At 34.8% G+C, this 72,089-nt stretch overlaps 1 protein-coding gene across 1 annotated transcript; it reads right to left on the reverse strand.

The window, feature by feature from the left end:
• Positions 1-7,450: 7,450 nt before the first annotated feature.
• LOC108766787 (pair-rule protein odd-paired) lies at positions 7,451-44,812 on the reverse strand. Its single transcript, XM_018516291.1, has 3 exons — positions 43,695-44,812; positions 10,854-11,023; positions 7,451-7,972 (listed from the first exon to the last, which is right to left on the reverse strand). The coding sequence occupies exons 1-3, from the start codon at positions 44,656-44,658 to the stop codon at positions 7,640-7,642; spliced, it is 1,467 nt and encodes a 488-aa protein (XP_018371793.1). The 5' UTR covers positions 44,659-44,812; the 3' UTR covers positions 7,451-7,639.
• Between the last annotated feature and the right edge of the window lie 27,277 nt (positions 44,813-72,089).

A 72,089-nucleotide genomic window follows, 5' to 3' on the forward strand; every position in this document is an offset into this window, starting at 1 on the left:
TGACTGTATTATTGATAATATTATGTCATTTTAAATGGTTATAGTTTCATAAATTAGTTTTTTTTACAGAATAGGACATATCTTTATTTATAGAATAGGAATGTTCACATTATATATTGCCTACTATATCAGTTTTGGAGTCCATTTTGTCAGACGCTTATTTTTGCATAACTTACGAAAAACTTAATTATTGCAAAATTGCAAACAATATTATAAAAATTGCTTATACTATCTGATAGAAGACACTTTTTATATTGTAATTATGTTTTTGAAGTTGTTGAATTTTTACCTTTTGTTTAAGAAATATTGTCTAAAAACAAAGTGGTATGTCGGTATCGGTGAACTTCCTCTAACATTATTACAAATGTTTTTTAAAACAAAATTAAAAAAAAACTAGTTTTACATTTTGATATAAAAACATCATTCCAAAAACAAACATTTCATTCCTCTATTAATGCTATCTAATTAATTAATAGAAGTTATGTACCTATACGCGTATATTACAAATGTTTTTTAAAACAAAATTTAAAAAAAACCAGTTTTACATTTTGATATAAAAACATTTCATTCCTCTATTAATGCTATCTAATTAATTAATAGAAGTTATGTACCTATACGCGTATATATATATATGATGTTAGAAGGCTTTTATTAATACATAGGATGTATTAATAAATTATTATGCATAGGATAAACGAATGATGCGACAAAAATTAAAAGTAATAAAATGGTGCTAATTAATATCCATTAGGTAACGGTACATAATCTTGGTACTTGGTGTAAAATTTATTAAAGTTTGTGTACAACATAGACAAATTGTTATGTTTTATGTTTTAAATATTATAAAATTCGGTAAAAGCTCTAATTTGTTAAATAATTTATATCTTTTATTTAGCTTCTTTTGAGTATATAATTAATACACAGAAATATGCAATCGATAGACAGAAAAATGCAATTTTTTTTATTGATCCATGAGTAAGAATTCAACTTAAACGATTAATCACTTTTTAAAATAAAGCGGCACTGTAGTAGAAATAAATCTGTTTTTATAACTGTCTCTAATGCTGTACGCTACTGATAAATTACGCGCACGCATAATTTATCAGTAACGCTATACAGAATTTGTATTCTGTGATGCCATCGGAACCGGTAATTTTCCGACAAACGTTTGAATACTACAGAAATTCTTTTTTAACAAATAATATTATCTAGAATTTATAATATATTTCACTGAAATTGTCATCGGAATTTTTGATTAATCACTCGACCATTGACATGAGACTTTGATTGCGCGACTCGATTACACTATCGTGGTTCGGATTTAAAATTCAACTCGTTGCTAAAGTTTCCGCAAGCACGCAGACTCGCGAAACGATCGTTAAGGCGAGTCGCGCGCCAGTACGAAGTTGCGCGTGATTTATCAATGGCTTTATGGAGGATTTACAACCCGGACAGGACCGGTAATGGGAGCCAATCGGTTGAGCCTTTTAATCCTCTTACATCGTTTTACACCGCTTCTGCGGAAGTGCGTCAACGATAGTATTCACAAGCTGCGACTCGATGGATTCTTTCTAATCTAACTGATTTTCACGCTTTCGACTGCGAGAGCGTAAATGATGAAGTCATTGTATACCGTTATATTTTCGAGAATCTGGAATCATTACACGCTGTACTCATTATGTAATTACTCAGAAACAGTTTAGATAGTTGCAATACAGAATCATTTTATGATCAAATCTGAAAGTCATAAAATCTCATAAAATCATTAGATACCATGTACTACAAGAACTTGCGTGGATTAACAGGTCATATAATTCAGGCCTTTCTTGTCTTTTGCGCTCACGAGATTCGTAGACCATTATAGCTGGAAGATACATAAAGGACATGAAAGAAGAGTTATCTAACAGCTCCTATAGTGAGAGGGAAGGGACTGTAATACCGACAGAAAGACGTCACGCATTTCGTGCGTTTAATTATTCAGCTATTAATTTAAAGAATTTAATGTAAGCGCGCTTTTTAGCGGCCGCGTACTTTAGCACGCACGTGCGCAAGTCGCGCGGTTCGTCGCGGCACGCGACGCGCATACATGCCTATAATACGTGAACACGCGTATGCGAGCAGAGGAATGCATGTTCTTTATAAATTGGCACGTGTATATGAGAGAAGATATAGGATGCCGGCGTCGCTCCGCATCTTCCGTGACTGTCAGACATTAATTATATGTCGTGCCTTTTTAATACGAATCTCGCTTTTATGAGGGTAGGCAGAAAAAAAGACAGACGGGGGCAGCCAGACAAAAGCACCTACCGAGAACAGAGGAATTATATTTTTCGTTATTATATCTACCTTTCTGCTTCATCGCTTTCGTTTCCAGTATCTCGGCGTCGCGCATCTACGACGCGTATCCGTTTATCATATAAATTCGCTTGTCGCTCGGTGTACATCACAAATTGGGATAAGAAAACGAACGTATAATGCGCAAAGATTAGCATATCCGAAAATCATCGATCATATGAATTCACGCGAGGACACCTGGTCGGACCTCCCTCAGTATCTCGTCTTATCTCTGGTGATCTTCCCAGAGTCCTGTGTCATCTCAATCCTCGACCTGAAGAATTCCGGGGTCTCGTATGGGTTTAGCTAATAAAATCATCTGCATCGGGCCTGGAAATTATCTGACGAATTCATCTGCTTATCGAGCAATAAAACGCCACGGTCGTCCCGATGCCGATGCTATCTCCTCCACTTTTTCTCTTCTCTTTCTTTCTTGCGTAGGTGCCTAGACACGTCGTGGCGCCAACTGAACCCTTCCTGTATATATGTCCCCTTTCTTGTCCACTTTTTTTATCCGTTCAATACGCCTCACGAGAAGCTCCTTAAATTCGGGGCCAGTTTAATAAGAATCTTATATCCACTATACAATATCTATAATTCACTGAAGAAACGATTTTTATAATCTTGCCTAGGAATCTTGGAAGACCCGACGCATACGCGATTCGTATTTTCTGTCTGCCATCATTCGTATTGTATGAAAGGACGTAGAGAAGAGAGAGAGAGAGAGAGAGAGAATGTATCAAATTAAAAGTAAGAACTTCATTTATTTATTAAAGAAATTGATTATTTATGTTATAGATTCTGTGTACATAATTATTTTATATTTTTAATGAAATCATTTTTACTGGGTGTAATGAAATTGATTTGTCGAATATTGTTATCAATATCATATATTGATAATAATTCCATGATATCTCGTGTATAAATCAATATAATGTAAAAATAATTTTATTTATTTATAAATTATTATAAAAAGAGAGATACCAATTATGTACAAAGCTTTTAAAAAGATGTACGCATGTAGGATTACTCAATATGAAATAAGTAAGATTGCATGTCAATATACTGTCTTGTCAATATATTTCAGATTTGCAAAACAAATATAATATGATACAATTATGTTCGACAAATGTTGATATTCTTTTCTCCGCCGATATAATAAGCATTTACATAACGAAAATAATTATTACAATAATGTTACACTCGCTTACCTACGCTTCGAAATTTACAGGATATCACACATAATAAAAATCGTAAATATTTTACATTGAACATCTATGCCGTCGAGGTTCGATCGTCACATTTGACTTTATGTACAAGGTTTCGCCAAGTCTTGCAAAATATTTATATCTCGCACTTGCCAAAATAAAGCGCGAATAATCAATTTCCTTTTCTCTTTCCTCGCTAATGCAACGATGTAAGAATACCAGGTGTAACATTGCTCATAATGGCTGCTGAATATAATTTGAGACTAATTTCTCTGGTATTTGATTGGTAGTAGATTTCTATTGTAGCGACTTTATATTGCCTCATAAAATTTGGAACAAATTTCTGATTAATCATCCGACTATCCACGGGAATGTTACACCTGGTATTCTTACATCATAACTAATACTATAAATATGTTTTGTCATTAGATTCGAGTATACGAGAAGCCTATGTGAGAAATTTTTTGTGAACAAACAAAAGACTTGCATTAATTACTTGGCGATTAATAAATTGAGGCACGAGCGTGGCTTGTATATTCTTGTATATCTGTTTGATCTGTTATTCCGTCTAGCACATTCCAACGATTATACTTATCCGAAAATTAAATTTATATTGAAAACAACAAAAAAGATCTTGCATTTTCATATATTCGAATGCATAAAATGGTATCTACATTTGTGAAGACTGGTGGGGCCGCAAATATATCACAAATAATATTTTGCTATATTAAAGAAATTTACTTATAAATTTCTTCAGGAATTTTATGTGTGATTCAGGATATAAAACATAAGTAATTTAGTTATAAAAATAAAATAAAATAATCGAATATTTACAATGCAAAAAAGTAAAAAATAAAAAGACTCTAATTACGAACAAAGTTTTTTATTTTTTATTTTTTTAAATTTACTTATATTTTCCGTAATTAAAAAAATTATAAAATTGTTTTATAATATTTAAAAGGTAAAATCGATTAAGTAAATACAAAATAAATTTCGATAGTTTAAAATATAATATAGTATATACGAAGAATTTGTAATAATAATCGCAATTGTCCATAAAATTTACAAAGAGATAATGAACAATTGGTATAAATAATACATACATCAGATATAATATAAAAAATAATCACAGCAAATAAATTGAAAAGAGGTACAATAATGCAAAATTTTTTTTGTACATGACGTGCAGGAAAATTTTTTTGAAGCGTTCTTTATCCAAGTATAGCAATCTTAAAAGTAATTTATGATTAGATGACCAGAATTCAGCGACAAAACATATTTTAATCTTCAGTCTTTCGTGTTTCGAAATAGCAGCTTTCAAAATAGCAGCTCTGCTCATAATGATTTCCTATCAATGAAAAAACTAATTGTCTTATTCACAAAGAAAATATATCGCGATAAATCAATCGTAAAATGAACACGAAAACGATTTAGAGTTGCTGTACTTAATTATTTAATTATTGGATATTTGTGCAAATGAAATTATTCCTGCCGTTTTCCATTTATCTAATTTTGCTCATTCATATTCTTGTCTCCAAAAATCTCCGAAAATCATCACCAAACTGAGTATTCTCTGCAGAATCGACAGAGAGTAGGCGACTTCATATTATTATTAACAAAACGAACAAGAAAAATAAATGACACAAATAAGCAAAAAGAGTCTTATTTGGTCAAAATGAATATTGGTGCCTAATAATATTTTTGCGTAAGTTTATATACAATGAAATAAAAAGAATAAAGATAATTTATTAGCATTATAGATCTCAGATCTGTTTCTCATTCATTTTGATCGATTTTATATAGCAATTCAAAGTAATATCTGTGTTTGGAGATGCTATATAAAATTATTATCGCAGGTATTGCATTCTCCAATGTCTAATGACTTTTTGAATGTGGAGATCGATCCAGTGCGGATCGTTGGTAACCTATTCCGTGTAATTATTTTTCTCTCTCGCTTGGCACAAGCAGTGCATAGCAAACAAAATTCTGGTTTATATCCGAACAATTCTTGTACAAGCAAATATCACGAGTTTTGTTAATATCAAGAAACACGGTCGTGTCTCGTATTGATATCTCGTGAATCAGAATGACGAGACAGATCGTGCATCTTTACGCAACTCGTTTAGAGTTGAATATAAATTAACTTAAAATTATTACGTTGCAAGAATTCTATATTATTTTATTAAATCAATCGTGTTTTTAATGGATTCAAGTGATAGCTTGGGTTTCTATTATATCACGCAGATACCTTCATTTTTACTCTATATGTACCTATGAACAGTGATATTACAGTATAAAGTCTGAATCAGCAAATTTATATTTTTCATTATGCAATATGAACTATATAATTTTGTATGAAATATTTTTGAAAACAATCACTATCAAAAAGCATCGTAGAGACTACAGGTATTCTGTTTCAAAGAACATTTTACGATCAGCATAATTTTTTTAATTCAAATTTTTTAAATCCAAAAATTTGAAAATTACTGTCATTTCATCATAAATAAAATCCTCTTGATATTCTGCGTATAAAATAACTGTATTACGATAAAATAATGTTAAGAAAATATTTTATAATATCTTGCAATAATTTTTTATTATACTTTCTGGTAATTCTTAATATTTCTTAATATTGTTATATTTTCTAAATTTTTAAATATCTTTCTAAAAATTAAGCAACATACATGATTTTATTAACTGCATACTTATAATATTATTTTTATAATGCAATATTTTTTATTATATAGTATTGTTATAATAATGTATGTTTTATATACTTAATATTTTAAAAAGAGTATCTCATTTTTTAAGTAATTTATATTAATAGTTATACGCAGAATATTAGGAAGAAGTGATTAATATAAAAAGATTATATAAATTTATTAAACATAATGAAATTATTTTATTTAATACTATCTAGAACAGAAATATACTGATCATAAGATGTCTTCTCGCAAAAATAGCTACATTGTGTAAAACGTTTTTTTTTTTGTTTAATTATCACTAATTCATAAATATTTCGATTGATCAATCGAACAAATCATATATAATTTGGCTTATATCACTCAAAAAATTTTTCATTCAAACTTTTTTCAAATTCATATGAAATTTACCTCGATAATGCCAATGCATACACTCTAAAAAATATGGGTGTGGATTTGACACCACACTGAGAGAAAAATGTTTGGTATTTGTAACTATTACTATAATTACTATAATTATGATTATTACTGCTACAATAATAATAACAGTAACTACGTATATAGTTCTAGCAACAAATGTATATAGTTGGCAACCTAAAGTGACTATATAATTATAGTTATTGTAACTATAAAACAGAGAGAGAGAGTTGAAATTACCATAAAAATGATTCAAGTGACTATAATTTTATAGTTATATTTTGGGATAACCATAAAAAATATGGTTATCCCAAAATATAACTATAAAATTATAGTCATTTGAATAATTTTTATGGTAATTTCAACTATTTTAGGGTTATTAAATAACTATAATAACTATAATTATAGTCATTTTAGGTTGCCAATTATATACATTTGTTGTTAGAACTATATACATAGTTACTGTTATTATTATTATAGCAGTAATAATCATAATTATAGTAATATATAATGATAGTTACAAATACATTTTACAAGACATTTTTCTCTCAGTGCATGTTAAATCATTTAAATTATGGTGTTAAATCCACATCATATTGGTGTTTATCAACATGATGAGAATTATTATAAATACTATATGGTGTTAAATCCACACCTACATTTTTAGAGCGAATTATTTTTATTATCCAACTCTAAATGTCCATGAACTTTTTTATACATATGTATAATATGCCAATGAAGCCCGATCAGTACATCATTTATATGGTGAGTACAGAATTTCGTCGTAGGCATATTCTCGATTATTTCCTCAAAGGATTTATCTTCGATAAATCAACAGATGATTGTCATTTGTATTCTCTTTGACGAAACTTGCCCTCAGCAAGGAATCTTATTTCACATCATTGGATTGAGGTGAACGGATAGGAACGGAGATTTTAGAAAGACTCTCTTGGTCACACTTCGACCTTTCGATATTTCCTAATAAGCGGCTGCTTGATGGTGTATCAACGGATTGAAATGATGACCAAGATGATGCGGCGGCGGCCCAGGTAGGGGCCCTGGTTGAGGCCCAACTGTCGGTGGCTGACAAACGTACCACTCCGCCACCTCCGTCGCTCCGCGGGTCGACGGATCGTGGGTTCGATTCGTAGGAGGAAGATTGGTTGTTGTTCTTGTTGGAACAATCGGAGGTGGTTGGGGCGATTCCGTGTTACCAGTCACCGACAGGCTACCCCCGCTGCTGCTGCTCTCTTCTCCCTCGCTCTCGTATCCTCCTCCTACTTTACCCTCCGGTAATGACATTCCATGTACCTGAAAAGAGAATGTCGAAAAGGATATCGCATTAGACAACGACTGTAATGACGAGTTTTGTCATTACCATTGTAAAAAAGATGTTTATATATTTTAAGTATTATATGATTTATTATGATTTGTATGAAGTTGCTTTGAGGTATAATTAGTGTATTGTGGGATTTATACACACTGAAAAAAGAGTGGTAATAATTACCAAATGTAGTGAAATAATTCCAATCAAATATTTTATATTTAATATAATTAAAAATTTTTAATATAACTAATATAACTAAAAATAATTTTACTTTTCTAAATATTTAGGAAGTATTGTCAGATAATAATATAACCAACTATTTAGTAATAATACGAAATATTTAGAAGAGAGAGAGAGAGAGAGAGAGAGAGAGAGAGAGAATAAAATTATTTTTGATTATATTATATTATCAAATATTTGATTGAAATTCAATATTTGATATCTATTACCAAACTCTTTTTTTCGATGTATATCTGAATTCGGATCAATCGATAGGTTTTTCTCCGGTATTGTGAATAATAACATATATATCAAATCTTTCAATTTTAAGTGCTACTATACGATCGTTAAAATTTAGTTATTATAATTTTCTCAGAAGATAACTTTTGTGTGTTTCGTATAATATACAGAACATATTTTTGATTTATATGGTACGTTTTGGAGATTTATAACATTGAAGAATTCGAAGTCGATCGTTGGGATCGAGACGGAGATCACAAGGATCAGTGGAGATAGTAGCACAAGAAGAGTCCAGAACGAAAGCAACGGGGATCAAAGATCCGTTTCCATCTCTCTGGTCCTTCTTTCATAATTCAGTGAGCAAATCTCTACGACTGCCTTCTGCGAATCACGTCTGCGAAAACCGTAGAGTAACAAAAACATTCCCGGTGAAGCTGACCTATCACGCGTGTATCTCGGAAGTTGGGTTTTGCACGGTATTCTACCTCCTTCTGTCTTTCCGTATCTCAGCTGAGTGCTGAGATAATTTCTTATTAAGATTCCGCGATCGTTCGTGCGAAAAAAATCACTGTAGTCTTAGGAACGGCACATACTTTTGTTTCATTATTTATGCAGTCAACATCCAAACAAATATACACAAGACACAGAAATCTAAGCTTTGATATACATATAATATAATTGAAATTGATCGCGATTATCGACCGAAAAAACACATATTTTCGATATTGTCTTTTCATTATTTAATTTAGCATTAATTCATTAAAAAAATTTTCTGATATAAAAGATGTTCTATATTAATTATAATATTAATTTATCTACCTTCAAGGTTCGAAGGATCAACGATGCGTATCGGAAATATAATATATATATATATATAAAATATATGTGTATATATCATTTGTGTATTGATATATATACATCCAGTTACGATATTAATTTCATAAAATTAACGATTTAAACTGAATAATTACAATACTCCATATTGTTGATTTCATGATTTTTTCAACTGAGTTTAGAGGATTCTTGTGTTTCATATATTATTATTTATAGATTTCCGTAATTTTATCGGATTTACATTATCGTTCATAAGGGAACACTTGTGATTTTTCCGCATCTCACGAAAACTTAACAAAAAAAAGTTTTTTTTTTTTTACATTTTTCATTTCAAAGTTAAAAAATATTTTGTTATGTTAAAAGTGAATTTTAACATAATAAATATTCGATATTATTGTGAAATATCGTTATATCAATTAAAAAAAATCATTTTAAAGCTTTAAAAGACTAAACGCCACATCAAAAGACGTTAAACGCCACGCCGGCGCCGGTCTCTATGGACCTTCACCGGACTTTCTATTTACGCCACGCTAGTTCCAAAAACTTTTTAAAATATTTGATACATCTGCTTTAGAAAACAAAATTGTATTTCTGTGTCCTTTGCGTGACTGATAATCGTCCCAGCACCACTTTGCTTCTCTTTTGTTTACTTTAGTTGCGTGGCGTGATGTTTAACGTGTTAAAGTATTTCTTCTGTAATTTTTGCCTGATAATGTTTGTAAACCACGATGTGGCAAAGTAAAAATTTTTTTTTAATATTAATTTTCAATTTTAAATGTTATTTTAAATATAATTTAGAAACAAAATATTGTACAAATAAAACTAAAAAAAGAAATCAAATTTACAACTTCATTTCTGCTCTTTAAAATATATTTTTGAAAACTTCTCTGTAATTTGTTTTCATTAAAATATTTAACTTTTCGTGCGATTTTTTTTTCTCAAGCGTTTTCGAATTTAGGAACAGTAGTGTATATTGCATATATAAAATGAAATTATATTATATTATATTTTTCCAAACTGAAACAATTGCTACAGAAAAAAATGTCAAAAGCTATCTTCTTATCCATGTTAATAATTGGATGATTATTTAATTTTTTTATCTTCTTATAGCAAGTATTATCTTATCGGTTTGTTCTTTATTCTTGTACAATATTTATTTTTCTATAATATATTATTTATAAAAAATTTTAATAGTTTTTCAAAAAACTTCGACATATAATACTAAGTTTATTTTGTAAGATAGAAAAATGTTATAAATATTCATTTGAATATATATCGAATATTTTGATATTTATATAAATATCATGATATTTTCGAACCTTGCTATCTATCAAAATAATTGAATATAGTTGTAAACTCTCATTAGCAACGTTAACTTTTATTATACATATTTTTGTGTTAACATTTTTCGTCTTAACGTTATTTCGTAATATGTGTCCAAAGTCGAAATATTGAATGTGCGACTTACGAAACGTAAGCAACCCGAATGTGTAAACGGTAGGATTGAATTCCTAGTAGTGCATTCTCATCTGTTTGCCACGCTAGTTTCATTAACTCGACCAGAAGACGTACCTTCATGTGTTTGCGTAGCGAACTAGGATGGGTATAGGACTTGTCACATCCCGCCATTCGACAATTGTAAGGCTTGTCCGAAGTATGAACATGGCTGTGCTTCTTTCGATCGCTACTATTCGCGAACCTCCTCTCACAGCCATTGAACTCACATCTAAAAGGTTTCTCGCCTGAAAAAAGAAATTGTAACAACATAGAATCAATAATATTCCAATTAAACATGTAATACTTCGCAAAAGGATTATTGCGTAACATAAAACGCAGAAAAAGGAAGAACGAAACAATTGGCTTAAAATTTCCAAGATTTCTCGCAAATGGCACAGAAATAATATCAAGAATAATTGAAGTTAATCACGAATAATCATCGTGTTACGAACGCATTAGGAAGACGGAATTCACAATTACGTAGGTGTTAGTAATTAAAGAGCGATTACGCAAACGCGTTACAGAGAGTCTCATCTTGATCCCTGTATATCTTGATGAGTGGCGGCGGAACTCCTCTCGATGGCTTCTCTTAGCTTAGGGGGATAGTGAGAGGGGAAGAGAGAGATATCGAAAGATAAGGTCCCCTGCACACGAATGGCCGCCGTTGTCGGGGCGCAGCGAGATCGCGTGGCGTGACTCTTATTTATTTCCAACGGAAGTTGACTGGAATATATTTTACCGTGTCGGTCCACACCCCCGTATTCTACTCCCTTTTCCGGAGCTTCCTCCTGGCGCTGCGCTCTCGAGGAGAGAGCGGAGACGCGCGAACAGGAAGCGCGAACTTGGCGGATTTTTTATGGGAAAAATGGCGGCTCTCACCCGCGTTCTCACCCTTGGACGAGTTGCGGGGACGAATCGCGGCTAAAATCGGGAATATGTGTTACCGAAACGCATAAAAAACCGAAATGAACGCTGAGGGGAACGATTTCGCGAACGGGGTCGAGTTCGCGTATTTCTCTTCTCCTTTTTTTACAAAATTCTAATGTAAAAAATCAAATAAAAAATGCTCAAAATATTTGAGAAATGTTAAAATAATAATATAAAATAATATTAAAATTTGAATGATTGGATGACCAGATACATAGTTGAAACGTTTATCGTTATATATGTAAAGTAAAGTAATATATTATTGCATTATCACCCTGCGTTGGCTTTTATACTCCTTCATCGTTCAAATATGATTTGTTCGGAGAAGCCGTTTTTTAAAGAGTTATTTAATATTAAAATATTTTGTTACTTTTATTTCATTTCATCCAATGACGAATTCAACAAAATGAATAGGACAAACGATTTACTTAATGAATAGACTCTCCTTTTCAAAGCGACGGTACAAACCTCGCTTACTTTACTTTGAAGACGATTTGTTTACGAAGCGTGAAACTGCAACTGATCGTTGGGTAAACGGTCTTTTGTTTTTAGAAGCTCATTAAATTTTCGGAAGATATCGTTATCCATCTTACGTGTGAATCATATGATAAGACTTATTATCGTTGAAGGGACACATCACCACGATACTACAGATTATATTTAACTTGTTTAGGCCCAGGCATCTGTGGCATCATACGCAAGCAGGCGTTTTAAATATTTATGAAGTTGTGGAGATAACGGTCCCACGTACCCCGCGTCATCTCTTATCTCGCGACGCTGCAACTTTGTTTCTTTATTCGCCACCGGAAAGATTTCAATTGTCGGATTTTACGACATTTTCGTTATCTCGATCGCAAAGGTGTATTCACCATTTGAATATTACATTTTACGGTATACAAGATATTTCGTTTTTTTCGCAACAATGTGAATATTTATGAATCGACTTATTCGGGAAGATAGGTTCACATGAACTAATTGTAAGATTCGCAATATTTTGTCAAACAATTTGAACTTTGTTCGACTCCTTTATGATTTGCGCGAGCAAACGCATTGAGAGAAATGATTTCGTTAATTTAACAAGCCATCAGTACCTTTAGCAAGTGACCGGTAAATATGTGGCAACAAATTTGATTTGTTGTAATTGCTGGTAATCTGCTATACCAACCAATTACTAATAACAGAGAAAGAGAAACAAATTATATAGAATCTAACCTATCTTTTGAATAAATTTTAGGCTCGTTTACATAGAAATCGTAGGATGATCGCGAAGTCTTAAATCGTAGGAAACTGATCAATTACAGTCAAATATAGGGAGAACACTTGATTAGAATCGGTCAATTTCTTACGATTTGAGACCCTGCGACCGTCTACGACTTCAATATATGTATATGAGCCTCTTATTTGCAAGCAATACTATTGATTATTTGTTACATTGACGAATGAGAAATAATTAATTTGCAATAGTAACTAATCGATCGTTTTTTAAACAAATATCACATTTGTTTTCCCTTGATTTGTTCTATAACAAAATCATTTCTCTCAGTGGCGACACTATGTGTGCAAACGTATTCACGTCTCAATCTGTCTCCCTCCGTTCTGCGAACGAGTTGACTTGATTTCAACTTTTTGTGGCTTGTCTCCATCTATCGATTCACACCTTCTCGAGGCACCCTCTCGAGCCGATCGAAAGGGGCACGTTCGCTCGCACGGCCACTATGCGCCATCGTCGTCTGGTTAGCAGCTCGCATAAAAGGAGCTCGTTTGGCGACGGGGAGGGGGCCAGAGTGTCGTGGCACTCCTATCCAAAACAGAACGATTAATAACTTTTCAAATCTGTCCCCGGCAGGGTCGTGAGTCGGGGTACCGCGCTTCGGTAGCGCGCGCGTTGGCAAATAAATAGCAGATAAATAAAAGCGCGCGTCTCTCCTACGTCGTGCATTCTGTCGTGCGCGCAGGGTTGCGTGTGCAGATGGCAACAATATGCCGTGAAATATTGCCAGTGGTCGATGTGTGCCACCGCCGCGATACGCACACAAACGCGCGAATTCATACGTGTATATGCGTGCGCCGGTGTCAGCGCGAGACCATGATCGCTAGTGGTTCAATATAGGGTGTCTCAAAAATGCAATCTTTAGCGTCAATAACAGATCCTTACATTATCTTAGCGTTGCCACTTTTTTTTTGCTAAAATATCCAGAAATCGATATAATTTCCGTATTATAATTAAGATTGAAGGACTTTTTGTGTATGTGTGTGTATGAAATATATATTCTCTTTTCAATGTGCGATTAGATGGATGAAAATCTGACGATGAATATCTTATTTAAATTTAATAAGTTTTGCTTATGATTTAAATTGGATATTTAAATAATTTTTATCAAAGTGCTCAATTCAATTTCTTGACACTCTACATAGAAACTAGCAACAGATTTATAAAGAATTTATCATTAAGATTATACGAAGGTTTCACTAAAGTATATCTAAAAATTTAACTAGATACAGATCTGAAAATCTTGTTGAATAAATTCAAGACAGTCTATATATATATATACGATAATGCAAGTTCTGTGCATATATTTCGTTCACTGTACTTATGTACGTACATTTAGAAGATAATCGTCTGCGTGTGCGTGTCATGTGTCGTCACGCACACGCATGTAGTACTCGCATCCGCATATACAATCACAATACATTCGCGTGTTTGAGGTATGCATACATATGCACGACACGTGTTGTTACAGAAGGATCTGACTGTGTCGGTCGTCGTGTTCGCATCCTTGGGCACATACCTCTCTATATATGTGTATGTATGTGTGTTTGAAATTCATGGTGCACCAGGTTACACCGTAGTATAGCACAGCCAAAAGGGGAACACAGTCGAGGCAGTTCCTGAAGGGCAGTACAGGCATCGTGTTATGACTTTCAGAATGGAGAGGCACAATGGCCCAGATCCGCGCCGGATAAAATAGTTATTATAATCGTTTTGGTTATGGCTGAAATCGAAGAACGATACACGCGCGAGCTTGTACGTGTATGTGTAATACACCGGCGTCATGGAGGAATGTGCGGGTTCGATGGCTAGATTTAGATCGTGAGTCCGTACTTTATCTATTGGGGGACAGAGCATCTAAACAGAAGATGCACTTATTTCTTATTTACTGAATCATAAAAATATTGATTTTAATAGATAAATTTTAAGAGTAAAATAAATTCACGTATACGTCATGTATAATTTTAAGCGACTATGCAAAATAAGTCTTATAGGGACTGCGCAAATTTTAATTTTGTATAATTAAAGATGCTATTTTATTATACTATATTATTATTTTTTAATTAATTATTCTTTTTAATGGTTTTTTACCCGTCTCCTTCTCTATGTTTTTATGGAAAATATTAAATAGAAAATAATATAATATTATTTATATTTTTAATAATGAAATTATTATTCTTAAAATATTACTGGTTTCTAAATGATACTTTTAAGTTTCTAAACATCTTAAATCTCATAAAGTTTTGTAAAGTATCCAATTGGTCGAACTTCCGCTAAGAATTAAAAGCGAGAATAAGAAATTTTCGCCTTCCAAAATGGTCGAAATTGCGATCGGAAGTGTTCCATCAGTTCGAAAAGGTGACTGGAATCCCACCTTTTCTTCGTTGCACCTTCGAGAAAAACTCATTGATTTCATTTTTCGGAAAAATCAGTCGAGTGATATATGGGCGTACGCCATTGTCCATGGACCCAAACTTGCAACCTCACCATCTTCTTTCCATCTTTCTCTCGTCATCTCCCTTCTATATGTGGATCTCGCACGGATAATGGATGATTTTTCGCGGCCATTGTATTCGTGGAGGACACCAGTCTTGGGACCATCGGACATTGTTGCGAACCTTACCGGATCGAGAAAACTACCCTCTCCACCTTTGCAGCAACCTTTCAACCTCCCTCCTCTTCTACGCATTCCCGTTTCCATTTTTAGAGGCCCCTCAAGTGGATAATTTTCTTGTTATACGTTCGGCATTAGGAAATCCTGGAGGGATCTTCTGTTAAATGTATATCGATTTCAGTCATCGCGATCGACTAAGGAGATACAAAAGTCACGGTGGAATCGCTGTGACTTGATCTTACCGCGGTTTAGGATCTCTAGATATTCGATCTACACGTGAACTTAAGGCACTTCATGTTGCACAAATAATCTGCAACGGGTAGAATCGGCTTTTTTTGCGGCACGCAATTTACTGTTCATTCTTCGTCGAGCAATTCGGGAGAGAGGGACTCGGAGATTGGTGATTTTTTCCACGTTAGGAAGGAATTGAAAACGAGAAAACGAATTGAAGTGCGAGTGATTTAATGAGCGATGGACGGATATACATTCAAGAGAAATTAAAATCTCGAAATACACCACGGGAGGGTGATTTCATCGGTGGCTTTTCGGAAAATGAAATCAGTCGTTGTGCACGTTAATCATCGTCCGATGCTACGTTTATTCAGATTGGAAGAGGTTCAAAAATATTGTTCCATTTGCACTTCCGAGATTGCAGAACTAAACATCGATTCAATCTCTGATCGCTTCTGCCGTTTTGTGTCACTCAAGAAGACTAGAACCAAGGAGGGTGCCAATAGCATTAGAGCGGATGAGGCAAAAAATGGCGGCGGATAACTTCCCCCACTCTTGCGCTTCATTAGACCTTTCTGTCGCTCTATATGATCGTTTTCAATTCGTGACTGCGCATGTCAACGTACCTTAACCAAATTTTCTTTTCAAAACAAACCTTGTTTCTGTTTGATTGAATTTTGGACTAAAGATAAAACGTGTAAAAATTTAATCCGATGTGACTTACGATGACCGAGCGAGTGTTCTGTGTTCGAAATTGTGACTTCAATCCTGGAAATAAAGAAAATCGAAGAACAGTATTCAAATTTTGTGAGGTACGTATTGATGAAATGTAACCTGGAGAAATGTACAAAAATGTGATTTAATAATGTTGTCTGACATTTGTATGTATACATAACAGTTATGTTAAATCTCAATTATTATATTGCAGAAATTGATGCGCGCATGCGCAAACTTTCACACAATGTGCAATGCCACTGCACATCGTGTGAATAGCCGCGGACGTTTTTTGACTCACCCCCACCACACCAGTTAAACCTCCTTAGTTCTAGTCTTCTTGGTGTCACTCCTGGAAGTCCGGGAGTTTCGATGGCGGCACGTTTGCGTAGCACCTGCTATGTTTGGTATCCACAGATTTGTTTGCGATACTATGATCACAACGGGACAAGAGCCCGAATCTGTATTAGCGAGGAAAAAGCGTTTCCTCTTTCCGCACGAGCGGCCCGGCTGCGAATGCAAGAAGGGCGGAACAGGGAGCAAAATAGACAGACAGACGTTTGGGGTTTTCCTGCGAAAACGCAACTGGACTTTTTGCCAAAGATGGTCGCGCGCGCGAGGAAGAGCAAAGAACGAGGGGAGGGAATCAGCCTAAGGGAGAAGAGTATAAGGAAAAAAAGAACCGCAGATCCGTGGGTAAACGTAACTACCGGTTGATGCGCCGATCATTCCGCCATGTTGGCTTTGAAAGGGAGAGCGCCATCGGCAGATGTTTCTTTGCTGAAGTAATTCGAGTGTCTGCTCATTCCCTCTCTTCTCTGTCGTCTCTCTTTTTCTCTCGTTCGCGCGCTTGCTCCAATGCTATCTTTTTCACTCGTGCCCCACGAGGGCTTCCATGATATATCCACCTTCCGACGTCTATTGGAAAGCATGTTAGGCTCACTACCTCCAGATCGCGTTAGGATAAGATAATAGTTGACCCAAATAACATTCTGACGATGCTAAGCAGAATCTCGTTCTCATCTAAGCTGCCTCCGAATTTATCACACCGTTCCACATTTGTTTACGTATTAGATTCTTGCGAGTATAATGTTAGAAATTTGCATTTTCCACTTTCTGTCCGTATAATGTATTTGTATAGTTGCTACACTAAGAAAAATTTCCAGACTTTATCCGTTCAAAATGTAACAAACGGATATTTCCGATAGATTTTGATCGTATCTAAGACTATCCGATAAAATATTAAGAAAATTTTATCGAATAGTCCTATAAATACGATCAAAATCTATCGGAAAATATCCGCTTGTTACATTTTAAACGGATAAAGTCTGGACATTTTTCTCAGTGTAATAAAAACATTTATCTCTTAGTTAGTGGCAGGAAAGATATTTAGTGACTAAACGTCCAACAACCAGAAGCTGTCCGGTTCCTCCAGCATGACATTTGTCGGTTCTTCCCGAGAATCGCCAGTCAACCGGACACTTCTCATCCTTGATCCGGTTCCTCGTGCATCCTTGCCGTCGCTATCTTGACATTCTGTCGCGACTCCTTGAAAATTCGGTAGCCCAAGAACGTCCCCGCACGTAGGTGCAGTTTAGAGTCGTATATATCCTCGCCGGTTATCTGAGCCCGGGGATGCTACCGTCGCTGGACCCTCTCACGGACGCGCGTTGAACCGTCCGCACACGCACAACCTCTAGAATGCGGGGGACTAGTGTCGCGCCGAGGTTTACACGACGTTTATACGTGTTTATGTAAACGCCGCCAGGTCCAGCGCGCGCACACGTGTTGCTGCTGCTGCGGTTGCTGCTGTCGCTGACAACCAATCTCTCTCCCAGCTTCCCTCACCGTCTCGCTCGTCGTGCGACCTCCACGATCTGACCACTTCTCTCCTTCTCTCCTTCTTTCTGCCTTTCTGTCTTTTTCACTCTCATCTGTTGTAATCCGGGGTAGAGAGATCAAGCTCAGAGATTTTCAGAAACTGCCGGCATAAAAGATAGGGGCGCCACGGACTCGGCATGCCCGGTTGTCCGTCTAGAGTTACCAGGGTCGGTATCCGGCCGACCTATCATTTCCAAGGAAACCGGTACGAGGACAATCGGTACAGTTCTCACAGAATTCTTTGCGGTATTTTTGTGAGCTGAGCTTCGGGGCGACGCGACCGGTGGGTGATTGCCAGATTATATCGGATAATCCGATGACCGTTTCATGCAGCTAATTATCCTGCCATTTATATCAGAAATTTCTTCCTTTTCAAATAATTTTTAAAAATTATAATGTGACTATTTGTGGCACTATTCGTTAAATCGACGAATTATAATTGGCATTTTATCGTGCACCTATTTGAAAATGAGAAAAGGGAATCGTGAGATATTTTTGGGACAATCCGACCCTGGATATGTGAAGAGATTTTTCGCATGCAAAGTACATCGCGTTTATTCGCAGAAAGTGGCGTTTTTCAAGTTAATTTGTGTACATATATAGTTATTACAGTATGGAGTATCTTTTGCACCTATCTAACTCGTAATTGTATGTCTTCGTTATGTAATAACAATGTCTCTGCGTTTTACGCGTGTCCTGAAAATCATTTGACCGCGCATAAAACTTTTGCTTGTGTTTCGGTTTAGATTATGAAATTAAGATTGCAGTATGCATATATTTCCTCGACGAGGCAATGGAACAGAAACTTAGTTTATGTTGATCCAATACAAAATATGAGATATATTCAAAGCTCTGCTTGATTTCATTACGAAGTGTTTAATTCTTCCAAGATATCTTTTCGAAAAGTTGATATTGCAAAAAATTAGAATTTTTACGTTTATAACTGACCCACTTTAATTATCACATAATAACTGTACGTTACATAATTTTCTGTGCTTTACTTTCACTTAACTGAAAGTAGCATATCGACAAGATTCTGACTTGCGTGTTTCTCTAAACGCAAGTTACAAACGCCATCATTCGAGGACCCTTAAGAGGGATCAAAGATCCTCATTGAGGCGAAAAGTACACGCGCGCCCTTATCCCTTACTTCGAGGGCTACTGAAAGTCTCGTCAACTTTTGCGCAGTGGCACTCTTCGGAGAAACGTGCAAACAGACGCCGGCCCCGCCGCGTGCTTCAACACGGTTCGAGATTTTTAAAGGAAAACCAAAATAGGCCCCGGTGGGCTTACGCATGGGACAGAACTCAGCGGCGCATTGTTGTAGCTTTGTGCACCGGTGCTAAACGGCACCGCAAAAGGCAGGAAGGAAAAGGAAGGAATGTACGTATGGATGCACGTAGAAGGAAAAGGAAGGAATGTACGTATGGATGCGTGACAGAGGGCTTGTTAGAGATCCATTGTCGATCTGGGAGCTTTTCCACGTCGAATCCGTCGATGAACCCTAAAGGCGCTTTCCGCGGCAGTCTCGAATCGCTGAGAGATCGTCTACGTTTGTAATATTTTCACGACAGCCGACGAAACAGGAAAGCGAGGGAGTCTCGAGGGAAAGGTAAAAGATGGAAAGAGAAAAAGGATGTTTGGTCAAAAGAAAACGTTGGGATTAGCATTTTTGGGTTTCGAGAATCGGCACGAATTGTGTTTCGAGTAGCACTATATATATATATACTGCTATTTTTAGGTACCGCCCCTTCTATCTTCACCTTCTCTTTTTCTTCCGATAGTATTTCAGGCTATTCGTGCCTTTGGACCATTCTTTCCCATATCCCTTTGTATCGCGTATTTAATATACCGCTTTTTCCTCTTTCGAGCACACCTCGCTCTTTAAGGATCGATTTTTGCGGGTGTAAATCGATGAAGTGTTTCGGTTACATCGTTTTGTGTAACTTTCACCTATTCATTCATAGAAGGAAAAACCATGGACCAGCTTCAGTTTCATACGAGGAAAGCAGCTTTCTAGAAAAGTTTCGATTTGCTCTCGTCCGCATTCTCATGTCTCACCCCTTCTCCCTTTTTTTCGTGGGTAGTCCTGCCAAGTACCCTCGCAGGCGTCGAGAAGGAAGTTCATGATTTACGTACGGACAGGATTAAGTGGGGAAACCTCGCGCGACGGATACTTGAGAGAATATAAGGACAAGGGGATAGCAGAGAAAAGGGAGAATACTGGAGAAAGAGCAAGTAAGAAGATACATTAACCTTACTGCAATAACGGTAAGTAATCTTGGAGGAATTTCATTAAACATCATGCAGAAAAAAAGAACTTCCTTCGATCACGTGAAAAATTCTTTCTCGTTTAGAGTTATTAAACGAATGCGTACTAATAATATTGATGAGACTAAGATCAGTATTCTTAGTCGATCATGATTTGACGAATAAACAGAGTTTCATAGATCTCTGATCATTCGTTAATCTATATTTAATTTTTACAAGGATTAGATTCTCCTAATGTTCTTTAATTCATAAGACATTGATTCATGAATTATTTGTTATTTCGACAATCTTAGATTAATAAATGGTAGATTTTAATTATTATTCAAATAAACTCTTATGTTCTTGGAGCATTTTTTATGAGCATTTACAATTGTCATCATTTCTTCTAACTATCTGCAATCATATAATGGTTATAGTCTATAAAAATTGTTAAATAATTATATTTTGGTAGATATTTTTTAAATAGTTACTACATCGCTCTCTCTTTCTCTTTGAGATTATATATATATAAATCATAAATAATAATATATTGTTCAAATACATAGATTCGTAAAATAGAGATCTGTAAAATATTAATCTAATATATGAATCTATAATTAACCATGCTCTTAAATAACTAAAGATTGAAAATTAGTTACAACTATGAATTTCGATCCAAATGAAGATTCAACACAAAAATAAAAGAAAACAGAAGTTCCCATACTTTTAGAATATTATATTTCTATTAAGGGATAATGATTTTCTTTCTTTTCTGTTGTTGTGTGTAATGTCGTATATTTAGTTTCGACATGAAGTTACGTTGCAAATTGAATAAATCGTTGTATCAGCCAATGTATCAAAGATTAACGTAGCACTAATCTTTTTATCAACACAATAAGTTTGTGTTGAAGAATACCATTATAAGGTTGCAAAATCATTGAGGAAATCACGCGTACACGATCATGATTTATCGTATGGTAACCGGGGCGGTTTAAACAATGTTACGCGAGTACGAGGAATGCCGAGTTAAACGCACTTTAGTCACGGTTAATTTGGTTAGCCGACGTTTAGTCATTAATAGACGCTGGCGCGGGATCGATCGGTATTTATTGACGGCCGATGATTCGACGGTTTCTCGCGTCGATACACTATGTATCATCGATGGATCTTTCATCTTCAGCTCTCCTCTCGCGAGATGGAACGTTCTGCGAGAGAGAGAGAGAGAGAGAGAGAGATCTTGGGCACGACGGAGCATTCTCTTCAAGACTTGCTCTCGTGTGTGGGCCAGTTTTAGGCTTATTAATGAACCGAAATATCTCTCTCTTTCTCTCTCTCTCTCATCTAGCGATTAGACGTGAGGCGTGGCGGAAAGATCGCTAAATCAGATCAGGTCAAAGTGAGTCGCAGGTATATTACGCTCTAGCTATTGGACGGATACATGACGACGTTGCAGCTCTTCTTAAAATATAATTTTTAAGGTTGAAGTGTCATACGCATTCGTAAAAAGCATACGATAATTGAATAAACGTACGATTTGTATACATTTCTCGAAACAATTAAGAAAAACAGAATTAAAATTATCAAATATTCCTGATGTAATTGCAGTCATTTATTATGAAACAATAAAATCTTCACAAAAATCTGAAGATTATCGTATCTGATTGTTCGCAAGTTGCTCTTTTTTTATTTAAATTGTTATATCTTACGATATGTACAAAGAATAATTTTATTGAAATATCTAAAAATTTAGCTAGATACAGATCTGAAAATAATTATGCTGAACCATTATAGTTCAGTTTTTAGATATTTCAGAAAAATAGTTCTTTCTGCGTATTCGATATTACAATATTGTTCAATTTGGTATCAATCATCGCACGTCACAATAATTTTACGTGTCTTCCATTCCACAATCAGCTTGAGCGTCCAAGATAATTATTCTGATTGTTCAACAAAATTATTTTCAGATCTGTATGTACCTGAATATATGTTTAGATACTTAAATAAAATCATTCTTTCTCTCCATATACGTATATGCAACGGTTTCACCATTACATCGAGGTGACATTATGTCGCCGACGGAAAAATGAATTTCCGGAAGCGAGCGCCGAAACCGTCTCGACGTTAATACGACTGCGGTGCGCCGCGCGAATTTATTTGCGAATCATGACGGCCGCGCGGGGGTGAGAAACGAGGACGAGGACGAGAACGGGAAGAGGGAGAAGGAGGACTCGTGGGAGGGTGGACGGTGGGGACAACCGGGTGGCTGAAAGTGGAATGGCCAGGGGGGAGCGAAGAGGACCGGGAGAGAACATAATGTTTCCCACAGCGCGCGGAGTTGTATATTTTATGATATGGCGAGCAATTTGACATCTCGCGCGAGGCATAATTCACGCCCGTGCGGCCCGTGCGTGTGCGTATGTGTGAATCCTCCCTCGTCTTCCCTATGCGCTGTATCACGCATCGCGGGATCGGGACGTGCACGCGTGTGTACACCGAACACGCACGCGCGCATGAGGAATCGCTCCACACACGCGTGCGTGCACACGCACTCCGCGCGGGACAGGTACGCGTTGCGTCCGAGCGCATCGAAACCATTAGAGGTAGAGGCTCTTCGTAAATATAACGCGGCTGGCGAAACTTACCTCTCTCCTGTATACACGTACGGACGGGACGTATACACGTGCACCAAGAGCGAGAGGAGAGAGACGCGAAAGAAATGAAAAGTAGAGAATGCAGAAAAAAAAAAGAGATAAGATGAAACAACGCGAGCGAGAAAGAGAGAAGAATGGGCAAAGGATGAGACGAGAGAACAACTTTTACGGCGTCCCATCTAATATACACAACACATACTTGACCCTTCCTCTTTTATTTTATTTTTTATTTTCGTTATTGCATTATCAACGCAAAACCAAGTTCATGGTTTTCCAGCTGCAACTTTATGCATTCGTTTTAAGGACGAAGTTAGATCTTTATGCGCTCACGTTTAATACTTCGCAGCTTTAGTATCTCTTTTTGCATCTATGTTTCGAACGCTTTTCGTTTCACGTACTTATTTCTCTGCAACGCGTCCCCCTCGTGCGAAATTTCATATTTTATACATATAATTCTTATTTATACAATCGTCCACGCGACGCTGACGCAGGCCTCTTTTTTTATCGCTGATACGCCGTTAGCGTGCATACACGACGTTTCACGGTGCGATTTTATTTATTACGACTTTTCACACTCGCATCTCGCAAAGATAATTTTGCTAGATTTGCGTAAAAACTTTGGTAACACCTTTTTGCGATAGCGATGATCGATAGGTTGTGTTAAATCTTCATGCGAATACACATGGAATAATACAGAATGTTTTTCCACATGCAACGTTCGTACATTCTATTGTTGGCTGTTATATATATATATAAAAGTCATAATATATACAAATTCCAAATATAATATACACTGTATATTATTGACATTCATTCATTCTTTTAATATTGGAATGCGTAGCCACGATTTTTTTCCTTTTCTTAGTTAGAGGATTACTATTTAAAGAAATTTTTGATCACAAATGATCTTTTATCTATGTTCAGTTATAATTAACATTATATAATTAACATTTTAATTGTTTGTTCGTATTTGAAAATTAAAGCTTAATTCTATAGAGTATTGTGACATACATGCGTTAGAATCAGTTATTGCTATTTGAGTGCAATAATCATAACATTCTTATAAGCACGAAACATCTATTAAGTGGTAATTAAATACTCTGTAGAAAATAATTCTGGAGTGTGCGATGCGTACATTGTCATGATTTTTGAAGAAAATATTGTCTATTATCTGTTATTTATTAGTCATCGAATTTATTCTTACTAAAAATTATTCTTACAGCAGGTTGTATATTATACTCTGTTTAATTGCTGAGCAACTTGCAGTGATAAAGCAATTACGCGTTTAATCAAAATGCGATATATAGCGATAGTATTTCTATAAATTGTGGGATGTAAATTTATATTATTACACCACGCTTAATACTTGACGTTTATCATCGTTGCAATTTACCCAGCTATTACTTGTGTAATGTTGCTGCAAACTTTCGCGCAATATTAATTTGATCTTTTTTCATCAAAAAGAGAAACTTGTATCCCCATAGGCAAGAAAGCTTTTGACGAATAATTTTATTCGCGTGAATTTGGTGTGAAAAGGTCTTGACTCTTAGCTCTTCTTCAAGAGAAACGTTCGCTTATGACATTCTTGGACGTTCGAAACTCAATTCGTCAGAGCTTCTTATGAGAAAATTATAACGTGCCACACACGGACCCCCGATAATTTCCCTGGCCGAAGGTACACGGCGTCGGGTTACGAAATTAAATTACAATAAAGAAATGGGGCTGGTGTGCCCCGACGTCAAAACGACCTGAGACATGTATCCGTATGATTTTTGACGTGGCCCTTTAGGTCAATCCGACATGAGTCCGTGGGACAGGAGGTTTGCCCGATCTTGCCGGTAGATTAGAATAGAAATTCGAAGTGTTTATATACCCATCGGCCGTATAAAAAATAATTCACACCTATTTATAACAGTAATCGAAATGCTGAGGTTTATCTATTTAATATTAAGACAAATTTTTATAAGCATTATCTATTAAAGCAAAACTTTTAAGCATTGCGCAACCACCCAGAGAAAGGTTTCTTTGATTCAAAGAAACATTTCTTTGCTGTACGATTAAAGAAAAAATTTCTTTGATTTTAACATCATTTCTTTGACTTCTAACATCACCTTTTGAAAAATTAAATAAATTTTTTTAATTGATTCCAAAAAATTATATTCAAATCAAAGAAATTTTTTCTTTGACCATACCACAAAGAAACATTTCTTTGAATCGAAGAAACCTTTCTCTGGGATGGATGATTGAATAAAATTTATATTGTATATAAATATTGTGTCATATTATGCAGTAATACGTCTTTCAATATACTACGAATATAACAAAAGTGAGGTTCGGTAAAAATTTTAGAGCGAACGACAAACGTGAAAGAGACAGGATATCCGCCGATAAATCTTGCACACACGTATTGCCAGCATTAGCAGATATGTGTTGGCTGAATCTTGGCTTCCATCCATTTCTTGAAAAGAGAAAAATTGCCCGTGAATCAAGTCCGATGTTGATTACATATACAATCAACGTGAAATTAATATGAGCACGAATAACAATATAGGATATAGTAATGCTCTAATCTGGAATTAAATACCGTAAAAATTTCGTCTTTCTTTATATAAAGCTAGCGAGGCGAAAACTCGGATGATTCTCTATTACGTGCGTGAGTTACAAGCTCGTTTATTCGCGACGGCCGTTAACGAAACGAAACGGTGACAAATTCGAGCAACAATAGGAAGTCGATCTCGCCATACGAAGTTGGAGTCTCACGGTCAGGAACCGGAGGCACAAGGTGGGCACGCGGTCACTGTTAGGTATACGCGAACGCGTCCCTACATCTGCCCGCACTAACGACCTATGTAAATGTTCTATCTGTTATCCTTGTCTCTTATCATCTTTTCCTCCTCCTCCTCCCCCTACTCCTCCCGCATCTTCTCGACGACGACGATTTCACCGTGGACGAAATGGCAGAGAGATACAAAGTGGGAGTGAATGCGAGAGAGGGAGAGAACGTTGCGAGGAAGACCGCGAGAGAAAAGAGGATCGAAGAGGAGAAGAAGAAGAAGGTCCAGCATTCCAGAGCCCGGTCTCGACCCGCGACCCTCGCCCCCTAAATCATCCACCGCAGCTAGGCCGCAATTCCGTTTTGTTTTCTCCGCTCCTCTGCTCGTTCCTCCTTTTTTCCTCCCTCCGCGGTTCTCTCTCTCTTTTTTTTTTTTTTATTTATCTCCCCTCCCTTTTTCGACCTTTTCTACCGGACCACGGAGACAACCGACCGACCCTCTGCCTTCTCCTCCTTCTTCGTCTTCTTCTCCTACGTCCGCCAATGTTCCTCCGGCGCGTTTTGACGGGAGAGAACTGTGGGAAAAACGTCGTAGACCTGCGCGACCCGTTACGAGGGTGACGGGCCATGATAATGAGCTCTTCGTGAAGATTCGACTTGATCTCTGACTCGGTCGACGTATCATTCGTAGAAAAATTTTGTCACGTGCTCATCAGTTTTTGCGAAATTTTGACGTTCGGTAGCATTTAGATATGGTAGATTGCAGTAACTCGATACAGAGTTACAAAAAGAGTTAGTGATGAAAATTGGCAATGATGACAATAATGATCTTCCAAATCTTATTTTATCCAATTTTAATTACAATATATGTATATATATTTGTTTTAAATATACATTATTCAACATTAAAAAAGACATGCTCATTTAAGGGATGAAATAATCCTTCAAAGTTTTGCAGTTAAATTTTTTTGGTAGATAATATCAAATTGAAATTTATTATTGTATTATTTTTGTATTGTATTTTACTGCCTTATAACATTTTTTCTAGAGAAAAAAATTGGCCAGGTTACTTAAATAATTTTATTAGATTTTTTTTAACGTTGCAACACTTATCTGTATCTTTAACTATACTTACTCTCTCTCTAAATCTGAATCAGTGGATAATCACTGATATTAGTGCCAAGTATGCCACTGGATAATCAGTGACTATCCGCTGATTCAGATTTAGAGAGTATATTATGAAGGCATATATATATATATATATATAAATTACGTATTTATTTATATATTATCAATTAGCGAAATAAAATCTTAAAACGGACAAAATGGAAGAAGATTATCATTACAATTAGAAAGCGAGAAAGCAACGATACAGACAAGATTGTAGAATAAGAAAGACAGAGTTGCAGAAAATGGAGAAAGCGTGAGTAGCCAATTAGTTAACGTGGACCGGCTAATTAGTGTGAATCGAGTGAATATATGCTTATTCGCATATGCGCATATGCATTATAAAACCCATTTCGTGGATGCGCGAAGATAAACTATGTGTACACAACTACAACCACAGGATTGAAACCACCAATATATTCAGCTATTTGAAATTACTATAATATTCGGCATATTCGGTGATTTTGAGATCAATCCAGATTACTAATAATGTTCTAAAACAGTCTCGTTTCTTCGCAAAAGTGTAGATAACAAATTGGCAAGTTTTATCTTCGCTATGTATGTCATGCACAATACCGATTATATTAGAATTTATCATAGTCGAAATGACTTTAAATCTTCAATAGTAACGCAGATTCACGTCGTATCGAACGTTATCAGTAATAATGTGCATTCGGTAAACTTCTGATGAACTTGGGATCATATGGCGAATAAGGAGCATTCACGATCACACGAGATATCGCCGGTTTTATACGCTCGCCACTCGTTGACACGCAACAAGCTGAGTGTACGCGCGCGCACGCTCCGACACCGACGCCAACATTTAAACGCACGAAAGTATAATGTTACGGACACTCGATATTTTCTCGATGATCGTCATTGTACGACGGCATCTTTAACGTACACGGCGCAGGGGAGGAGCGCCCAGTATTATTTCGACGGGGGCTACCGTACCAATGACGGCAGCCAGCGGCAAAACTCGGAGTGATTTACCCCGTCTTCGGTTACCCGCTTGCATTGATGCGCAACAAGAAGCGCATCGTGAGATGCCAGCTCCCGTATAAAGAGCTTTCTACTGGTGCTCTCTACCGTTGAGGATATCGTAGAGCCGCGAGCAGACTTTAATGACCGCTCCATGCGGTTTGACCCTCCGGCACTTATTGCGACATAAAGTCGAGATTTGAATCCAGGAGATTCCTAAGATAATTAAATATGCGGGGTATCTCAGATACATATACCTCTCACTTCCTTCCCACGCTACGATTTCTTTAACCAACGTGAAGCTAATTTGTTTACAACTTAAATTTAAATATATGTCATCTGTCTACAAATAAATTGCAAATATTTCCAATAACAAATTTTTTAATCAAATTCTGCTAACATGAAAATTCATTTGAGAATAAGCAAAATTCATCTTTGCGTTTTGAAAAAATTTGTAAGTTATGTAATAATCTCTCTCTTCTAAAGCTATAAATTAAAGAAAACCTGACTATGTGTTTACTAAAAACATTTTTTTTAATTTTATGTATCAATTATAGAAGCGAAAAAGAATTTATAAAGTTTTGATTAATTAAAATGTTTCTAGTACGAAAATATGAAGATTATGTCTTAATAAAATAGACTTTTTGTCTTGGTAAGATTCTACCTCGACATTAGGGGGTTGATGAAATAAACTACAAAATGCAAGCTAAAGTTAAACGCAATTTGCTAAAAAAAACATCTTCGTCCAATCAAGTTCAGTTTGTTGAGATTGATCCGAGTACTGGATGTCTCAATCTTCCGAAAGCTTGATAAATCAGCAAAACCACGACTGTGTAATCGCTCAGAGAATACCACGTGCGCACGAAAGAGCGAAGTATTTAAATCATTCGGCAAATATATACACGCATTCTGCAGCATTCAGCGCTTCGCGTTAAACGATAAATTCGATTCCGATTAGACGGCCCCGCGGCCGAAAAAATATCACGTGCGAGCGGAGGCGCCAATAAACGCCGGGGCGCAGCGGACTTTTTCAAGAATGGCAACATTAGCCCGCGAACGTCTGGCTACAAACAGAATAATATACAGTCGCTTAGCGGTGCGCTTAATGCCCCCGTACTATTTTATAACAGCGCCGGTTTGCCCGGTCCGCGAGCCATATCTTCCAATCTATATCCAGTCGAAGAACGGAAAGGGGGGACGAGGTGAGCCGGGGGGGTGGCAGTAAGAACAGAACGAAAAGGAGCGTTTATTCCGAATAGAAGAGCGAAGCGGAGTTATTTTCTTGTCGAACAGCTCATCCCCCGGTGGAAGATAACCAGAAATGTTTGATTTCTTTTAGCGTCCCGTGCACGCGGGATATCTCATCTCGCTTTTGCACCTACGCATTTACGTCAACCGGCGCGAAACTGAACGTTCCTGGTGAGGAAACACCTCAAAGGATTTCAGAATGCATGACCGTAATTTATCCGGAAAGACAGGTACATACGCTACGTTCGCGCCGATCGAATTCATCGAAGGCAGTGCGAGGATAATTTCTATAATTATTCGTAATATACAATCGTTCGATTGCATTTGTATAAACGAACGTATACACTGGAATTCGAGTAAACTCTTCAAATGTCTTTCTCGCGACATTCCATGCAGCGTCGCTTCTGCACTGTTATAAAAAACCAATTCAATCTTTTGAGTTAAATAAATTTTTTTATTTTTAACTTTGTGTGTCAAAATATATAAATCCATTTCTTTTTTTTGGTTAGTTTTAACGTGATATATTTATTAATAATTTATTAATAAACGTATGCATTTAGTAAATAATAAACTAAATTCGAGTCAAATTTAATACATTTTTTAAATCTTTTTTTTAGTTAAATTTGTAACTCCAGTGTTTAATCAAATTAACGACATATTGAGTAAGACCTGCAGAAATAATTAAAAGTAGCTCAAAATTAGTATAATTGGACATTATGAATTTAAAAGTGTATATTAATTAACTTATATATAATATGTAGATGTAATGAAATTTTTACGTTTCTCTTTAGAACGAAAGTTCTAATCGGAAACACAAGAAGTTTGTCGCTGATCAATCATTTTCTGTCGCAAAATGTGCAGTATTATATGTTGTTTAATTATAAAGAAGTTACTTGACTATCTATTATTTGCATCGTGTGTTGCATGATTGATTTACAACGATTCCTGAGGGACGTGACTCATCGCGAGAAAATAATAAGTACGTTAATGAGCGTTAATATTGCCGGGAGGTGTCTGCGATGAAGGCAGACGCTTTTAATTGCTGCGAATGTGTGTCGCGAATATTTCATCGCGAACGAGGTACTGCGACATTCTAGGCCTGTTAGCCGCGACATTAATGTTAGTTGGCAATTACGTTTCCAAAAGGGTTTCCATCAAACTACAACGTTAACGAGAAACCTGTTTATCACGTTATGAATTCTTCAGAGAAACATATTGTACACAAACATATAATATATACTAATTGCCAGTACAAATATAAATAAATTAGTATTAATCAGTTAATCGAAAATATCTATTCAACAATGACCAATTTAATAAATTCACAAGAATTTTTTTGTTCATGAAAATTACAAAAATTAAGAATCAAATATCAGAACAACATAAACTTTTAAGTATTTCGGGTGGAAAGCGAGTACAAAAAAAAAATTAATTTATAAATTTTCTTATTGTGTGTTACAAAATAAGCGATGTTGAATTATTGAATTTAGATACACACGAGACATTAATGATGCGAGCTGTTTTGTCCATGCATCAATAACGGTACATGGTTGAGGGAAAGGATAGGAAGCGCGGCGCCTCGTTATTTTTTCAGCTGAATGATCAAGAGACCAGCCATTACCAGTGTCTATCGCCAAAGAGTAGGCACGCGTGCGTTTAGGAGAGGTAATTAACCGATCGTGTTTTTGGGGAAGCCACTCGCGTGCCGTTCGATTTTTACTAGTGTTATATCTACACTACACTAAGAAAAATGTCTAATTAAAAATAGAAAAACTAGATAATTCTGATTATAATCAGAATTCCTGTTATTTCAATCGCTACGCTTGACTTAGCGCCGAGACATTACTGTGTCTCTCGATTAGAGTTCTTGTAGATTTAACCAAAAAATTATGTATAATTCATCGACCATTTTCAACCAAAATTCTAATTGATCCAACCAGAGATTTTTCTCAGTTTTAGATATTAAAAAAGTGGTGGTAACCCGATCCTTTGAGTTAAATAACATTTTGTTATTTTTAATTTTTGTGTGCATTAAAATGTAAATTAATCCATTTTTGTGATTATTTTTAAAGTAAATAACTCTCTATATAAATAACGTCTATTAACGTGCACATAGTAAATAGTAAGCTAAATTTGAGTCTAATTTATATTTTCTTGAATTAAATTATTTAACTGTATTATTTTAGTTAAATTAACGATATATAGAGTGCAAGCAGCAGCGACTTATAATAAATGATTTAAATAACTCAAATTGGATATAAATTGACGTTATGAATTTAATAATGTATTAGCTACATGTATCTATATCTCGATACTTGGATACCCGCATTGACAATATCAATTTCCATTAACCAACAGGTTTGCGTTTCATGTTTAATAGTGGTGTTCGGTTTTCATTCTTCAAGCTGATTCTGTTGTTCCGATCTTTATTGACTATCTGTCAAAGTCGAGGTGCACTATTAATCGTATCAACACTCGTTTCCGACAAACTAGAGACAGACTTTGTCTGCGTAAACACGTCGCCTCTCAACTCTCAATGTTTAATACTCTGTTAGAATCCATAAACCCATGTTTATTTTAAATAATTGATATGTCTATACGCACTTAAAAAGATAGAAGTTATTTAACAGATAAATAAATTGAAGAAACTGATATTTTAAATAATTGTTTTAATATATCTCAAATATTAATATAATATATAAAATTAATTTATGAAAAATTGTTTAATAAATTATGGGAGCTTTAAAACAAGACAATTTAATGCACGTTATTTTACTTTAGAAACATTTCGCATAATTATTCGTTCTTAGTAATAATAATAACAAATAAATAGATAAAGATTATTGTATTAATTACAATTATTTTAAGAATCTCTATATACAAAATTCTTAAGAGAATCTTCATTACTTTGAAAGCAGTTCGAATTTTATCAGCAATATATGCAAATCGCTGGCATACTGACGTTGTTTGATTACTCTTTTTATTTTTCTGAGTTTCTCCGCGCGCGTAGGAAATGAGTTATACAATTTTTATAGACCGTTGCGAACTAAATTGACGGGTTAAGGGCGCGCTTTCGGCACCCTCGCTGGACCATATAGCCGAGATCGTTAGAGCTTTCGTAGGTGAGAGAATGCCGGAGGCTACGACTAAAAGACGGCCTGACGACCGGGCGCACGCCACTTTTGCAACAAATCTTTCTGTCTAAATCAGTTTCGCGAGTGAGATAAGTGTTTCGGCATCGAACCCTCATAACTTGAGATGAAAGAGAAAATGCTCGTAAATCAGGCCTACTGATTCACTTTTGCTTTTCCTACGTTGAATTACTTTTGCGATAAAACTTAGGATATGATTACAGAGATGTCTAGATTCAGAGAGTTCATTATATAATAAAATAGGATATTTAAGATGCAGAATATGCAGAGATATTTTATTATTAGAGATTCATATCTGAATGACTTCAGACTTTTACTGAGAGACAATAAGTACACTATATAATATACAATCATTACACAATTTACATCCCTTACAAAAATTTAATACTGCACTGAGAAAAATTTCCGAGCTTTATCCGTTCAAAAAGTAACAAACAGATATTTCCCATTGATTTTGATCGGATTTATAAGATTATCCGATCAAATTTATCGGATAGTCCTATAAATTCGATAAATTTGACCGGATAGTCCTAAAATTTGATCGGATAGTCTTATAAATCCGATCAAGATCAATCGGAAATATCTATTTATTACTTTTTGAACGGTCATTTTTCTCAGTGTGTAAGACAGTAATTAATTACTTATTTGATGTACTAAAACAATAGTGCTTTTAATACTTAAAATAAGTAATTAATTACTATCTTTCAGTGTTGGCAAGTATTAGATTTCAATACAGGATATTTACGAGAAATTAAGCTCACATTGTAAATGTGATTCCTCGACTGATATAAGATTAGTTGACAATTTCCAGTATTTATAAATAACACTTTATGCACGTTCATTCTTATGGCTTTGTTTTGGACTTTGTTTGGTCTGTTTGTCCCCTAGCTTGGTCAGATTTATTTGAAAACAATGAATGTTTCATGAGATACTGAATTCGTCGCGAATTTGAGAAAACAGTTTGTCAATATATATCGTAATAAATGTAAGATTCGTTTCGAAGAATGTATTCTATAAGAACATCAAAATTTGCGAACGAATAAATAAGATATATCGTAATAAATATAAGATTCGTTTCGAAGAATGTATTCTATAAGAACATCAAAATTTGCGAACGAATAAATAAGATCTTTCAGCAAAAGTCTACAGATCTCATAAATAATCGTAATAATTAAAATTAATAAATACATAAAATATTATGCAAAGCAATTTTTAAATATTATTAACATTCATGATACTTCAATTATCTCGGCATAATATCGTGTTACCCAAATATATTTAATATCCCAAATTATCGTGTAATCTATTCTTATTATATACCACGTAAACCGCTGTTCTAATAATACAACTATCTTGACATGAGAAATGAGAGGTAGTTTCAATTTTCACCGATTAATCCTCCGTATTGTGCTCGCGTGGCGGATAACGTCGATTTATCGTGATCCGCTCAATTACTATCTCCAATGGCGATTCGTTCCTCGATATAAAAATAACGGGAATATTCCGAGTTTCGTCTTCGCGCCTCTCGCCTTATATTTCACGCTGTCAAAAGATGAGCGAGCGCGTCGTGTCGAGCGATCGATGAAGGTGTGGGCGGTCAAGTAACAAAGCGCGTGGTATAAACAGGAACGTGGGGTGGTTTTTTATTGGCGGCTGCTTTTCGAGGTGCAGGCGCGAAAGACTGTCTCGCCCTTATCGACCCACGAACTTGTCCATGGACTTTTCCACGTTATTTGCCGTACCGACGATACTTTATGATTCATCTTTGCAATACGTGAAAAAACATGATATTTCTGCGATCATAAGATAATGATCCTATCTTTAGCAGCATTAACATGTGTTTTTTGCTACATCTTTTTTTTTTAAGATAAATGCTCTTGCTGTTGTAAACGAAATTTCTCAAAAAATTAACCTAGATTTTAATTCAAAGAGTTCATTAATATTATAGATTTTTTTATATGGAGGAGAAATCCGACATATAAGGATGGCACGATTTTTAGTTCAAATCGATACGTCTTACCGAATTTCCGATGTTTTTTTATTTTGAGCTTTCGTTGGCGATGGCGTTGGAGATATGGGACGATCTATCGATCTTCGTCGGGCATTCTCGAGAAATATCGCAGAATTGTATATATCTGTCAACCGCAGCCGTCTGGAGGATTGTGGTCCGATTTCACGATGCGCGTTATCTCTAAATCGAATTTCTCGATTTGATCGAGGTGTGCGTTGGCTGGTCGTCCCGATCGATCTTCCCGACAGAAAGATTCCGATAAGTCGTCGATACAATAATCTCGCGCCCGCATCGTTTCTCTGTCTGACCTCGGCGCAATGCCGCTGTCATCGTTCCTAGAAGTATCTGTCTTGGTATTGTTACGCAAAATTCATAAATTCCGAATGAATTCCTTCGCGAAATTACACTTAAAAAGGTTTACAGTCTATTAATTTTGCGCACATAGCACAACGTTATGAATTGACTCATGCTTTCGTTGGTATCCCATAAACATCTCATTGAGGTCAAAGCGAAATTCACGCTTAATCTATTGTATAATCCGTTTTTTCGGCACTGATCACGCTGTCGTTTCAAGGCGGAATAGAACTAAGATCTATGTGTAGAGAGATGCCTCCAAACTTGGTTTTGCAGGATGGGGTTGTAGTTTGATGGTTTTGTAGTAAATCCTGAGTCAGACGCAAGTGATATACTAGCACCGCTTAACCCGTCATTAAGCTCCCTTGATTTAATTCTTTAGGTAACTTAATTAAGTTCTTAGAAAGGAAAATTGAAGCTAAAAAACCTTAATTTAAAGATTTAATTTAACTTAAGCTAAATTTCTTTAGCTTAAGGTCTCTTCCTAATAATTTAATAAACTTCCTATACTGAGAGAATTGATTAGTAGTATGTATAATTTATTTTGTTGGTATGCTAACCAAATTTTAATTATAGCAACACAATTTTTTAATTAAAAATTAAGGAAGTGTTTGTAAGTCACTTATCAACAAAATAAATTATTTATACCAGTAAATTATTTGTACCAAATATTTCTTTCAGTATAAAGAAGTTACCTTAAGAATTACATTAAGTTTCCTAAATTAAGGTTTTTTAGCTTAAGCTCCCTTTTTTCATTAAATTTCTTAATATTTTTGCTATCAATTATAAATGTACAATAAGAAAAAATTCTGTACATATATACGACTGCTTTTTCGCACTTTGACTTTTGTAGACATTTCGATATTGTGGATTGATAATTTTTAATTTCTATTCTTTTTTTATTCGATCTCGAAGTTTAGATATCAGAATTTGATTTTATCAAGATCTAAAACGCTGATATTGTATGATGCGTAAATGGATGCTTGCGTTCGTCTCGACAAATTTCCACTGTTCCTCGCTTCGATTCGAATTCGTTCGACCTTATAATTCATCATTCGTTGAAAACTTCCGAACCATCGTAGGTTATCACACGTACAAATATACTCGGCATACACCAGCGTTGTCGATCGTCATCGATTTCCAACCGGCGGCCCTTCGCTTGAGCAAATATCGTCTCGCTCTTCGGGCAACGCTCCTCGTGTGGCCCCGTGCTTCTCATAATTTCTCGTGGTCTCTTTATCCGATCCGGCTCTTCTCGCTTTACTGTCCCGTCGTCTCTTCTCTGTCCTTCCACCGTCTTCGTCGAGAGACGCATCCTTCGTACTCTCGGCATTCCGCGAGGCGAATCCACCAGCTTCCACTCTTCCAACGTCGCGTCTTTCAGGCTTTACACCCTCTCCATGTCGTGCCCCAACGACGCAAAAATATGGAAGTATACTGGCCTCTCCGCGCCTGAAAGTAATTGCCTGTACACTAGTACAGGCTAACTCACAGCGTAGCAACGATCGGCAACTCCTCGGGATTGGTAACTCCACTGGAGCCATTTCAGAGACGACGTGACTTCCGGCAAAATAGTAGCGGTTCTCGACGATATCATACGTCGCACTAAGGTATACGCGTGCGTATGGAATAAAAACACAATCCTGATGTTTTCACAAACATTTGAGCAAAACACATAATAATTAATGATTAATGATTTAACATCATTCAAGTCTACCTGTCAGTACACACGTGAATTCAAGGATTCCGAGACAGCAAGAAAAATTAAGAGATGCCCATTTGCAATATTTTTATTCCCTCTATTTAGAATCTCTTTTTTGTCCAATGAAAGTTTTTTTACTGTTTTAGACTTTTAAAAGACACGAAAAAATTCAGGGTTACTTTTCAATATCTCGATTATATTACCAATTTTTTATAACTCAAATGTTAGGTAATACCTTCAAATTGAAATTTGAGCAAAAATGAGAAAGAAATGTGAGAATAAAAATTTGTTATGTTAGAAAAGACAAATTGCAGATGGAGGATTAATTATACACACGATTGGAAAATTTGTATTAAATTTAATATTTCATGTATTCTAAACGGTCAACTGAAATTTTTATGTTAATTTAACAAGATGATATGTTAGGAAGTAACATAAATATTATGTAAAAGAATTGATATATATAAAAAGTAATATTGATACAATTTGTAAGCAAACTGTGGAAGCATATTTTTTCAGTAAAATTGACATTTATGTTAAATTAATACATACTTTATCCATTTATTTTAAAATTTACGTTTTAAAATATTTATATGTCATTTATCCACTTGCTCATAAATTGTGTTAAATTAATACTCAAATATATTAAAAATTCGACACAAAATTTTAACAAGAATTTGAGTGGATCATTTACGATATATACACGGAGAAAATTTTATATTTAAAATTACTATAATGTGGTAGTACCTGCGGACATCATGTAAATTATCAGTTTAAATGCTATAGTTAGTTTTTTAAAAACAATAATGCAACGTAATTTTTATACTTTTTTATAGTAAAAATTTTTTATTACAAAATCACAACTGTTGAATAAAAGTTAGTATTGTAAAGATAGGTAAAAAATATGTACCTAGCAAATTTTGTTTGCGTACCATAGTAAAAATTAACAGTTTTCATGTTAGAATATGGCTTAAGCACTGGTTTAACAAAATAATTACTTTATTTGTTATAATTATGTGATAAAAATTAGTATTACCATAGTAAAAGTTACGTCGGAATCATATTGACGGTCCATCGGAAATACTGGACATAGTAAAGTGTAATTTTAAATTGTATTAAAACTTAATATAAAATTTTTTTCGTGTAAGTATAAAACATTTTTTACTGTGTAAGATACATCGATATTTTGTCGATAATAAAATATTTCAAAGAAGCGCTCATGGTAAAATGGCTCGTCGCATTTGCACTACAAAAAAAGTCGAAATATTCGAAAAGTTTACCCCAAAAAAATCGACGATTAGGACCAGCAAGTTTTTCGCCGCTCTGTTTATCATCACTGGCAACAATTAAGGGATTAGCGAAACCGGTTCGCGTATTTTCTTTCATAAGCGAGTTGTGTCGTAGCCTGAATAAGTAGCCATTTACTCGCCTGCACGTATGGCTCTTTCTCGACACGGTGGTTCGCTCCCTACTTAACGCTTATTCCCCACGTCCCTTCGTGAACGACTCATCCCGTATCATCCCCCTATTCTTTGCCATCTAACCCTCCGAAAATCCTGACCAATGGCATACAAGCCATAGGATCCATTGTCGATTTGACCAATCGTTGCTGCCCGTTCCACGCACACGCAAAATCGGTTTCACGCGTAACACACTATTCTTTGCACTTTTTTTCCACCCTCTCCCCTTCCGCCTGTTTGCCATATTCTCTGCTGCGGGAAAGAGGGGAGAAGAGCTATAAGCTGCTTTAAAATGCATATCGATTTATCCTAATGACCGACGCCGTTCCACCAGGTCGCATCTGCGGATTAATAGAACAGATAGTCCACGGGAAGAGAATGATTTGACAGCGCGTGCTTTATTTTCCAATCGCGCGGCGAACAGATTGTGACCGGTTACCGCAGTTGCTTACTTTTTCTATATTCGTTCTTCACGTTCATGTGTGTCCACAATAAGCGGCAATATTTTCAGTCTTCCTCAATTCGCCGTATTGTCGTACAGTTACGATGGATTGACGTTCCGATGCCGCGACTCGAAATCATTTCTATGCTAATGGATGCTGCGTTCCATCGATCATCGTTAAATGCAACGTCACCAAGTCCCGTACTTGCAGGCTATTTGCGCTTGGGATCTTTATGACGCTAAAACACGATATTGACACATTATGATAATATAATTATAATATAATGCTCTCTATATATGCTAAAACGATTATTTCTGAATATTATACAAGAGTAATATATTTATGTATGTGTAAAGGATAAGTTAAAACTGATTATGAGATAGTTTAAAATATTTTCTCTTTTGGAGAAAAAATTGATAATAATTATTAATTGAAAGGGAAATTATAAGAAGAAAATATTATGAATTATGAATTAATGCTCCACTAATGTAATAATTGAAGCAGATATAAATAAAAAAATATAATTAATTATACCTAAATACCCATTGCAAGTATATATGAATTAAATATTAGTTATTGATAACAGTTGAATATTAAACTTTCGCAACTTATATTACTTATTTAATTATTTTATTGTATGTGACGTATTATTACTTGTTTTGAGTCACGCATCTTTCTCTTATGTATACAGCAACTTTTTCATTTATTTATCTATAATGTACGTTACTCTTTTCTATTGTATATTCCTCTGAGTACTTATTGAATCGTGACACACAATTAATATTTATTTTTTATTATAAAAAGAAGACACGTATGCATAATATTCGCTTAGTTTGAATAATAATTAATATACAGTTATTTGCTAGCGATTTATATTAAGTAAATAAAAAAAAATAGAAAAATCTCAGCTTTTTAAAAAGAATTTTGTTTATATGTATATGTTGTTTACTTATGTCATATGTTGTTTATGCATGGATGCACAATTTACATTTTATAATGTCAAGCAATAATTTTCCAGATAATTCCGAATTATGCGCATTTATATTCGTTTCACTTCGTTTGAACAAAACAATAGAGGAATATGTGTGGAATATACACAAGAGAAAAATATTTACGGTACCGTTTGTGAGAATGACAGAATGGTGCTGCCAAATCGCATTTACGTATTCCAAATAGAAGAAGCGAGAAGAGCAGGGAAAAAAGGAGGCGTAATAAAGAGGCGTGATGCGTGTATACGCGCGCGTTCACAAGCAATGTGCGAAAACAATGCGTGAAGCCGTGCATGGATCGAGGATCATTTCTTGAAAAAGCTAATTTATCTCGACGAGGGAGTCGCATGAGGGTTGTCGTTGCCGTGTACGCACATAGAAATGAGTTCATTCGTCTCGCGCTTTTAATCGTTTCAAATAAAGGTTTACACACGTTTATATCTTGATGCCAACATCGCGTTTGAACAAATATCTCGTATTCGTATTTTACAAAAACACGAATACTATTTTTAGTTCATATTTATAATTAAATCTTTAGACATCATAGAGAAAATATGTAATTTATTAAAATAACGAGCATGGCATGTTTTTGAAAATTATAGAATTAAAATTTCACGAAATAGATGCAAGCTATTATTTCATTGATAAGATAAAACTAAATATTTTATGCAAAGAAACTTTTGTGTAATTAAATAGACAGAGTATTTAAGAATATGCATATCAAATTTGTAACAATTTGATTGTAAAATGTCTTATTTATCAAAGTCATTGTTTCTGAAAAGTATAGTCTCGAGAAAAACTTGATTATATACACGGAGAGAATTTTTTCTTAGAATTTACCCTGAAAATATGACAATCGTGGGACAACATTGTATTTCGAAGAATTTTGATATAAATCTCTCTCATTCATTAATAAAACTACAATAAAGTATAAAATAAGTTTGATCAATTTTACTGAAGTGCATGGTAAAAATCTTTAAAACATTGTATTGTACCACAATCACCATATTTTCAGGGTAAATTTTAAAAGAAAATTCTCTCCGTGTAGTTTGCATTGAAAACCATATATGTAAATTTTCATAATTTTTGTGTTATTGATGTTTTATGTTTAATTTGTGTCGTAAAAAAATAGATATTATTACTGTCTATAAAAATACACAATAAAACATATTGCATTTTGCAGTAATATAATTTTATTTAATGTTATTTTTAAAACAAATTTCAAAATAAATGCATTTAATTCGTTTTGAATTTATTTTATTATTATTTTGAGAAAAAAACTTTGTATATATGACGAATTGAATACATAATCGATTTTCTTTGAATTAATACATTTGATTAATTTAATCATTTTTTATTCATAAGATCTTTTTTATTAATTTACTGATTTGTCAATGGTTATTTTTAGAGATCATTTTATTTTAGCGATTTTATTTTTTATATTTCTTTTTATTATTATACTGAAAAGTACAATTACAAAATCAATCAGATTAAAGATATAGCGTAGAGTTCTTGGTAGACTTTTATGAAAAATGGAAATCATTGATTTATAATTTTTCAAATATAATAAAAAATATATAAAATAAATGAAACGTATATACATGTATAAAATTTACCGGTGTATTAGTATTGTTTTCTTCCTGCTCCGGAAATATTTCACAGATATAGATCTAAAATTTTAAGATACTGTTTCCAAGACATAAATCTTTAGAAAAGTACAAATAAAACTTGATTTTATCGAATGTTTACTCTGGCATGAACTCTTAAGCTTTCAAGTAGAGTACAATAGTTGTTATAACAATATATATCCCAATCTGCGACAGAGGGTGGCACAATGTCGATCTGGGCGTCCCAAAGTGTCAACTGTACCGTTGAGAGAGGGGGCCACGGGAGAGAGAGCTCACATTCTACAATGGCGTCGGAAGGGTGGCGTTTGTTATAAATGAAAACGAAATTTAATCACACGTGATATACTGCTCCCAGTATACGGGGTGGGTATGACGATGAGCGCACGAATTCGCATCGTGTGAACGAAAATACGGGCACCTGCGACTGTTAGTGGGATCCCGAATGCGTATACCCCCTGTGCGATTTCATTATTAAAAGTCATTAAGAGCGGGTGGGTGCGCGCAAAATAATATACATATCCGACATATTACCGCACGTGTTTCTAAATTACGCGAAGGGGTTGATAGATTTCTCTGAGTTAGCCAAGAGTTATGACTGACAGTATTTGATATTTTATGATTATATTTTATTTATTTATTTTATTTATAATTTTTTAAAATTTTAATTAAGTACATAAATATTTATTATGCCCTTAAATTAGATAGATTGAATTAAAGTTTTATGTATAAATTATATCTAAATAAACATCAAAATAACCAACAAAAAATACTGTTGAATTATTATTATGTTATACCATTGTGATAAAATATATTTGTACAGATATTTGTGTTTAATTTGTGAATTTATGTCTTATTTAATATATACACAAAAAATAGATAAAAAATAAGCGATTAGAATATAAAACAGAATAATCTGTAGTTAACTCTTAATTAGTAACTTCAGTGCTACACTTATAACTGATCATCAGCGAATATTCACTATTTTTTAGTAATAATACACAGATTCACATTTAGAGATTATATTACTTCGGTTTACAGCCTGTAATTATTAGAATTGTTTACACCAATTAAAAAATTTATAGATATATATAATTTTTTATTTTTTAATAGGTTATCTTAGATAAGATTACTATCATATATAGAATTAGCAATTATAATGAAACGTTTTATTGACTATTAACAAAGACAACGTAATTTTTTCCCCATTTATCCTTTAAAAGTGAGTAATAATATAGTATAAACCTCTGTGATTTATTTATGTATTTTAATCATTTAAATATCCTCTATGACGATGTTACAACTTCTCAAATAAAAAAAAAACAAGAGTATAACCTGAAATAAATATCAGCAACTGGATATTTCTTGTCTATTTCCTACTTAGATTACTGTAAAATAATTATAATAAAAGAAAGACAAACTCATGGAAAATAAACTACACAACGGAATTAATAACTTTAGAAAGGAATTCGCTAACAGCAGCAGGTCCAACAACACGGCTAACGCCTAGCGTTTAGCCGTCGCATCGGCCAATGGGACACTCGTCTGACGAATAAATATGTAAATACAATGTCCACTGCGCCGTAGGCATAAAACGACACGATATATGGCCCGGTAATTTCTTAATTGCGCTCCGAAAAATTCTTGTCATCATAAACAGCCGGTTGATTATATTGAAACGACTCAAGGCGCCGGGGGCGTCTCGTGGATGAGACAAGCGAACGGATAAAAAGAATAAAAAGATCGCAAGATAAAGAGTAGAAAACATGGCGATACTAATTTCCCTCACACGATTATTTATGCGACTCTAACAGTAAGCTCCGCGCACGATCTCGCTTGACGGAAATCGAAACTAAGCTAATGGCATAGAAAATCTCCCCTCTTTGTCCCCGTGTAGTCTTCTTCGCGACGTAATAAACGGTCGGTTCCCGTATTAATCATTCTCACGCTCGGCCGAGTTCCGGCGAGATTTGAAAGTGACTCATGCCACGAAGAAGCTAGCTTACATGGATATAATTTATGCGATTTGGCGGTTTGTGGCAGATCTCGAAAACGGAGCTAATACGGCTCTCTAGACGGCAAGAAGAATCGGTTCGTGGAAAGGTCATCCGAGATTCCGATTCAAATCTGTGAGAGTAACCTACGCATCTAGATCGTGAACGCGTCACGCTGATGGGATCCGAAAAATTCTTGGGGTCGGAATCCGAGAGAACGAAAACGAAAACTGTTTTATGCTGCGTTTTTTTTTTATGTCTCGTGCAGATAAAATCTGTGAAACTAATTATATCTCGACATTCGACATCAACATTGCGGACGTCAGTCAGTTTCTACTATACAAAAAGTCGTTGTATGCGCCATAAAGCTATATGATGATAAAACTGAGTTAACGAGATCAATAAAATCTGCTGAGAAAAAGGGACCGTAGTTTAAGCGAGAGGCGAAAAAAGTAGTAAAGGATAATAGCAGTACCCACCAGTGTGTGTTCTCTTGTGTATCTTGAGATTCTCCGACCTGGCGAAGACTTTGCCGCAGTTTTGAAACGGACACGAGAACGGTTTTTCCCCGGTGTGCACTCGTATATGATTCACGAGTTTGTACTTGGCCTTGAAGGCCTTACCGTTACGCGCGCAACCCTGCCAGAAGCACGCGTGCGTTGTGCACTCTGGTCCGCCCACGTGGTCCACTGTCAGATGCGACACGATGTCGGTAAGGTTATTAAAGATTTTGCCGCAGAATTTTCTTCCATTTTCTGGTAACGCTGGATCTTGGTCTATCCACATACAGGTAGTCTCGCGGAGTTGGCCGCCGCTTCCGATGGTACCCGCGTGGCTACCGCCGATGCCGCCGGCGCCGTTAGGCCTCGGAATGAATTTGTAGAAGGCGCTGTGATGACTTGGATGGTTCATAGCCGGATGTTGCTGGTGATGGATAGCGGCAGGCGTCATATGTGGCGAGCCGATAAACTGGTGATGAGAAGGTAGCGATCTGGTGTCCTGAGGATAGTGTCCAGGATAGTGAGTAGCGGCTAGTGGATGTTGACTGGGATGGTGAGGAAATTGTTGCATCGTCGCAGCTGTACCATCATGATGCAGCGGCGTGAAGAGGCCTAGTCCACCGCTTTCGGGAGTGGTAGGACTCGCCGTTGCTATTTCATGTTCTCGTCGAAGGATAAACTCGCGGGCGTAACTAGGATGATGACCCATGTGATGGCCCATATGAGGGGCCATATGAGGAGCCGCGTGAGGATGATGCGGCGGGTAACTTTGAGGATGAAAGTGATGATGTTGCTGGGACGGTGCTTCGGTCCCCGGAGGTGGCTGAACGTTCGCACCGGGATCTGTTAATCCACCGGTTGTCCCGCCACCTCCGGGTGATAGCTTGATGCCCAGATTGACGATATGATGCGGGTGAGATGGCATACCCTCTAGGAAACTCATTATCGTGACTGGCGTACGTTGACTTCAAAAGTAGCACCAAGAACTTTGTTTACGACGATATGACTCAGGTCGCGTCGTCAGGCAAAGGAGATGTTTGATACATCTTCGACGTCGTTGGATTTGAATCCCTATCTTAAGGACTATGGACCGGGATATTTTTGAACTATAATTGAATAGTGCAAAAACGTGTATTTGACATAGAAAGTATACAGACCACAGTACACTTCATTCTAGAATCACTAGTCTTACCAAGCTGCCTATTCTAAGCTTTCGTAAAATCCATATCTCGTAATATTCATATTTCCATGTCAAAACAAGTCCCATTCTGTTCCGATTAACGAGCGATCTCACGTTTCACGTATAACATCACGAATCCGCGTAAAGATACATTTGTCACGTGCGAATTACAACACTTTTAGATGACTCGCGAAATACGGGACGATTGTCAACGATCAATCATCTGTTTTCCGTCACTTGCGCGCAACTGTGTTACGCGTTTTTGGGAAATAAACACAATATCTTCCTCAGTGACAACGTAGCGATAACAACAACGCGATGACAATCGACGGCGTCCCGGGTGCGTCGTGCGGTGAGGGTGAAACACACGTAGTGCTCCTTGCTGCGTTCACAGCGGGACTGAAAGTAAAGGACTCCCACCGAGGCAACGCGCGTCTGATTTCGGAGTCCGGTAGATTCCCCTTCTTTCTCTACGAGCCGCGCGCGTTTCTCGTTCCCTCCTCGTCCTACCGTACCTTAACCACCGTGCATTGTCCAACCTGGTGTTTCGCCGCCCCACCGTGGTTAAGACCGCCTCCTACCCCTACCGAACCGTTCTGACGGCGCGAGTGTAAACCGTGGTCCCTACTACTGGTGAACTTATTCTGGCGGTACCAGCGTACCATTGGCGCCGAGGGCATCGCTACTCATTGGAGGCCACCGAATAAGGAGGAGCCCATTAATTTACCACGGGCGGATAGGCGTTGCGCCTACCAAGGCGCATGTCGAGATTCTGCACGCGGTTCACGCCCTGCAGTTTGAAAACGTCGCGCAGTGACGTTCCGCGATTTTATGCACGTTGTACGAAGAACTACCCTCTTGTCTTTTGATACATAAATGTCATGTGAAATATCTAACTATATAGAGACTTTATCATCAATTTCCGAGATTTTTTTTCTACTTTACCTGTTAAAACGTTAGATTATTGTGCAATAGTCGATGATAGATACGCAATAATTCACGATACAATCGAGGCTTGAGAATAAATGCCACATATACGAGCGAATGAAATTTGATTAAGATAAGATGACAGTTATACTTGCAATAATAATGATTTACCATTGTCGTAAAAACAATATTGTATAGAAATTTTATAATGATATTGAGAGAATTTAAAAATATTCTTTAAACTTTTAAATATTAGATTTATATATATGAATCTGCTAAAATTCATAAAGTCCTGGATGGATCCATACGCTATTTGTTTTTAAATCAATGTAATAAAGTGAAAGGCTAATAAGAGTCTAACAACAATAAAATTTTGCAATTAAATCACCGCAAATGTATTCATATTGAACTATATAAATTATAAAATTAAAATTAAAAACGCTACAATAAAAAACGCTGCGGAATACAATGTATTATATTACATGTTTCGGCCTTACATTTAGGTAGGCCCTCTTCAGATATCCAACAAATTCAAAAGCAGTAAATCCCAAAAAAAATAAGACATCGACGTTGTTGTTATTTTTTTTTATTTATCAAAGAAAGTTCACACGAGAGGTAGATAGAAACAATATATATTTGTTCTCTCTCTAGTCGTTATATTATTGTTCACTTTAAATACATATGTATTTTACTTTCGCGTGCGCACATGTAATTTAATCATCGCGTTTTCAGCGATATCATCCATCACCTTTTTTTTTTCATTTTTGTTAAACTGACAATTATTACGATGAAATTTACTCTTGCAGTAATTATTGTATCATTAAATATCGTTGAATATTTTTATATTTTTCGCATAAAGCGGATATCGAATCTAATCAAATATAAATGTTCCATGCGAATACAAAAGGAATTGAACAAGAAAAAAAATCGCGACAGAAATTGGATCTAATTAACATTTAATCACGAGCTGGGAAGATTATGTAGTAGATTGCTACTGTTTAGCCCTTTTTGCTGATAATTTAGCCAGCAATGTTGAATAAGAACAAAATAAATGTTTTTAACTCGTCTAATTCTTATTTTTTTTAAATGAAAACTAATAGTGAAATGCAATTAGTTGAATACAAAATGAAATTTAAAAACCGCCATCGTTAATTTATACTAATTATGCTAGACTGATATAAGGGGATATTTCATTTGCTAAAATTAAATAAAATTTTTTAATTAGAAATAAAGCTAATTATTAACTTATTTCTGGACAAAATTTATAATCAGTTTTATGAGTTAGCAAGTTGTTAGTTATCGCAGTCGGTAATAAATATGGCGCTGTATTATTTTGAAAATTTAGCTATTATTTTGCTACGAATATTTTTAAGATGATTAGTGAATAAAAAATAAAGTTGTATTATTCAATAAAAGCTGTTGTATTTTTCTTAAAATTTTCTTACTATTTTCTAAACTGATGTTCACACATATTACATCTTAAAATTACATTATTTGATTAATTTCAAATATTGTAACTAAAAATATAAAATAGATAGTTTTATATTGATATTTCTTTTTACAATGTATTTAATTCTTTAAATTTTTTAAAACTCGTTTTTTTGCAGAGAAAGAAAATAGAAATAAATATAAGTTTTTTCTAAACCTACTACTATTTCATTTTATATTATTTTATTTTAATTAAGTTGTTATAATTTAAATTGTTTTTAGCCATTTCAATATGAACACTAAATATTCATATGAAAAGCATAATTCTTTTGTTTTAGATGATTGCATAAAACAGAATCACATATAATTTCAAATAAGATTTTTTTGAACTTGTTACATTTTAAATATTATTACTTCTATACTAATAAAAAATTTTACAATATTGCACATGTCCAACATAATAAATACAAAAATTTTCAGCTCTCTTCATTTAGAAAAACAAATTTGTTAAAGTTGTCTATTTTTTAATGTTCTGGATTTAAAGAATGTCTTTAATATGAAAATAACGTAAAAATTTATTTTTTAGAAATAGAGGTACATTAATAATCGTTTATAAGTAAAAAGAAAAACATGAGGAAGAAACTGATATAATAACTTTGGACAAATAATAAGCGCAATAAAGATTTATTTTTTTAACATTTTTTTATGTATATTGAATGCCTAGTAAAAGATGAATGCGTTTTTATTTGTATATTTCTTTTGTAGAGATCATTTATGCTCTCTCACAGAAAAGTTTTCATTTTGTTAGATAAATCTGTCAGGGTATGCATCTCGTAGGAAACTATTTTTTATCTTCAATTCTTTCTTATGTATCATGGGTAAACTATTATAGAAAATGTTGTAGAATTTTTCTGGAGAAAAATGGTTACAAAACATAACTATTTCTTTAAAATCACATTTATCAACTGTTTAATACAAAAATTCTCCTGGAAAAATTCAGGTATAGAAAACGATTTGACAAAGTCATATCGGTCACGTGTCATGACTATAGAAACTATAACAAAGTCTAGTCAAACTTTCGGTTCGTCGTTTTTGTCAATTTCAATATCTTAGAATGAAAAGGATAGTATGAGTCAGAGAATGAGATAGCATATAAAAAGAGACAATATTCCCTTTGTCATTCTTGTTTTGACAAAATTACTCTGTTATATAGAGCTCCAGTCATGACGTGCATAAAATTTTTCCCGATGGTTTCTTTTAAACTAGAAAGCAGTATTCTCACTCACAGCTAATTAAACATTATTTTTATTTAAATATTTGCACTCTCTAATCTCTTCGTAACATTACACTTGTATTTATGTAAAATTTACGAGATATTTAACAATATAGAAATCAATACCCAAGAAGACGAAGTAAAAGCAGAGTTTTCATTTTTATTCAAATACCTCCTTTGCACTTTAGTAAATAAGAAACGTGTCGAACGAATGATTAACGATATTTTACATCACATGGAATAGTAATTAATCAAATAAGGAAGTAGAACATATGCATATCCTTCAAAGCACTACGGCAACTTCGATATATGCAACTGAGATGATTTATGCTCTCTCACAGAAAAGGAAAAATGATCAACAGTTCCAACTTCAGACCAGGGTTCAATTTTGCTTTATATTAGCGTATATACTTATGCGGATCTAATCTTTCACGAGCCTTTACATTTCGGTTTATATATATATATATATATAATATATTAACGCAGCTTAATCATCCGCATAAATAATGCAAATACATCGAGCATTTTAACGGGGTGCCTCATTGTCGCGGCAAAAAATGGTGTCCCATTATGCCCGTAATGGGCACGGTGGCTGACTATTTGATATTAATAACTACCATAAAGGTGGACTCGCGGCTCTTTCGTGTACTTAGGAGGCACGGACTGAATGATGCTTTCCATCCACCTTCTGTTGCTTACTAACAGCGCGAGACATCGAGCGAAGACAAATCTATGCGTATATAACGCGTGAGCGAGTTTATAAACTCACCAGGTGCTCCGAAGGTCCTCTTTTCTCGTGCAATACATATATACGATCTTACAGAAATTTTAAAAACGCTTACAGTGGTCCATTGTCTTGCTATTTTATACATTAATTGATGCAACAAGAATTTTTTACGCGCAATTAAATTTGTATACGCTTGTATATTATATGTATATTTGTATCCCGTATGTAAAGATATTAATTTGCATTATTCATATACATTTCACTAAATAAAAATAAAATTATTTTATTTAAAGAAGAATTATTTAAAGAACTTTATTAAAAATGTAGTAACATTATATGTGGAGCATGACATATTATTTACACTGTAAAAACATATGTTGTAAATTTTACGGCATATGCATTACTGAGCTTCATAACTTCTTTCGATTTTCAGTTTGCATAAACTGATTGCTTCATTACATTCTAAAAAAATTAACGACGAATAATCCAGTGTGACATATACATACATAGGGTTTCTCGTGTGATCACAATGTTCCGAGCATGGTCATGTATCTATGTCTGCATTCGGTTTAAGGCTCACAAGACAGATATTGTCTTAGCCAGTTCATCAGTCATGACCGGGGGCGGGGACGGGAGGAGATGAGGGGTGCAGTCATTATATTTAATTAATCATTAAGCTGAATGGCTCGATTTATTGCATGGTCATGGCCAATGGTACGAAAGGGTTTGAGAAGGCGGATATTGCCCACCTAGCTTTCTGACTGGTCTTTTCATTTTCTTCGTTTTTCTCACTTGCATTTGAACATAAATATATAAGTATGGGTGGCGCGGAATCGATATCAAAACAATGCAAATACAAGAACAAACTTTTTTTAAAGCTAATACAAATTTTTGTCTAACGACTTGAGAATAAATTTTATGTTCTTAATATATGTTATACACTGCTAAAAATAAAATATTAATTTTAACTTAAAGAGACGTATAGTGGACTTTCTGAGACATGTAAAAATGTTAAAATTAACACAAAAATGTTAATTAATATACCATCTTTTAACTTTATTCTGATTTTCTTTCGCGATCAAGTTTTGCTTCGCTAATTGTTAGATGAAGTTTAATAAAAAATTCCTCAATATGTGAAAACAAAATATGGATAGATTAGTAGTCGCACGAGAATCCTGCGCGAAAACCAACATAATTAGGAATGTCGGCGGGATTTACGGTCCACTAAAATTCCGTTACGATTCACTAAAAGTGCATGTTTCTTCTCTGAAACGCCACTTGTAAGGCACTGAAAGCAGCCGCCACGAATGCGATCCGACACGCAAAAGTTTGTAGATTCCGCGGCGAGATTGGACGGTAGAAATAGATTATGCCGTTACCGAAGGCGAGGAAAGAGAAGGGAAGCGGCGATCTGGATCCGAGATCTTGTCTCATAGTCATTAGTGAAATGACAAACTCTGTGCCAGTGAGCCGCACCGGTGGGATCTTTCCTCTGGTTGCTCCTGCCGACACACACGCAGGTTGATGAGAAATTTAATAAATCGTTATGTACTGAATGAGCACATTCCATGCGCGTGTAAAGTTGCACATGTAGGAAGGCGTTATTATTTATTAAACGTCACTATATCATTAATGATAATTTTATTTTTACAAATGAGACCTCGAAGTTTAAAGATCGTGCAGTGAGAAATTGTTTTAATATAATATTTTAATTTTGTAAGTAATTTTTAACGAGGGGGTAACCACTATCTAAAATATTGTCCCACAAATTACATGACATCGTATGATTTCATCTGATTACAAATAATTTTTTTCGCTACATATGAAGTCGTTTGGTAAAATATACGAATTTATTTAATATTATACAATGATTTATCGTGGTTGCATACGTAATTATTGGATTATACATAGAAATTTAATATGAATTTTATAATGATTTCGAGGACTTCTGTCCCACGATTACATTAAGTGGTTACCCCCTCGATGTTTAATTAAGAAAGCCGATTTCTTTATACTCTTCTTTGATTTTTTATACATATAAATAAATTTTTCATATAGTTTTGAATAGTTTTGAATATAATTTTTAGTAGTTTCATGATAACTGATATATAGTTGCTTTATATATGACTCAAAATTATTTTATCATATTTCACACATATATGCACACATTGATGCCTAAAAAATGAGTGTTTTACCATTCATGTCTAGTTTGATACGTGTGCATATATAATGTACACGGCCAATTTCTCTCGAAGTTAAGTTCCAAGTGCTTGTGTCAGTCCCCTGTCCTGATTGTCCTGTGGTTCGAAGGGATCAAAGCAGAATCCAGCATCGTGAGATGACGGAGCGGTGAGCGGCTGAAGTGGCTCTGAGATAAGATTTCTACGAGCGATGCACGAGCAGATAAGGGTCGATAGGTATCTTTAAGAGCGATCGCCGACAAAAATATTGCAGGTTGTTTGTGTCCCTTCTAAAAGTCACGAAAAGAGGTTCTATACGTAAAATATGAAAAATCCTCGAAATATGATAATGAAATTAAAAATTTTATTTGTTTCGCTCGGACATTAGACACCGGTCATTTCGAAATTCGAAATATTAAAGCTATACAAGCTAGTTGTCATATTATATTTATGCATTATCTTCTTTTTAAACCTCGAATATTAATCGATACTTTTCTGAAAATATTTGTGATTACAGAAAAATAAAAAAATGTTCTTATTATCCAACAAGTAAGAGTTAAAGCCTAGTTCTTATTATCATTGCTCTAATAAATGATGAAATATTTTAGTAGAAATGATGCATTTTATAATATTAGAGGTATTTTTTAGGACTTTTTTTTAGAATTATTGTATATTGAATTGAATATTTTTTACGCGAGAAATATTTCTTTATCTAAACGTGAATTTTACGGGAAAGCGTAATAGAAAACGACTGATGGAGATCATATGAATCCTCGGTACTCGAAGGAAGTCGCGACCACCGAAAGCAATGTTTCTCGCCGAGCGAAAGGGGTTCTGGCATCTAAAACAAACTCTTACCCCCGGTCGCCTTTATCCGCCGTATTTTTCGCTGACAACCTCCTTCTAGCGGCTTGATTTACGGCGCCGTTGCGAGGAAGCGAGAAGGAGAGAAATAAAAAAAGGAGGAATGGAGCCAAAGAGAAGAACTATTTTTGGGAAGCATTAATATTTATAGTTTTGCACACGTACGTCGCGACCGGCATAATTTTACGATGGGATTTACAGCTCCGCCCGTTGTCACTGCACGGCGCTTTACGACATATTAGTTAGCCGAAAATCAAATCGCCGCCGTTTTGTCGTAACAAGTATGATGGCTCTTCTCGAATATGCGTCAAGGTTAAAGATCGCAATTCGCGGTACGTGAAATTTGCAAAAGGAAAATGAAAATAATCGAAACAAGGGTGAGCGATACACTCAATTTCTCGATAAATTGTTGGACGGTGGTATCTCACCATACGAAGCTTCTGATCAAATCTTCGTGTAATATACGACGTTCCGGAATCGTCTCGGATATCCTTCCGATGAACATCCTTTCAGAAAATCTACGGAAGATTCGTCTGGACTCAGAGAAAATGGAAACTGCTGAAATATCGTACAGCAAAAATAATCAGCACATGTGTCACTAGTCATCAACTACAGGCTGCTTTCTTTTTAGGAGATACAGTCGACACAAACATCTATCATTTTTCATACAATGAAGAACAAAAATAGAATGACACTCGTGACAGAATGATTTTCCTAAAAGAAAAGCAGCCATTTAATTAATTTAATTTTTTAAGCCATATTAATTATATCAAATTATATATTCCACATTAACAATAACCCGGCAGCCGATTAGTCGAAAATCCATCTGGGATCTGATAATGCGACTGTACGAACCGACAGAAATAAATTGTACGCCGTTTCCCGGATGACGGCTCGAAAACGCATTAAAATTAACTATTATGGATACACACGATAGTGCGTTGTAATAGCATCATCCACAATAAGTGTCTCGACGCGCGCGTGAACGTGCTTTTTTATCTTAATACATCGATGTCTCTCTTCGACCCTCGAAGAAAAACGATTCGTTAGCCAACTTACCCCCATGAACACGGGCTTACCCCTAAAAAATGACCGCGCACCCCCCGTTGTGCAGCGAATGCAACTTCCCTGTGTATCCCCATATACTCACGAGTACACGACGGCAAAGTGGGCGGGTGTGAATATGTGTATATACTCGAGGAACCCTCCCGAGATCTTTTTTGGGAAATATTATATCATTAGGCATTATTGAAAGGCGTCTGTTGTATCGACATTTGCCGTATTGAACAAATGTCTCTCGACTGCGTGATGTCTCATCGCAAGATGTTATTGTCGATAGCAATTTTGTGCATCCGTTAATATCAATTGCAGTTGCGTCATCAACTTCTGAAGCTATTCTCTCGCGATTGTTTTCAATTATCCGATTTTTTTTTGAATCGCAATTTAATCGTTTCGCAAAAATTACAGATATGTATTTTGATAATAAATATTATTATTGACATTTCGTTTCGGAAAATTGTGGGAGTGACGTGAGAGAAATATTACGAGTTTCTAAGCATAAGCAGAGGGTGAATCGTGCCACGCCCTAAACTCATTTTCGACATATTGGTCACGCAGGTTCGTCCTGTGCACGCCCCTGTCGTCAACGGGACTTGTTTATCGGAGATTCTTTCTACTTCGTAACGAAAAGGCAAAACCTTCTAAACGAACAGTTTGTTACGAAAAGTTCGGAGACACTAATTAATAACCTTTTCCTTTCATCTTCACTTTCTGCCGATGTTTATTTTAGTACGCGAATACGAATGTTACTTTTGTCGATTGTATCAGTCTGTTAATTTCAATTTTAGTTGATGTTTCATTGAAGCATTGTTCAAACACAGTGAACTGTGCCGTCGATATTGTGAATGTTGTACAAGATTACGCAACAAAGGCGCGCAAGTGCACTTCCTTAAGTCTGCGTCCTCAATTCAGAGAACGTTCTAATTTGAATGACGTTTAATGAACATCAATGATACTTCATTACTCTCCGTTTCGATAGGTAAATCGATAGCACTTTATTACCGTCCGTTTTGTACGAACAATAATGGCTTTATATCGATCCATTTAATAGTTAATTGATAAGTCGAAAAATTCTCTGTCTTTTATAAAAGAAATTAACACTTTTTTTACTTTATATACGCTTTTTTATTATTTTTCTTTAAATAATATGTGAGAGGTTTGTATTATCAAAAGTTTGAAAATAATGTTACTGAAGGAATCTCGCCAATCTGGAAATTCTAATTTTATTGACATTTTGCATACATATAGATAAATAGATGTAGAAGTAAATATAAATTTAGAAACCTTTATAATTCTAATCTTTATTTACATCTTATTCGTCAAAAGTCAACTATGCTCATATAATATTTGATGGCATTATGTGAATCTGGAATTATATCCGAATACAATCGATTAGCTCTTTCTACAAGTAAACTAATTTTTTAATTTTATTTCTTTGGTTTCTTTCTTCGAGTAAAAATAAGATATCATAATATTCCGAATAAACGCAAATCTGTATGATACACTTATCACGATATATCAAAAGGTATTCAATCAGACAGAAAACGAACAACTAGGACAACAACATGGAAACCGTCCGCCTTCACATTCGTTCTACATCGAGGAGCAATTGAGTCCTACGGACGGAAACGAGCGCTAATTTTCTTAGGAAGAATCTCGTTCTGATTCTCGGGGCCACCGGAAAGAACACTAATGAGAGAACAGTGGAGCAAGGGTAGATGAATCGGAGATGAAAATGAATTGAGTGAATGGACTCGGAGTGCTCCCGAGTGGCGGGAAGTGAGCAACTTCTACGAGAGTGGCTTAGGCCCCTCTATCACGTTCGTCCTACGTTTCGAAATAACGTAATCAAACTAATGTGTACGTATATGTGCGTATATACAGCAGGTCAGTCAGTAACTGATCCATGTCTGCGTAGCCATTCTTTTCTAATTACTGCTACAGATGTACAAAATAATTCTGTACGAGATATAATTAAAATTTTACATGCATCATTTGCGCTTTGCATTCTGATGTTTTATTTTGATTTTTTTTATAGAAAATATATAACTTTTTATTATTAATCCTGAAGTATCTATCGTGATATAAATTATGTTAGTCATCTTGTGTTTGTCCTCGCGCTGATAACATAAAAATTGGATCGCTCATTACAGATTTAGGTCAGTCCTATATTTGCAATCTTTACAATCACGCTATCAATCGGAATTCATTGCGATTAGCGTAATTGAATCTGTTACACGCGTGATATACGTCCGCTCTCTCATTTTGTTTATCATTCTGAATCCCAATGGATCGCAATCCTCCATGAACCTATCAACGTTCCATTCGGAAAAAATGCATCACGATTGGCGAGGTACAATGCCATCGATTCGAGTTACCTGTCCGCACCGACAAGAGAGGAAGAGAGAAAGAGAGAGTCTCGGTATCGTGTGGGTGATGACTAATAGATTTCGAAGCCCAGCCCATCCATCTCGCCCTCTCTCGAGCCCCCTCGATACAAATCGATCTTGCCGCGGTCACGTTCGTGCGCGCGTCGAGGATATCGTATCTATCGATAGATCCCTAAGCGGTTCGTGCCGCTTTTTTTCGACGGTGCATTTATAACATTGGCCACGGCCCTGAACCGCCCAGTGTCCGTCCGCTCGCGAGAGACCAAAGCGGTTTGTCATTATAGATGTTCCTTGCTCGTTGAACTGTCAGAGACGAGCTAGAGAGACCTCGTCGTCGATGTACTCTCCCTCAGCCGCAGCGGAATCGTATATGTCGTTCGTATCGCTTGTGCATAAATCATTTGCGCGCCGAGAAGTAAGACTCGAAGTAAGACTCGACGCCTACAAGTCTACGGTTTAATATAATACGTAAGCTAATTACAGAATCTTACGCGCGTCGCAAGCGGCAACGTACCTACTTTCAAAATACGCTCCGAAGTTTTGTTTCGCGAAAGTTTCAATTAATACGTGGCATTTATATAATTCAGATTTAGAAAGCAATTACACTGCAAATTTTTTAAGTATACACGGAAATTGGTGTGTCAAAATATCTAAATATTCAGCTATAAATACAAATCTAAAAATAATTTTTTGTTTAACTATCAAAATAATTATATAAAACATTTAAGTTAATTAATAGAATGTTAACATTTTTTTACAGCATTGCTCATGTTAAGTTTCTTATATAATTATTTTAATGGTTCAGCAAAATTATTTTCAAATTTGTATCTAGTTAAATTTTTTAATATTTTAGCAAAATTGTTCTTTCCGTGAATATTTAATAAATATATATACTTAATCCAAATATTTTATATATTTAATACATACTTGTTCTGTGTTTTATGAAAAATACAAATCGCGAATGTTTCCTTGATAAAATAAGCATAATTATGGGATCTTTCGGAAGAAAGACATTACATGAATATCAAAATTTTGAATAAAATGTTTTGCGAAAGTTTAAAGTAATCAAGATATGTTTTGCAATTATTTAAAGATTTTATTAGAATAGTTGCAAAACTTACAAATGTTATTATAAAATACGATAAAATTTTTGAATAGAATTCATAAAATTATAGCATATGAGAGCACAAACTTTTAGAATTAGTAAATATTACGAAGTATTGTAAAGCTTTGTAAAATTTATGATACATAACGACAAATACACATGCGTAATTCCGCAGCTGACGGGCATCTTCGTACATTTCACATGGCTTGTAATAATTAATGTGAGTTATGTAATTTCATTAATACCACGGACTCCTTATACGTTCTAAGGAACATTAAACGTGCATATGTAAAACATGCGTTTTTCTAGGTATTTATATTACTATCCCGTGGAGCTCTTCAAAATACACATACGTGCATGCTTTACATTTCTTGTATACCTATCATATACTATATGGTATAAAATCGGAAACTTTTTGTGCATAACATGCTTTTCTCGTTAAGAATGCAAAGTATTTGCGAGATATACAACTATCTCCGTGCGTTCTTCAGCCTATGCCAATACGCTTACAATTAGATAAGTACTTAAATTTACACAGCGTCATTAAAAGTTTCTCTTTGTCATCACCATCAACATGAAAGTCCCGTCCGAATTCGAACTGACGATTTTCGTCGAAGAAAGGAGAGAGGAATATTGAACAGAAGAAGCGAAGAGTGGAGTCGCACACGATTAAAAGAGGAATAAAACCACCAGTAATATATTTTTTTACGGACTGTTCGCTTCCAGCAGAATAATTGTCATCGGCGATATTTCGTGGCGTCGTGGCGCCACTCGGGGCCAATTAGCCGGAGCAATTAAAGAATTACGTCGTGTCTTGTGTTCGTGAGTATTTCTCTTTAGTCCTGGATTCTGCGATCGACCGACCCGGTTCAAGGCAAACCGTTCGCAATCTCTATCGCGAAGGCCAACACACCTTCGTAAGATGAGGAAAATTTGAATTTCTTTAATAGTAGAATCATGGAATTTATCTGTTAGTTATTTGGAATAAGACTTTTATTAAAATGAAAAATTTTCTGATAAAAATAGGTTTTTATAGACAGAAACATAAGAATAAATATATAAATATAAATTCTCGGAAGCTAACTCTTACTCGAACTCTTACAATTTTTCTAAAGAAGTTACTATATTTTCCACCTTATTATTTATTTATAATTACAAAAGATATTTATATATTCATGTTATAATAAAATTAAATTTTGAAATAATTTTATTAACGTATGAGTTGTGTTACATTGTCGAATTAAATATCTAAAATTCTTTTCCATAGAAATAAAATTGCAGGAAATGAACATAACGAAACAGTTTGTCTACCGATTTGATCAACAAGTAAACACGTACACTTTGTATTTTTGCGTTTTTTTTTATATGCTATTATATGTTTACTTTCGTCCGGACGTGTCTTAAAACAGTGAGAATAGTGGATAGCCGACGGCTGCCGGGAGACACGAGAAAGATCCCCAACATTCGTAAAATCGTCCCTTTATGATTTCGCCTTGCGCATAATGTCGTAGATGTCTCCATAGCTTGTCGCCGAAGCAACGACAATCGCAGTTCAACGTGGCTGTCGCAAGGGATTTTTCGGCGGCGACATATCGAATAATAGCGGTTTTATATCGCAGTGGGGTGATCGAAATCGTTAGAAAAAGACCTTTGAGATCACCTGGCTGTTCATTCTGAAACTTTCTAACTCTTCATCGATGTTAGAGAAAACTCACCAACTATATATAATATATTGATAGTTCTTTGAATAAATTATTTCACAAAGAAATCATTTATATATTAAAAAGAAGTATTTAATGTATAAAAAATAGAAATATGTGATTTAATCTTATAAAAATTATTAATCGTCTTTCTGGTTAATGATTAAATCAACGAAAAAGTTGCGCGAATGAAGATAGATTTCTGTATAAATATATCCGTGTGTAAATTCCTTACAATAATAATACGATTAATGTCTGTATAATTACCTTTTTTGAAAATGAAGTTGAATTAATAATAATAATTACAGATAAAGACACAGATGTCGCAAATTTATAAATCTGAAAGTATCGATGTGTGTGGCCGATTTTGATGTGACCGACAGCGTACGAAAAAAATTTTCTTATGAAAACCATGGATACAAATGATTTATTGAGCAAGAGATCTTTTTATCTCGTTTACTGTAAAATATAACGGGTTGTAAATATTTTCCAATAAAAGTGTTTTGTCACTTTTATTGCTGCGTGAGTTTCTCACTCTTTCGTAAGACCGGTAGCGATGGGTAGTATTCGTTATGGGTTACGGGATATTTCTGCATAGGTCTACGCGAAGAACAGTAAAACAGGTGATAATATGCCGCTTAGGGCTCTAGAATTAATTTCTATAATTTATTTGTATAATTTGTATAAACTGTAATGTGGATTAATTTCAATTATTATATATTCGTGGGAGGATTTTATTTTTAAAAAATATAGATGTTCCCTATTTAGGGTTTTCTTGCAGAGTGCTTCTTAGAATTTATGTGCTTTATGTATAATCTGGGCATATATTTATATTTAAAATACAAATATAATACTAAAAAAGGAATTATATTTCACTTTGTTTATCATCTTAGTTTATTTAAATTTTAAGTTTTTATATTTATTATTGTTAATAAGCTATAATTATATTATAACTATTTTTTATGAATTAGTTTAATAATAAAAAATGTAGATTATACACGTACACACACGCGCGCGCGCGCGCGCGCATACGCACAATGCTGTATATGTTTAAAGACTTTCGTGTATCATTTCATTCTTGTTGTTTATCAAATATTAAACGAAGACAAAATGATACTTGCAAGCGTTGCGAACATTAAGTGAAACGCACTCCTAGTTGACTCAGCAAAGAAATTCGTACTCTAGCCAACCAGATGTACTATATTAGTCATGACTAAATGGCAAAGTTCTTTTTGAAAAGTCTTTGAACAAATTCACGAGCAAACAAAAAAAATTTATTTGAAATAATTTTTTGAAGCATTATTTGTTCTCCAAAAATATCTTTCCATACAATGTCTCTTTGTAGGAAAAATTTGAAAAAAGTATGAATGCCATTTAAACTAGAACACAAAAAGAATTGCAAACATAGAAATACTAAAGCACAATTTCTAAACGAAAGTCTTAGGTCGTTTGTCAACTTTTCGGTATAGATTTCAAAATACTTTACAATTAATCAATCTTGTTAATAAATTAGTCTTGATTTATTAATGTTTTTTCTTCCAATGCACTATAACTCACAGAAATTACTTGACACTCTTGACAGAGATTTATTTGGCTAAGTATTTACTGCAAAATACCAAATATTTAACGCACTATCCAGTAACGAATATAACTGTAATACGTAAATATACACGCGCACGCGCGTTTTTACATTTGTATTATATTGCAATTATATTCGATGTTTATTAGGTAGTAATCTGTCCTTGTTTTTTCTTATTCCATCACTAAATCGAAAATAACCAATTTTGCCCCATTATATTTTATAAGGTCTGTTCTATTTAGCTGAACTTCTTGCATAGTACATGCCTTTTCTCTGTTTTTCTTCGTAGAGATAAAAGGAAGACAGATGAACCGTGTCAAAAGTTTAGCAAAAAAACCTATAATTAAGATAACAGTTTTAACATATTAACATCTTTATAATATATGATGCTTGATGATAACATCAAATTATTAATTGCTTGTCAATTTATTTCGCGATTGCTAGAGTAGTTTTAATTGCGTTTATTTAGTCCGGGAAAATAATTCGGCGCACAGTTTGAAAAATGACTACAATATGGGGTATATATGCAAGTACATATATAGTATATATTAGTAATTCAAGATTGAATTATTTAAGCAACGAAGATCCAGCTTCGACCGTAATAGGCATTTTTTAAATTTCTAATATTGATTGTGTTTCTCACATATACGATCTGACATAAAGATATTCTATAGTTAAGATGACTAACGAGAAAAAAAAATTTTTTCTAATAGATTAACATATTTGAAAATCATAGCTAATAGTTATTAGTTATATATTTAAAAAAATATTGTGGAATATACAATAAAAGAAATAGGAGTAGAGACTACAGAATGAGATTGCAGACGGAACAATATGCTAATAGCATGTGGGGATTGGAGAGGATATACTGATAACGTTTGGATCAATGGTGTCAGAATTAAGACGCGTCTCTGTCGAAAAGAAAATGAAAGAGATGCTCACAGTGTGAACTTCACACTAACTATTCAGCGCGGCGCTGATTGCACACGGACGACACGCGAACTCTAGCTTTTTTCTGTGTGAATATCCCTTCACCAAAAAAAAAAATAATCTAATTGTAAAGTGAAATTTCCGGTAATCTCATATTCTAAGCAGAAACTTTTACAGAAAGAGTATTCCTCTTCCAATACACTGGACTATTCATAAAAAATGTATTGGAGATTATTCTAACAGTTTTCCTCTTGTATGAAGAGGAATATATTTACTGAAAGCGGAGTGTGCCTCTTACGAATAAATTATATTAGGATCAGCAAAATTTTTACTGCAGATGCAAAACGAAAGTACTCTAACTGTAAGAATATTGTGCTTAGCATATTTTTCTCTTGATTTCAAAAGATTCCTCTTGAGGCCATATATAAGAATAAAATCCTCTAAGATTTAGCGGTTTCTGCTAATATTAAAATTATTTTTTTTGGGGTGTTCTATGCTATTCGATAGGACCCCGTCTCAATTGTTAGCATCACTAGTCTAAACGTGAGCTCGTTCTTATAGCGAATTGGATGCACTAGTACATATTAAAACTGTTGTACACTGATTTAATCCATGAATGTAAAATGCAAATATTTCGAATTATAAAATATAGATTTTACTTAACAGTATAATAAAATATATTGAGAATTTCATGGTTTAATCCGTTTTTATATTTATATTAAATATACATTTTTACGTCAATTTGTGTATGACGATTTTAACTTGTTGAGAGATAAATTTTTAAACGCCAGAAAAAGATTATTTCATTTGATGTATGTGTGTGTGTGTCGAATATATTTATTTAAAATATGTTAAAACAAATTATTATTAGAGAATACAAGTAATAATGAAAGGTCCTATAAAATCTTTCTCTAAAGATTTTATAGGGGAGTATAATGTTGATTTATATGAATACGATATAAGCATAATATTAAATTAATTTATTTTATTTTTTTTTAGTTTTAAAAAATATAAAGAATTAATTATCTTAAAAAAATTCAATAAAAAACTGGCGAATTTCGATAATAACTATTACATTACTAGACATGATCTTTTTCTTACAGTAGTTTCTTTAATTTTTCTAATAATTTGCTAATTTGTTCAACATAACAATCATCTCCATGTGAGTCTTTTATCTATTAAATATCTTTTCTGATTTTTTTATAATATTACATCTCTCACTGTAACAGTGGAGCTCAAAATAAGAAATAATATAATTTCGGGCAATATTGTCCGAGAAAACACATTATTGCTCATGCTAGAAAATACTGAGAATACGCATAAATATAACTTTCGATAGAAACCATTATGCTATATATGCATGAAAATCTCAAAACTTCATCTGAAAATATAAATAACTTCCGGTAGAAACCATTCGCTAAGCATCGGGTAAAATATTATTTGCATTACAGAAAAATCGTTCTTCTATTGCAGTTCTTCTATTTCTAACGCGTATGTTGAGCACATGGCGGAAACATGATCATGACATCATTCATTTTTGTGTACGTAAACTTACACAAAACTCTGTAAGAGAACCCTCTCTCAGATTTTCGAAATTGAGAAATGGGCCCATTGTTTGTTAGTAGACATTAATGTGAAAATATAAGACATCATTTTCGAGGATGCGCAGATCGGTTAGAATGCTGATTGAATTTTTAAATCAATCAAAAATTTGCCCCAAGTTGTAAAAAAGCAACATAATTATATTGTGGCAAAAATTGGATTGATTGTTTTTCGTATTCTGCCACTATTGTGTATAATCATACATCTTATACATTCTTACATCTTGATAGATACATGAAAAATGTTAACCAGAATAGTCATAAAATATTATGTGTAAATATATTACGTATATATAAAATGTCTTCCAGCTCTTACAATGCAGTATCATTTCAATTCTCAGTGTCCAGTCTGAAATGGACGTTTAGATAAATTGACACTGTTGAAAAGAAACGAAGGAGCATTAAATAAATTTTTTATTGACGATTACGTAGTCTGGCGAGATCTAATAGTAAATCAGACCGAGATGTTTATGAGCGTAAAATAAAACTGAAGAAAAGCGCGAGAAGATGAAATCTCTCGAAAAAAATGCGTTTTATTGCAGTCCTCTTCGTGGTCCACGAAATGGTCATTTCGATGGGCTTCGTCGTCTTGTAGGGAAAAAAGACCAAAAGAAAAAGGAAAGATCATACATACGGAGCAGCGGGTTCTCGGAAATACATACACGCGTCGTAAAAGTATCCGCTAATTGAGAGAAGAGTGCGGACAGCGTGGTCTTTACGTTGGAGTAACTTCATGTTAATTATCGAAATTGCCAATATATTGCAATATTATTTAACCGCAAGCATCGATTGCGTTTATGTGCATAATTCTGTTTGCAAGTTATTTTTCTGTGCTATGAAACAGTGCAAACATATGCAGACATTTAGACATACACGAAAGATTTGGTTTTATTTTCGCACGTTCTAAACATATACCTAATCTAATTTATATGTAAGTTTTATCGATTCTTCTTCCAAGTCTATATCAGTTTTTGTTACTTTGTTTACTAGTTCTAAATTTAAAGACTTAACACAGAAAATATTAATTATATTTCACTCCAAATATTTTATACAATCTCGATATTCTAAAAACTATTCAAAATATTACTATATAAATATCTTATAACAAGATATATCGATTCTCCAACGTTGTACGAATAAAAATAACTTTACCAAAAAATTTCCGAGAAACGACAGATCTAATGAAATATCTGGAGATACTGATGATGTCTCGGTGCTAAGCATGACGGACGTGCTTCCTTTACGCGAACCGGCGAGTTGCGTTTAGATAACAAATATTCTTAGGCATAGGTATTATTTTCTTCGCATTTTCAATAATTTTTTTGCATATATATGAATCAAGTAATAAAGTATATATTTGTTATCGATCTTTTTTAATAAAATCAAAATAAAATAAATAAAATAATAATTTCCCTAATGACCAGAACAGTTATATCCATGTGCAAAAGATAGTTTTATATTGGAAGCCCGTACGAAAAGGCGTGACAAACACGACCCCAAACAAATTCGTCAAGGCTACAGGTAGCCCGTTATAACCAATGTCGCACGCTGAATAAATGTACCGTCATCAATTCCAGAAAAATCACACTTAGGAAAAGTCGGCTGCTGTAATACCGGGTACCCCAAACATTAAAACCGATGTCGGCTGAATCGAACAAACGAAGCGACATTCAAACGAAATTATGTCTTCTTTGAAAATTTTAGTAGAGAACAAAAAAGACCACCAACGCTTTATTATAAATGGCTTTAGAAATGACAAATAAATACAACAATAAGAACCGTGGCATTTATAAAAGAAATATTTCCGTGTGAAAGAAATATTTCCGTCGAATATTCCTTGGAATGTTCTTTGGCTTCTTTTTTAATGTGCTGATTGTAGGCATAGCAAATTTTTTCACAGCATTTTTAACAGTCATTTGTCTTGTTTTTGGAATTATGAAATCAACTATGTAAAAATTAATAAGTTGTCATTTTGGCGCACGTTTCAAAGGACTACATACGTAGTAATATAAATTCACAGATCATACAAAGATTTAAGATCCAGTTAGACCATTTAAGGCATTGCTATAGTTTGTGTTATCACACATATACGGTCCTATAATATACCTATTATATTGTTTAATAAGTTGTATGAAGTAATAAGATAAAAGAAATGTATTTAATTCGCTATTTATTTTTTTTATTTTTTTTTATATGAGAGAGAGAGAGAATGATATTTTTATTAAATCTTATTTCTTCTTCATTATACTACCTGTATAGGATAACTCTGGTATATACGCCGCGCTGGGATTTACGCCGCGGAAGTCAGAAAAAATAGGAAAAGTGGATCTAATTTTCTCGCAACTACTCTGTTACATTCCTTTATGTTATATTAGTATTGAGTTATAATTTCAGCTTCTTACTGTTAATATTAATGAAATTATTGTGAGTTGAATCGATTTGTCACTGTGTGTGTAACAAGTAGCATCATCATAAATTATAATATACATAAAATGATTACTGTAAGGCGTGTAAAAGACCTAGTGGTTATTTCGTGATACATATACGTGTAGAGGAATAGTAAAGCATGTTGTATAGCAAAATACAAGTGCTTTGCTTTCGTATTCTTTGTTTAGTTTGTTGAAACCCTTGCATTTTTACCATATATCCCACCCATTATCTATACATAGCAAAAATGCAAGATTTCAAAAAGTTTATTTTTTAATACAAAAACTAAATATTTCGGATTTCTAATATTTTTTTTCATAATAGTAGACAGTACAAAGTTTTTACTGATATAGTTCGTTTATTTTAAACACAGTAAATAATACTTAGTAAATTAAGTTTTTGATAGGTGCGGCGTATATACTGGAGTTACCCTAATGTTTCTTTTAGTAAGATATTTATTAATTAATTTTGCGTTGACACAAGTTATCTATCTTCATATTTAAATATAAATAAAAAATTAAGAATTCTTTTTTTATTTAAAACGTTTTGATATAAGCGAAGATCTGTTTTCGTAGCTTGCACCTTTGCACTTAGAACCTTCGCTTTCTTTCTTTTGAATGTATATTTACTCGTTTTAAATACAAAAATTGTGGGATATTTCAACCAACGCAAACCTAGGAGAGCCTTGTGCGTTTACACCTACAATAGTAGACCTGCAGTCTTCTGTTTGCAATCAACGAGCATGGACTCATCATTTGTTGTGTGCGACAATGTTGAGCAGCGCATTATAGTAAGATTTCTACATAAATAGGGATAAAATCATAAGTAAAATTATAAAAAAATAAGGATAACTGTGTAAGTGTGTGTGAAACATAAAAAAGTAAGCAGAATAGTTTGGTTAAATAGAGGAAAATGCGAACGATAATGTTGCAATATAATAGAGTAGTGATATCCTGGTGAAAATAAAAATCGGAATCAAATGTAAGGACAGAGTGACAGAAGCGTAAACGAAGCCCCTAAAAAGCGATAATTAAAATTATGAAAAGAAGCGTTTGTTTGTTTTTTATGTTTTATTGTCTCAATTTTCGCCTTCTATAGAAATTTCGTTAACGCTTCTATCACTCTCCTCCTATTATATTTGGTTCAACGCTTCAATCTTCATTTTCGTCAAAGTAACCTCTCGTTTCTTGTGATAGTGTCGCATAATAACAGGTATAATGCACATCGTTTAAGATAAATATCATTAATTACATAGTTTCGATGATTTTGATGTAGAAGAAAATAAGGGAATTTTTTACAAATACCTAAAAGAAAAGTTAAATAAAGCAAATTTGAAATTATTTATCAACTATAGAAATTTTTATTTGCAAAGGATATTGGCTTTAAACTACAATAGTTAATATTTATGTACATTAATATAAACTAAACTATAATTATAGACAAAAAGCAAAACCAATTCATTGTCGTTCCACATAGCATCTGAAATTGATAATGTCAAATGTCAAGAGTTTTGTTTAAAATTACAGTTTATTATAATTTATAATATATGAATGTTAATTATTGTAGTTAAAAGCTAAATAATTAAAGTATCTCTTGAATAAATTATTTGATAAATAATCGTCTGTTTCATTTAATTTTTCCCTTAGGTATTCGTAATTTCCTGCTAATGAAGTAAAAGAATTAGCGATACATTTCTAATTGCACAATTTTCCAAAATTATTATCTTTCAAGATAGAAGAAAGTTTTTATAAAACGTTGTAAAAAACATGTTGATAGAGAAAGACAAAGAGATTGAGACGTCAAAAAGTAATGTAATGATATGATTGCTAGCTTTTATATTTTTTGAATAAAGAAATAATTGTTCTTTGCTTTTTATTTATCCTCATATAATCGCGTATACCTCGATCGTTTCATCGAATACATCAGGATCAACCCATTGAATTTCCAGTTCTCCAATTATAAATCAACAGTATCCGCAGGAATTTATTCGCGGCAAGTATTAGTCATATTAAATTGCGCCGTCTAATCTTTTTTTCTTCTCACCGAAACTCTGATGCGAACTTTAGCGCGAATGCTGCGAATCGCTTCGTAATAATAACCCCTAGAAAGATCAGCATCGGTTCTCGAGGCAAACAAGTGAATGGCATTAACGTGATGTTATCGATATGGCGCGCTATAGAAAATCACTTTTGCTTGAACGACAAACCGTACCTTCGACAAAGCACGGCCCCGAGTGCGCCCTACTGTGGGTACATGAAAACTATTTCAGCATCTCCGTATCGGATACACACTCGTTCCAGATAAAATCCACGTGCATGTGTTTCATCCATTTGCACTGTTATCGGGTAAGAGCAGTCTCGGAGTTTTTCATCGTGAGATGGAATACTTTTATTACAAAGTTCCAGCTTCCCCTTTTAGACACAAAATCGATTCTCACAAAACGATTTCTCGTCATAACGAAGAATTATTGTGTTTGCTGATTATCCCTATACATGTACATTTTTACATGTGTAGAGAAATGATTAAAAAAAAGTTTACTCTCTAAATTCTTTAGAATGGAATCTCATTTTAAAGAGTGAAAATTGAGCCAGCTTTGAAAAAAATGGTTCAATTTTCAATCTTTAAGAATGAAATTTCTTTTTGGAGTGACAATTCACTCTAAAAATTTTAGAAAATAGACTCTTCGATGTAATGCAGAGTCATTCTCTGCTCCGCAGAGAGAAGCAATAAACGAAACTCTCAATGATTATTTCTCCGCCAACAATGCATTCGTTTTATACGAATGTGTCTATACGTATGTGCGCATGGAAAGACGAATTGGATCGGCAGCTGGGGCAGCGTTTTCTTTCAACGGATTCACTGCGTGTTATTTTCCGTCGGGGTTAACAGATTATGAAGATGTCTCCGGATTAAATATGTCGCACCTGTAAGCGATCCATTTTCCCAAACACCCTCGCGACCCGCAGCCCCTTCCAGGGCGTGACTCTGAAAAACCACCAGCATCCAAACAGTCTGTCGAATAGAGGGACAGGGAGGAGATCTCTTATACACAATCTACTGACTGTATAGACTTATACGGATAGTATCCGTGCGGGAATCGAGTTTACCTGACTTACAGAGATCCCTGTTTATCGTTATTTATAGCTGAATATCCCCACCTTAAAAAGGGCCCGAAAATACCCCCCAAAAGAATTGCCTCTCCATCTTTCTCGCTCTCATCGCTCCATCTCGAGCTTTGTTAGACTCGTAATGTACCTCTAATATCTCAAGAAGCTCAAAGAAAACGACACGTGACGAATTTTTTGAAAGCGATGGTTCTCATACAATAGTGATAAAGGAGCTTATGAGACAATATATGTTTTACAACCGATTAAAAAAAAATTTTTTTGTAAATAAAATGACCTTGGAATGAAAGTTTTTTATTTTATATATAAAATAAGACGAAAAACTGCATTTTTTAGAGACTCTGTGAATCTCTTGTAAAAAGAAAAAGTCAAAGTTCTTTTAAAAAATGACACAAAGAATTTACTCCGACAGAAAAATTTTTTACAACAGGAGCCTCTACTTTCAAAATTGTTTCCCATTCACAATTTTCACTCTAATCCTACAAAGATGTGAGAAATATTGTAGAGAAAGACAAATATATTGTCTTCGAAAATTGACGGGAAGAATGTGTCACCAAAGATATTAATGCGAATTAAATCTCAAATAAAAAATAATGACTTGATGCTTATTAAATTAATAATACGCGATATAATTTCTTATCTTTTATTCTCCATAGAAATTCATAATGCAATTTAAACTGAGAAATATTGTTTTGATAGTATTTGTAAATTTATATATCTTTGTATGCGAGTATTGTGTGCAATTTCGTCGGACAGAACGCTTTCTAGGGGAGATGTATATCGCTCTATTTCAGATGAGACGAGACGTAAAGCGAACTGTATCATAAAGATAAACGAAATAAGTACTGACGAGACAACAAGCGACGATAATTGCCCCAACGACAATCACCAGATCGATCCGGTTATTACGCTCGAAGAGATAAAAACCGATTGTCTCGATAACATAACAGCATAACATAGGTTCGTCTACGTTCACAACATTCGATATTACACTCGAAAATGAGAGAAATTGTCTCTTTAATTATAATCGATCGTTGGAGAGCTATTCACGCGTTTCGAAGGCAACCGGTTCCCCGCGCGAGTTATATCGCGGTTATCTATTGAATTATTCCCAAAGCGAAATATATACCCGTATGCCCGCGAGGCAGTATAAGTCTTCGAAAATGATTACTGAGGTATCTGAGGTATTCGTGGGCCGACGGCGGCCCTGACCGAGTGCCTTCGACGCAGAATCCCAAAAACGAACGCTTCCGAGATGAGGATAGTCCGGGGCCAGGTAAGCCTATAACGATCTCTTCGATCCTTCTCCCATTCTACCGCCTAGAATATAAACTGTTTCTGGGAACCGGGAGTCGTATATCTTACCGAACGACAATGCCAGAGTCACTCACCCACTCATCTGGTCGGACCCATCTCGATATAGACGCGGACGACGAAATCTGCTCCAGGAAGAGAAGATCGGATTGACGTTTAGTTTTTTTTTTTTTTTTTAAAGATAGTTTCACGACCTCCGCCGAGGAAGGTGCGCGGTAAATCTTTTTTTTCTCAGTCTTGTCCCAGATCTAGTATACCACTTATTTCATTTCTTTCGACACGCGATCTGCCGTTAGTTTTTAATAGCTAATCGTTAATCGAAAAGAAAAAAAAAAGAAACTCCCGGTTACGCGGTCGAAATTCTTTCCATCTTTCTCGATGATCGATGTTACGAGATCTAATGTATTGTTTTTTTTTTTATAACGAATATATTTTCGCCACTTGTGATGTTACCGTTCCAGCATGACCTATCATCCATTACGTACAAAGCTTTAATTGAATTTCTAATTGTTTTTTTATCTTCGCGTTTGGAAATTGCGCTCTCAGATTTCATAATCGTTTCGGCTTAGCATCGCTCATTCTTACATTGGTGGCGCGCAATCTGTTTCGGGAGAAGTAGATAGATGATTTCTCTCTGACATCACCTAACCATTACACAGAAAGATACAATCGCACAGTGAGTCATTAAATTGCAAATCTTTCGAGGAGTATACAGGAAGCGGAGCCTCGGACGTGCGTTCCTCCTTAAACTATCGCGTCATTATTCAAGTACCGTCGGTGCGAAATGTTTCGGTTTCCTTCAGTCGGCGAATGTCAGCGAACGAGGTGGTACCACCATTGTGTCGCAGCATCGGGAATGACTGGGCAAACTTCCTGGCATTTTATCTGGTAGTAAGTATCTTGTCGTCCGGTATTAGTATACCAGCCAGTCACCGGGGTGACAGATTCTTATCTAGGACCGAGGAGACACGCCGTCTCACCCGTGCCAGTTTCTCGGTCACACCTCTGTTTGGGATCTATAGATCGCGTTACTACCGCAAGATCGGCCGCGCCAAGATCCTTCATTCGATTGCATGTTCTCTTTCTTGCTTCGGTTCATTCGTAACTAATGCGGACGGCAGGAAGATCCTTTTTGGCAGATACCCAACGGGACACCGTGATCGTTGCGTCTGCACGCCGTGGTTTTTATTGTGAACGAGCCTCGCGACTGCAACATTTTAAACGTCAGTCGTTTTGCATTCATTGGGGAAATCTTGGGATCGAAGATGTCTCAAGGACACCACGAGGCATCACATTCGCGCCATACATCGAGAACCGATGGGAGCATCTTGTAAGCTAATGAAGCTTGTATCGGCCTTCTTTTTGACAAGTCTGTCACTACACGTTAATTTGCTGCCCAAAAAACATCCCATAGCGTCTCCATCCCTTGGGTGTTGCTAATCCTTTTGCATTCAATGGACAAGTTATCTCGCGAACCAACGTCATTCTTCTGGCGCTTCGAACAAGATATCTCGGCGATCTAATGTCATCCGTCTGTCACTTTGGATGCGAAACGTCGTGTATTGTCACGCGACAAAATATAGTCTAGCTTTAATATTATTCGGTATCATAGATATCGAATCGCTACACAGAGCAATATAAAAGAAAGTACAAATCAACTTGCATTTAGAAGAAATAAATGCGAGAAAGCTTACAAATTTTTTCGAATTGATTATTTGACATTATTAATATTTCCTCTCTCTCTCTTATTTATGTTATTAATATTTCTTCTGTTTTATATACTTATAAAAGAGAAGGTGGTACTTAAGAATATTTATTACTATTATATTTTCTATTTTCTAAAACTTTTAAAATGAAAGCTCATTCTGAAGAATGAAATCTCACTCTTAAAGATTGAAAATTGAGCCTCTTTTAAAGACTGGTTTTAATTTTCATTCTTTAGAGTAAGATTTTACTCTAAAGAATTTAGAAAATATAGAGAATATCGCACAAACAATATCCAAGATAGTGAGATATCTTTACATTTGCAATTCATGTTAATAAAATAGATCCTTTCTCGCGCGAGGCATAAATTAGCTCGTATATTAAACAAGATGCCGAAACGATATTAAATGAGGAATTCGATTGAAGAGTCGTTACAACGTTCGTAATACGGGTCACGTTCGCTACGAATTCGATCACAATGATTCGTACGAATCGAGGGAGGAGAGAAGAATGAAAATATGATCGCGCCGCGATCTTAATGACCGTCGAGCCAATCGTACCTCCGATACGGCAGCCGGCCATTTGAATGGAATAATTAGATGATTATCTTTTATTTATCCGCGGCTTTGATCAGCCGCCCTAGCGGTATAAAAGGACGCCATTTGCAATTATCCAAGAGAAGAGGAAGAGCGTATCGTCTGCGGGAATGATACCTCTATTATAATCAAGCTTCCCATTACAAGCCACCCTCTCTATTCCGCGTGATCCCATCGTTCCCGGAAGGAAAATAAGTAAGACTTAATGTTTTTCTATTATTATCTTCTTTTTCTTTGCAAATTCTGCAAAGAAAAAAATATTGCT

The sequence above is a fragment of the Trachymyrmex cornetzi genome, unplaced genomic scaffold (genome assembly GCF_001594075.2).
Source record: "Trachymyrmex cornetzi isolate Tcor2-1 unplaced genomic scaffold, Tcor1.1 scaffold1194, whole genome shotgun sequence".
NCBI classification, from domain to species: Eukaryota; Metazoa; Arthropoda; class Insecta; order Hymenoptera; family Formicidae; genus Trachymyrmex; species Trachymyrmex cornetzi.

Coding starts and splice junctions, on each gene's coding strand:
- LOC108766787 (XM_018516291.1), bottom strand. CDS start 44,658: ATGAGTTTCCTAGAGGGTATGCCATCTCACCCGCATCATATCGTCAAT. Junction 11,024..43,694: donor ACACAAGAGAACACACACTG/GTGGGTACTGCT, acceptor TTCTTTTTTCAG/GCGAGAAACCTTTTAGATGT. Junction 7,973..10,853: donor CGCTACGCAAACACATGAAG/GTACGTCTTCTG, acceptor TTCTCTTTTCAG/GTACATGGAATGTCATTACC.